Source organism: Amblyomma maculatum, chromosome 5, assembly GCF_055883805.1.
Source record: "Amblyomma maculatum isolate TAMU_Amacu chromosome 5, ASM5588380v1, whole genome shotgun sequence".
In the NCBI taxonomy this organism is placed as follows: domain Eukaryota; kingdom Metazoa; phylum Arthropoda; class Arachnida; order Ixodida; family Ixodidae; genus Amblyomma; species Amblyomma maculatum.
Genome location: NC_139348.1, coordinates 138,877,517 through 138,947,926, shown reverse-complemented (window position 1 = coordinate 138,947,926; position 70,410 = coordinate 138,877,517). Strand labels below are relative to the sequence as shown.

General features: G+C 45.0%; 5 protein-coding genes across 5 annotated transcripts in view; 2 read left to right on the top strand and 3 right to left on the bottom strand.

The window, feature by feature from the left end:
- Positions 1-125, bottom strand: part of LOC146189729 (p21-activated protein kinase-interacting protein 1-like) — a 1,524-nt gene extending 1,399 nt beyond the window's left edge. Inside the window, exon 1 of the mRNA XM_084604493.1 lies at positions 1-125. This exon is cut by the window's left edge and continues 1,399 nt beyond it. Coding sequence (XP_084460619.1) covers positions 1-95 — 95 coding nt within the window. The 5' untranslated portion in view covers positions 96-125.
- A 180-nt stretch (positions 126-305) lies between these two features.
- On the top strand, positions 306-5,591 carry RpS9 (ribosomal protein S9). The gene is made up of 4 exons (XM_084604494.1): positions 306-378; positions 836-1,060; positions 2,599-2,785; positions 5,344-5,591. The coding sequence occupies exons 2-4, from the start codon at positions 844-846 to the stop codon at positions 5,516-5,518; spliced, it is 579 nt and encodes a 192-aa protein (XP_084460620.1). The 5' UTR covers positions 306-378; positions 836-843; the 3' UTR covers positions 5,519-5,591.
- Positions 5,592-10,996: 5,405 nt separating this feature from the next.
- LOC146189727 (dual specificity mitogen-activated protein kinase kinase 4-like) lies at positions 10,997-27,491 on the bottom strand. Its single transcript, XM_084604491.1, has 12 exons — positions 27,163-27,491; positions 26,282-26,414; positions 25,050-25,113; positions 24,225-24,338; positions 22,512-22,631; positions 21,756-21,875; positions 20,932-20,983; positions 19,703-19,830; positions 17,832-17,906; positions 16,648-16,799; positions 16,252-16,297; positions 10,997-13,873 (listed from the first exon to the last, which is right to left on the bottom strand). Exons 1-12 carry the CDS (start codon positions 27,200-27,202, stop codon positions 13,778-13,780), a joined length of 1,140 nt encoding a protein of 379 aa, XP_084460617.1. The 5' UTR covers positions 27,203-27,491; the 3' UTR covers positions 10,997-13,777.
- A 242-nt stretch (positions 27,492-27,733) lies between these two features.
- Positions 27,734-53,765, top strand: LOC146189726 (serine/threonine-protein phosphatase CPPED1-like). Its single transcript, XM_084604492.1, has 5 exons — positions 27,734-28,501; positions 33,276-33,485; positions 36,208-36,437; positions 47,143-47,335; positions 48,002-53,765. The coding sequence occupies exons 1-5, from the start codon at positions 28,303-28,305 to the stop codon at positions 48,202-48,204; spliced, it is 1,035 nt and encodes a 344-aa protein (XP_084460618.1). The 5' UTR covers positions 27,734-28,302; the 3' UTR covers positions 48,205-53,765.
- Positions 53,766-65,071: 11,306 nt separating this feature from the next.
- Positions 65,072-67,426, bottom strand: LOC146189725 (uncharacterized). The gene is made up of 3 exons (XM_084604490.1): positions 67,382-67,426; positions 66,388-67,033; positions 65,072-66,071 (listed from the first exon to the last, which is right to left on the bottom strand). Exons 2-3 carry the CDS (start codon positions 67,001-67,003, stop codon positions 65,203-65,205), a joined length of 1,485 nt encoding a protein of 494 aa, XP_084460616.1. The 5' UTR covers positions 67,004-67,033; positions 67,382-67,426; the 3' UTR covers positions 65,072-65,202.
- Between the last annotated feature and the right edge of the window lie 2,984 nt (positions 67,427-70,410).

Genomic DNA, 70,410 nt, shown 5'->3' with positions numbered 1-70,410 from the left:
TCATTGTCTTTCTGTAGTGAATATCCGAGCAGAAACTCTTCGTACGTGCCAAGTATCACATCAAACACGTTTTTACCATCTTCAGGCGCTGCCATTTTAAAACAAGCCAACTGCGGATTGGCTCGATCTGGTACACGATAAACTACGGTACGCTAAAGTCGTTGAAAAACATTGTTTCACTTTATAATAAAATTGTTTTTTACAAATTAATTTTTTACTTACATAGTTAATGTTTGTCGTATATTTATTATTTTAATAATTACTGCACGTGGTCACTAGCGCTACCTACACCATTGTCATCGCAGCACCTAAAATCGGAAAGCGGTCACATCCTTTTCGTCTCCGCCATTCCCGACCACACGTGGCGGTGTGACATCGGTGAGCATTTTATGCTGTTTTTAGCCAGTCTTCGCTCCATATCGGAAACAGTATTGCTTCCTAAAAGATTCAAGAGTATAAGAAATGAGCACAGTTGTTTTAAAATAGTTATTTCCTGATTTTCGGCTGGCCTTCGCGGGCCGAGTGGCATCGGCAACCTAAGCCTCACTGTTCAATGCTCCCCGGCATCTCTGACTCGCTTGGAGTCGACTGCTGAAACTTTCTTCTTGAGCGCTGCGGATGCTTTGATAGATGACACTCTGCGATTGTTTAAACGAGTTGTTCTTCCTAACTTAGCTGTTAACGGGCCGTACCGGTCGACTTTAAGCGCCTGGAAAACATTACCTATCATGCATGCCATCGTGTTCGATCATACGGTGACCGTGCCTAGTGCATTGTTTGCGCCCCGCTCGCATTGCATTGTTGACCGCAACAGTGTATTTTTGTTGTCTTGCAGCGTAAATCATGGGTCGCATCCCAACGGTGCACAGTAAAACGTACGTGACGCCTCGGCGTCCGTTCGAAAAGGAGCGTCTGGACCAGGAGCTGAAGTTGATCGGCGAGTACGGGCTCCGCAACAAGCGCGAGGTGTGGCGCGTAAAGTACACACTCGCAAAAATCAGAAAAGCAGCCCGAGAGCTACTCACGCTCGACGACAAGGACTCGAAGCGACTGTTCGAAGGTAAGCTGCTGCGACGGGAGAGCGAAGTTGTCGGCACCATGCGCAGTCGTCATTGGTCGTACTGTGCAGTTTAGAAGAGCTCGTATGTTATACAGTGTAGCACATTAACCCATCACATCAGCTTGTTGTCGGCTAACCGCTGTCCCGAGCAGCCAGCTGGCGGGCGCACGCCGTTTGAGCAGTGTGGGAAGTCGGCATATTCTTGTTTTCGGGGTTCCGGAAAGCATTTGTGAGGACCGTTACAGTTGTTAGCGCACCAGAAATTTGAGCAGGTACTCGATTGTTGAGGGAAAATGGTGCCATACTGAACATATATAGGCATACGATTTGCCCCGACAACTGCATTGTGCTCATTAAAGAGCAACTGAACCAAGATTTCACTTCCTTTGTTCTGCTGTACACCACTCTAGACAGACGTGCTGACAAATGTACAAACAAGTTCAAGACAGTTTCACTTTAAGCTAATGCTTGGGATCTTTTTACACATTGCCAGTCATTCCTTGAGGCTGGCATAGAACGGCAAGAGCCACCTATGTAGTAAAATGTTATTTCCGTTCATGCACTTGATTCATGTGTATGCTCTCCAGCAAGTGCGTGAAGAAGGGTCAAGCTCGAAATGCGGGAAAAAATTTCACTTTATACCACATCTTTCTCTGCTGTTCTCAATTAACTCTTGGGAAACAGTGTGTAACGGTTGCTTACAGGGTATGTATCAACCAACTCCACTCATCGTGCAACCTTGAGTGAACTTTGTTGTTGTCCTTAATGGGAATTGCGATGAATTTGGCACATGGTTGCTGACAATTTTGCATGGCAGTTGTAGCTCTTGCCTTGTAGTTGTCCCATTAGCATTGTTTTACAGGGTCTGTGTGTGCATTGGGACAAGTTCATTTCAGTTGTTTGTGACTGTGCTTGTATTCATGTTTGGCTGAAACGCTGCTAGCCTACTTTGAGCATCTTGTGGCTTTCTTAAACTGCACAGCTGCCAGCTAATTTGTCTGGTATTACCCGGCTTTTTTTATTTTGCAGCAGTTCCGGCTCTGAAAGCAGTAGTGAGGCAACTTGGGTGAAACTGGAATTAGCTCTGGCGTAAACAGGGGTACAAATAAATGTTATTTTGTTACTATTTAAATGCACTCTGTTACAGTTCACTGGTAGCTTAACAAAAACCACTTCACAACACTCAAAATTGGCTATTTCTAGTCATGGGTGGTCATTAGCGATGCAAATTACACTGCCTTGCTGTGGTGGCATGGTGATTAGGGCACCTGGTGATCCACATCGTCCCTCATAACCCATGTATCAACATTGGAGCACTAAACTTCACAGTTTGCTTACTCTCTTCCCTCGCAGTGTGGTTGAGATATCCTTCCAGAAGTGACAATTATAGCACCATTCTTTCAAAGTAACCCCAAAGAAGTATTGTGTTGTACCATTGCGATAGTGAGAAAAAGAAAATGATGTTCACATTGTTTTACTGTGTAACGCACGTCAGTACTAGATGAATACAATGTGGGAACTCCTGGTGGTGTGTGCAGGCAATGCTCTGCTCCGTCGTCTGGTGCGCATCGGTGTCCTGGAGGAGAGCAAGATGAAGCTCGATTACGTGCTGGGCCTGCGTATTGAAGACTTTCTGGAGCGACGCCTGCAGACGCAGGTGTTCAAGCATGGACTTGCCAAGAGCATCCACCACGCCCGAGTGCTCATCCGCCAGAGGCACATCCGGTGGGTGGCTCAAGGGAATGCTCTGGACGATCTCTTGGCTAGTGCATGGTGGCCGGTGGGGGGTGCCGACGACACTGAAGTCGATGAACTGGGATGATAGGGCTTTTCCATCCCTTCACTTTTTTTTTTATAGAAGTTGACTGTGTACTATGCGCCTCGTGCACTGCCTATGGGCCGTTTGCAGATAGCATTTCCACTCTCCCCAACAGTTGGCGCCGCTATAACGGCCGTCATTTCTGGCCTTCGGAACACATCTATGCAGCTCGTCTGAGAATACAGACTTTAAAAACCACTTCTTTGGTTTGGTGCAGGTGTCACCTGTTGTGTCGAAGAAATCTGGGAGCTATAAGGATGACAACGGTCCGGGTGTTTTCAGAGTCGTTTTAATTGAGTCTTTGCACTGCTACTGTGTTATTTTCATGATATGTTTAAAAGTATCTTGGTGTGGCTGTTGACGCTTACTCATTCATAATGAGCTCATTGTGCAGAGAATGAAGATCAGCGTGTGCGTTCCTTCTTACTATAGACAAGCACTGATGCAATACATGGGATAATAGCTGCTTTTATAATAACCGCTTTTCAAGCAGGTTACATCTGCGGGTGCTGAACTCCGGTGCAGTTTCTAGTTACCTTTACAGGCCACCAAGACACTGTTTTAACCTGAATAAAAGTAGACCTACTGAATGCGCTATGCGAATGGGGCTCGACAACACACTCATACTTATCTTAAAAGGCAAAGCTTACCATATAAACCGTATTATAGGTCGAGTGGGAATATATGTTGACCCCCCTCCCCACTACTGTGAAGTGAAAAAAATAAAACTGAAAAAAAAAAAAAGTAGACAAGTGCATACATTTACAATATCTGCTGTGTGCCTGCACCACCGAAGCTGCGATCTCGCTCCAAACTTTCAGCAGCGTCGTTCGTTGGAAGACGACTCATTGCTGCTCTCCACCTCCCAGGGTGTGTCATCAGGTTCCATCAAGAGAGTTGCTTACGCAGCATTTCTTGAAAGGTTGCATGCAAACAGCTGATCTTGTGCACGGCATCACATGCTTTTTTCTGAAGCGCTGAGAGGGTGGCCATGTTGCCTTTCGCTTTCACTAAAATCACTTTTTCTGGAAAGCAGCTGTAAACTGCCTCTGCGTGCCGTTATGCTAAAGAGTCAGAGGCATTTTATACTTGCATAGGTCGAACGAAAGAGTGTACGCGAAGGTAAATGCGCTTTGGGAAAAAAATGCCAGCAACTGCAAGGTGCTGATGCAGTTTGGTTGTCCGTTCACGAGCAGGCACGCCACTTGTTGCCCTGAGGTTTGTGTTTTAAGTGCATTGGCTGTGGATGCTGTTTATGCAACAATGTAAATAAACACCGTCGGAAAACAAATTCATCACGCAATGACAATGTAGAAGCACACTCCGCCACCTATAGAAGACCGTATGAGCTGTTTTCATGCAGGAGCTGGAATAGACTCCTGCTCTTGTCGTTGTCTATCAGCCGCTTGGATGCAAGTTTCTTTTTTTTTTTTTGATGGTCACTTCAGTTGGTGGGGGTTGCAGCGCCGACTCCAGATGTGTTATTTCGTGTAAAACGAGTTCTTGCGAGCGTACGTAATATGCTATGCAAGCCTTTGTCTCTTGACTTGTAAGAAATTATTGTGAAGTGCGTGCTTTTGGCTTGACTTGACGTCGAGAAATGGCATATCTAAAGGTAAAGCTGTCATTTCTGCCTATGGTATGCTACTTTGAAGTTGCCTCTTCAAAAAACAGGGCCACAAGTTTTTAATCTGATTTCTGAAGTGACAAGTTTAAACCCTGTAAACTTGCGGTGTACAATGGTGGTAGTTCTGCCCTCTCTGCATTGCTTGCTGTTCCAATCCAATGCATATTAATAAGTTCCCTGTGTGGAGATTGCTTAAATCTTGACAAAAAGGTTACACAAGTGCACTGCGGCTTGGTTTACGTGCAGTTTGAACGAAATATGAAATTTGCATGCGAAAATAGATTTTTTGGGAATACTAATTCTTGAAGGCTGTCTGTACTGAACCTGTAAAAGTTTGTGCTTTCAAAGAGCGGCCACCACCTCATGTGGCACAACTTGTTGATTAACTTTTGCGGGTAGTTACTACTTCTGATTAGCTAGAATGACTGTCACAGGCTTCGGTAGTGGTGTGTGTCACTGCTGGAGCTGTCTGCGTGACTACAGCTTTTGATTGGTGCATTAAAGTAGTACTTTCCTATTAGGCTCAGTCGTGGCGTTGCAGTGGTGTTAAGACGCTCGACTGCTGTATTCGAAGATGCGAGATCGAATCCCGGCCATGGTGGCCGCTTTTCGATGGAGGCAAAAAGCAAGGCGCCCGTGTGCTGTGCAATGTCGGTGCACGTAAAAGAACCCCAGTTGGTTGAAATTTGCGGAGCCCTCCACTACACACTCATAGCCTAAGTCGCTTTGGGACGTTTGACCCATTAACCAAACCGCCGAACTTTCCTATTAGCTTGTGTACAAAGGCATTCTTAGCCTGATGTCCTCACGTGTATGTGTTGTGCTCTGTTAATGCAGGGTCCGCAAGCAGGTCGTGAATGTGCCCTCCTTTGTGGTGAGGCTCGACTCTGAGAAGCACATTGACTTCTCGCTGAAGTCGCCCTTCGGTGGCGGCCGCCCTGGACGCGTCAAGAGGAAGAACATGCGCAAGGCTCAGGGCGGCACCGCGCAAGAGGAGGAGGACGACGACTAGGCTGTGTGCGGCCACGTCCTTCCATCACTTCTCCACCACGACCATGCAAATAAACAATGCCCCCCGTTGCTTATTTGTGACTCTGCATTTGTCTGCTTTCTTCCAGATAATGTGTCATGCAGAGAGGTTGCTGCAGTTGATTCACAAAAGTGCAACTGTGAGGATTGTAGATTTAACATTTTGTGGCATGCGTTTTTAAGTTCTGTTAATTCCTGATGCGTAAATGTTACTGCTTTCCCTGTGTCTGCACTTTGTGTGTTAGTCGATGCATGCATGGATCATAACTGCGGTAAAGAGCATAGCATGCACTACTTACGTTGCATTATTGTATAGGTGTTCTTTGAAAAAAAGGTGGCCTCTGTGGAATACATGCATGGACTTCAGTAGGAACACACCTAGCCTGAAAGAGGAACACCTATTTTTGCATGCCTACACCATTAGCACAGCTGCATGTAGCCCGTTTCAGTAAGCAATGACTCATGAATGCTGTAGCCTCCATAGTAGGCCCCACAAGAGAGCCAAGCAAAGACAAAGCAACCTATAAAAGCCATTTTTGCATGGGCAGATGCCTATGCGAAAATGCTTTTTGCGAAACTAGCCCCGCTTAATCTGCAGCCGCATTGTAATCGCGTACGTCTCTATCAATGGCTGCATTAGCACATTCGGCGGCAGCGGCAAAGTAGCTGGGGCTGGTTGCATAGCTAGGTCATAGAGAAAGGCTGGGTCGCATGTGTGCTGTACAGTTCTCGTGTGCTAAGAAGCTGTGGTGCTATTGGCCCAAGTAGTAGTTTTTGCGATCTTGTGAATTCCAGTGCTTCGCGGCGTCAAGAAAAGAATTTAGCTCGTGTGGATGCGACGTCCGATGTGGTTTGAAAACACTAGATTTCCGCTCTTCAACTTGTAGCACAAGCTTCCAACACTTTCTGCTGGTGAAGAGTCATTGGCCTGAACCATGCTTTGAGCAAGACTGCCCCAATAGATTTTTGAAGCTAGAAAAGTTTGCTACTGTAAGATTCATGCAAAAAGACTCATTAGGAACTGCCTGGAAGTTTGGGCGACCTTCCCGGCACAGACTATAGGTGTATTGGCAGTTATGCTTCAGCAGTATCCAAGGGTCAGTCCAGTGATTGCGGTGTAATATGTGCGTGGCATTATAAACATTATGCATTCATTTCACTGTCAGCGAGTACTTCAGGTGTCCTTACTCTGTACTTTTGTTCTTCAAACCTTCACCTTTGGGGAAATTCCGCTCAAAATTAGTTTTTGGTTTGGTTTTGGGGTTTAACGTCCCAAAGCGACTCGGGCTGTGATAGACGCCGTAGTGGAGGACTCCGGAAATTTCGACCACCTGGGGTTCTTTAATGTGCATTGACATCGCACAGCACACGGGCAATTTGCTTTTCGCCTCCATCGAAAAGCGGCCGTCGATACCGGGATTCGATCCCGCGTCCTTGGGAACAATAGTCGAGCGGCTTAACCACTGCGCCACCCTGCGAGGACCACCTAGTGTTCTTACGTGCACCGACATCGCAGAGCCTAGCTTTTCGCCTCCACTGAAAAGCGGCCGCCGAGGCCGGGATTCGATCTCATGTCCGCGGGCACAGTCGAGTGCCCTAACCACTTTGCCAACGCGGCGGGGCGCGCAAAATTAAAAAAAATTGCGAAGTGAATTGAGTAAGGACTTCTGCCTCATCGATATATGGACATTTAGATTTTTGGTTTGTGGGATTTAACGTCCCAAAGCGACCCGGGCTATATATGAGAGGCGCCATAGTGGAGGACTCCGCAAATTTCGACCACCTGGGGTTCTTTAACTTGCACTGACATCGCACAGCACACGGGCGCCTTGCTTTTCGCCTCCGTGCCACAGAAGAAATTATGCGGACTTCAGCATGGCTTGAACCTAGTGATGAACGAAAGGTGGTGTTGTGGCTGTAGAAAGAAGGAAAAGAAAATGCACGGGCCTGCTACTGTACCTGATTGATTTACGGATCGATTTATAGGAAGGGAAATGCGCGGTAACTGTCTCACTTGTTTTCTGTGGACACTTCAACCGCGGCGTAAGGGAAGGGAGGAAGGTGGGAGTAAAAAGAGCTAGGAGCCGTAGTGGAGGGACGGAGTAATTTCGACCACCTGGAGATCTTTAACCTGCGCTGACATCGCACAGCACACGGACGCCTCTTCGTATCGCCTCCATCGAAACGCAGCCGCCGAGGTCGGGTTCAAACCCGGCACTCCGGCACAGTACTCGGGCGTCTTACCACTGCACCACCTCGGCGGGGCAAAAAAAACTGATTTATTTATAGGAAGGGAAAGGCGCGGTAACTGTCTCACTTGTTTTCTGTGGACACCGCAACCGCGCCGTAAGGGAAGGGAGTGAAAGTGGAAAAAGAGAAAGAGGAGCCGTAGTGGAGGGCTACGGAATAATTTCGACCACCTGGGGATCTTTAACGTGCGCTGACATCGCACAGCACACGGACGCCTCTTCGTTTCGCGGCAAAAAAAAACTGATTTATTTATAGTAAGGGAAAGGCGCGGTAACTGTCTCACTTGATTTCTGTGGACACCGCAACCGCGCCGTAAGGAAAGGGAGGAATGGGGAGAGAAAGTGGAAAGAGAAAAAGAGGAGCCGTAGTGGAGGGCTACGGAGTAATTTCGACCACCAGGGGATCTTTAACGTGCGCTGACATCGCACAGCACACGACGCCTCTTCGTTTCGCCTCTATCGAAACGCAGCCGCCGAGGTCGGGTTCGAACCCGGGTACTTCGGCACAGTAGTCGGGCGTCTTACCACTGCACCACCCCGGCGGGGCGTTTCGCGGCAAGACTTCTGATGCGCGTTCAAGAAGACAGAAGTTTGGGCTTAAACTGAACATTAAAAACACAAAGATCATGGCGTCTTGTCCTTCAAGTCCTGGAGCATCAAGGGACAAGAAGTGGAAGCTGTGACAGATTTTCTCTTCTTGGGCTCCAATATTAACCCGGAAGGAGACTGCAGCCATGAAATTAGGAGACGCCTGCTTCTGGGAAAGAGAGCCATGGCTAGCCTTGACCGCCTAGTAAAGAGACTGCCAACCAAGAACCGTATAACTTGTGCTATGGTGTTTCCAGTTGTGATGTATGAATGCGAGAGTTGGACTGTGAAGAAGGCTGACCGCCGAAGAATTGACGCGTTTGAATTGTGGTGCTGGCAGAGAGACTTGAGAGTTCCTTGGACTGCCAGAAGATCAAATCAGTCGATATTGTCGACCATAAACCCTGACTGCTCATTGGAGGGTGATAAAGCTCAGCTACTTTGGTCATCTGATGAGAAGAGAGGAGTCGCTGGAGAAAGATTTGATGTTGGAAAAGGTTGAGGGTCACCGGAGAAGGAGTAGGCAGCGAACGCGATGGTTAGATGGCATCCTCGAGGCGCTGCAGATGAAATTATGTGATGTTAGGAAGATAGAGACCGGAAAGCGTGGCGTGATATGATCCATAGGGTCGCGAAGAGTCCGACACGACTGAACTGAACTGTTCAGGATAACATCGCACTACCCGGGGCTGCCTCAATTTTTCATAGGAAAGGAAAGGCGCAGTATCTGCCACACTTGTTCTGTGGACACCCGAACCGCGCTGTAAGAGAATGCGGCCAATGAAGCTTTCGCTTCAAAAATTGGCGGTGGCTTTACGTGGCTATACGCAAATGGGAGCAGTTAGACGTTAGACTGTGTTCAGCATTTTAATTGCTTGTTTATCGTCATGACGACTGAGCGCGATGGTCAGTAAAGTACTTGGCTGCCGTCTCGACCTTGGCGACACATACAGTAGCAAGACGCTAGACTCCCTATGGAAGACCAAATCTATTTCCGTTGTCAGGAAGAGGATTTGGCACCCGAAAGTGCCGCGTTCAATTGCGGTCCCCATTGGGTCGCGTCCCGTACTCCTCCATGGTGCGTCTGCCTAGCAAGCGCGCACGTTTCGTTGTGTGGCTAGTCATGTGACTACGCGGGAGTGCGGCAGCAGAGATCAAGCGGCAACCGGCGCAGGTGGTTGCCATAGCGATATAGCGTATGCGCAGTTCAAGCCTTGGCCTGCCATGGCAAAACTGGCGTAGACTTTCGCCTTTAAGAACTGCTCCAGTGGTGAGCAGTGCAATGGAAATAAAAAATATACCGTCCTGGTCACCGTTGCATAAAATCGTGATGCAGTTTGTGCCTCGTGATTTGCGAGGCATGTGATGGCATGATGACTCATCTGATTTTAGGACTGATTTTGCACACACCGGTACATGTCTGCTTTGTGGCTGACAGCTTTTGAATGCAGCTGTCAATTTCACTCTCAAAGAGCAGGAAAGCCATTTTTACGCCCATTGTATGAACGAGTTTTCGAAATTAAGTGCTACTACATGGGAAAAGTTTGGTCCCACTAATAGTGCCCATGATATTAAGCTGTCCGTACAGACAAGGCACAACTTTATTTCATTATCTTGAGGTGCTGTAACTGAAAGAGAGAAAGTACAATTTTGGAAGAGCAGTTAACTAAGGGCATGGTACGGAGGTGTTTATTGTTGTGCTGAACAGCAAATTGAAAGTTTTTTTTAGCTTCAGCCGTACCAAATAAGCCAAAGGCATTGAAATTCTTGAGCTTGCAAAATGATCCGATGCTTAGCATTTTACTTAGGTAACCGGAAAAGCTTTAACAGCCGACTACTTTTTGTCATGGAGGAATTGTGTATGGCACGGCTGCTAGATTTGTATCAGACTATTAGCACAATATGCCAACTGTTCTTTCGTGTCTGATCTCCAATGTTGTCTTGGGATGTTAAACCCCCATATAGCAAACCATACCAAAAGGAAGCTTACCTCCAGTAAGTGGATATACAATTGAAAGCAACTAAACACAGAAGTGTTGATGCTTTGGAAGTTCATGAACACCCTTATTTAGTAAGCCATTCTAAAAGCTAAGGGCAAATTAATTTTAAACCAGGAGACCAAACCCAGTTCCAAACATGTCACAAATACTACTGAAAAAACTAGTAGCACATATTCTGAGTGGTTAAAGTGATAGCTGCAAGTGACAACTTTAAAATGGCTAAAATGAAATTCTAAGCCAGCATAGAGTGAATATAAAAGGGCAATTTGTGGCATCACAAATGCAGGGCTGTCGATATAAATCGCCTGAAGTCATGTCACAAAATGGGAAACTAGAATCCATTAACGCTGCAACAAAATAGCGTGGCCGCAAAATTCACCTTGCAGGATCAGGAGACTGAAGACAAGCCATAGTAAGTGTTCTAGTTAAAAGCAAAAACCTAAAAAAAAAAAAGAAATCAGCGTTGCTTTTAAGGTGGCATTTGAAACTAGTTAACAGCTCTCACATGCGTTGGTTTGCGCATTATATATGGTCTTGGAAGAATTTCAAATGACATTTGTCAGCATCAAAGACATGTGTAACACAGACAGCACTACAGATTTTCAAATAAAGTGAGGCACAAACTGAGACTAGATCTTTCCTTTATTCTTGCATTCATTTCATAAAACAAGTTCGCAGTAAAACAAAAAAATGATCACTGTATGAGCTTGGAAAAGGGGGCGGGGCCAGTGGTTTTGGTAGTAGTTTCGTCTAGAAGAATGACACAAAAACACTGTTCGCCCAGTAAACAGGAGTCTCTGCTGGCACATATACTTTGCATGTGGTGGTGAAAAAAAGCTACAACAGGCTGGACGAAAAAAAAAAAAAAAACACCTTAATATGCCACGGGAAAACTTGTCACACGCCTCAACAACCCTTCGAAAATGTTACGCCCACATTCAATAGAAAATCCATTGAATAAAATCGCTAAAAAATGTCACTTGAAGTTTCTGCAGTGGTGCACTAGGAAATCAATCGAAGAAATCCATACAACACTAATAAAAGTTTCTGCAGTGGTGCACTAGGAAATCAATCCAAAGAAATCCATACAACACTAATAATTATTTCCATACATATATCGTGAATAGTAAACGATCAGCGTGTTGAAAAATCAACTGAAAGAAATGCATGATGTCACAACAGTTCTGTAATCTTATTCTGGTTGTCCTTTGGACAATGTGTAAAGACACATGTGCACTTCCACATCAAAGCCCACACTGATCAGTGAATAACCTCATGATTCCATAACATGTGTGAGAAGCAACATTCTTGAGTAAATTGCACAGTTATTTATCCATTATGCAACCTGTTAACTATGTTTGTTTTCATTGTTAATGCGTAAGATTATGCCAACACCAAGAATGCGGTGTTTTGCAGATGTGCTGAAGACAGCCATTTCAATCATGTAAGATCCGGGTACATGGACAGCAGGACATTTGGATAACACATTTTCATTTCATTATGCGACCGTGCTCACATTTTTTTTACGTCTTTTATGTGAAAATGTACTCAGACACTGCAGAAGTTGCCATACACAAAATATTGGCAAGAGTTAAACAGTCGGAGTTAATAATAAACAGCGAAAACCACAGTTTCCAATTCTTCATCCTTGCCGTTCAAAAATGGTGCAAGATTTCGATCCACACTCACATTTTCGTAAAAGGAATGATTGCATAAAATAAATTACTCTCAAATTTAAGTGCAAAAATGAAACAAATCAGGTGGTACCCCTAGAAAAAAAATCCGTTTTTGGCGTTAGGAAGTGATGATAATTTGCACTCAAGAAAAATGGCTACATGCAATTTGGGAGAACACCGAGTTGTTCACCTTGCTTGAATCAGAGTGGGGATGAATATAGGAGTTCTTACCGATACGCAGGCAGGCGTTTTGTGCCTACACCGTCGTGCGATCACGTGATAAAAGTGCTAAAACTTGCCAGAATCTAGGGCACAAGTTCATTTTCTAAGCCTAATCTGCCAAATATTCACGGCAAGGGCTTGAAAGGGAGTGAGAGAGAGAGAGAGAGAGAGAGGTCGCTACATACCTGTAAAACAGCGCAAGGACGCGAGAAGTGCGGAAGGCTAGTTGGAGAGTGTGTCTATGTACACTATGTACAGAACGGCTGCCGCTATGTCGTTTGTTAGCCCTTTTCATGTCACGCAGACCAGACGGCATGAGAGAAATATAAGGACGCGAGCTCGCAAGCAGCATGCGTGGAATCAGAGGCCAGAAACTGGAACTGGCTCAAGTCAAGCTAGAAAAACACAAACAGGACAAAAAAAAGAAAAAAAAAAAGAGAACACCACATCACAAAATGAAAACTGAGCAAAAAGCCACTTCGACTTCTGTTTCTTTAAAACTTGCCGGTACATTGGAAAATGCGGAGTGTCTCAGACCGTATAAACGCATAAAAAAAACAACAACGAATATACGAGTAGCAAAACTGGTCACAGCCTTGATTAAGCAAAGCAGCACAGAGTGCAGTAGACTCGCACAACGGGACAACCACGAAAACTAAGAGCTTTCACACCATCTATACCACGAAAAGAAAAAAAGAAAGTGTTTAAGAAAAAGAAGTTCCTTAAACAAAACTGGAAATGAAAGACTTTTGAACCCTCGTGAACAACACAAGTGTGTGTGTGTTTTTACGAACAGCAAGAACAGTGGCCGTGAAAGAAACATTTGCTCCACAATCTGAGCGGTCGCCCAACATGCCTCTAAAAAGCCGCCGGCAAACGTTACGATCTCTGAACTCTGCTGCACTGGTCAGCGACAGTACTCCATGCAGTTGTGCTCAAATGCATTCACTCCTATGGTTACAGTGACTGGATGTAATGGCATTGAGGAACTTAGCAAAACAAAAAAAGGGGGCTAAGAGCAGTTCCAACTCTGTAGGTTTCTTCACATCACGAGTTTTAGTGAAACTTCCCCTGCGTCCATTAGAATGCCAGGTCCTGCAGCTCTCGCACGTTCGACTACTCTCGGGAGTTCCCGTAGAGGTCTTACTATGCTTTGCGCGATCAATAGCCCATTCCACTCACAATCAATCAGGTTCGCACTTAAAGAACAGGCGGTCGACAACACATTTAGCAACCTGAGACACCCACAAGAGCTGGTAGATACGCTGTACCATCGTCATCACAGCAGGCTTCTTCTCACGCTATATCGAAAGAAAGAAAAAAGAAATTAAAAAAAAGAAAAAGAGAAAGGACCCTGCTCGCCCAAATATGGGGCGTCACAAATGGCGATGAGGTCACGGTGGTGGCTGTCTGCCAGGAACTGTAATTGTGAGCAGCTGTTTCTTTCCTTCGCTCTCGGTGTGGGGGGAAGCCCTCGGGGACGACGACTCGTGCCTTCGTTCTCGCATCAGGGAGACATGCCATTCATGTTGCTGAAGATGCTGCTGATGTAGAAAGCAACGTCCACCGTGTCCCGCTCGGCACGCTTTATGAAGTCGTGTTCCTGCAATGTTTGGGTTAGCTCTCGTTTATTCGTCTGATCGTGCCGTTGACATACAATTGAGAATTGTGAAAGGCAAGGCATATGCTAAAGATCATAACGAAATGCAACTATGTGCTCACTAAAGCTTCAAACACGAAGCAGTCACACTTGGCACTGCTGCCTGCATCACTGGCTATTCGCTTGTATTTCAAGCTGGCACCACGCTTTTCGAACGCCCACTCATATTTCTATCTCTCGCATCCATTTGGTTCCTCTGCTCTTCAAGTATGAGGATGCTTCACCAGTCCATGCGGTGAAGTATACTAAAACCACGGAGCCACTTTGCGAAGAGGCACCACTGCTACTGTGTCTCTGACATTCCCGACAGTGTGTGCAAAAAGAAGTACTTGACAAAAACCGCGAAAAATTATTGTCGTCACTTCGCTTCCACCTTAAATGCATATTCCCGGTGTTCATTAATAAAACTACTATGATGTAAACAGTTTTTGGCTGTTTTTAATGGCTATTCTATATTTCAGACTTTCGGATAATTAGGCCATTTTAACGCTATCGCGTTAAAGGCCCCGTTCACCAGAATATCGGGCGTCGGCGTTGTGAGCTAAAAATCACGAGCATGGCACTGGCAGCTGGTAGTTGGCTGGTGACATGGCCAAGCATCGATTCTTCTTTTGAATGATTCCAATGATTCCAATGCAATTGAATGATGCCAACTCGGGCCGCTCATTTGAGGTGGGAGAGTGAAATAAGAATCAACCTTTTAGTGCTTTTGAATGCCAAGTCAAGCACGCTACCCCTAAGCCATGCAGGCGCAATCGTACGGCTCGGTTAAAGTGGGACTTTATACATGGGCTGGTAGCCTATCACGCCATAGCTATAAAGATGGAGCTAAGTTTTCCCCATATTTTTTTATTGGTCCCTTGAAAGCCGAATTAACAATACAGTCGAAACCCGCAATAACGAAATCGCCGGGGACAGCAAAAAAATTCGCTTCCGCGAGAATTTCGTTGCCGCGAAAATGAGACAGAAAAGATAGAAAACAGCCCGCAAAAAGAAAATTTATTGCCAAAAGTCAGTCAGCTTAGTTTGCCGAGCCTTGCCTTGCAGCAACTTCATGGTTCTATTCTCACACTGCAAGAAGTGATCCATTGCCACGTCGTCGTCGTGTGCGCCTAAGAACGACCTTGCTTTTCAAAATTGTCGACAGTGAGCTGCACGCAATTCCGTACTCATCGGCAATATCCATTTTTTTCCTGCCTTTTTCTGCTTGAGCAATGATGGCAGCCTTCTCTTGCAGAGACAAAAATCTTCGTTTTTTGGCTGGCGGAGACATCTCAAACGCAAACGTGCGGACTGCTGCTCATACACACCGCCACCACACACAACGAACACATGTGCACCGCTCGCAGGCCTAAAAGTGCAGCGCTGATGATCTAGTGTCGCCCCCTGATGGTGTCGCTGCGAGGCTGCCTTCCCTGAACATAGCCTCCGAGATAAACAACCGCGCGGAACCGATCACAGAGGACACGCGCTGCGCCGGTATGGTGGCTAGCACCGGCTCAAGGTGGCTAAAGTTTTTAAAGTTGTTCCGGCTGCAAGGTTGCCAGGCGCCAATGCTCTCGCTGTAGCCACGCAAGCGCGCTATTGCAGTTTGCTCAATTTGAGTGCTTTTTTGACGCTGTTATTCATAATATGGGAGACAGTATGCGGACCGACGCTGCAGCAAATCTCGTTATCGTGGGATTGCGGTACAAAAATGTTTCGTTACCGAGAGATACGAAATACATTGGCCCCTATGGGCATTTGCCGGGATCTCGGAAATATTTCGTTGCGGCGAGAATTTCGTATTCTCGAGATTTCGCTATCGCGGGTTTCGACTGTATTTTACTGTAACAGCCTTAAAATACTATCATGTGGGAGACAGTAAAAAGCACTCGGGAAATATTACAGAGTGGCACACATGTATTATGGTGAGGCAGGCCAAAAGTAAAGAAAAATAATGTGCCTCTGCCCATGCCACTAAGTATAACGGGCTAGTGAACAAAAGCTGCTCTGGTTTAAAGTATTAATAAAAATTTGTATCAGGTGCTCCCATACTTGAACTGTGTAAGACATGACTAGGCAATTTACTTCACAGCTCTGTTGTATCAGTAAAGAAAGACATATGGAAACATGTTGCACTCATTGTACGGGGTGTCCAGTTTACACTGGCAGTACTATATCGCTATTCAACTGGTGCCCGCCAAATCAACCGCACCAACAATGCTTGGTTAAAAACTTGGCAGCATTTCCAGAAGTTGTAGTCACTGCAGCAGCAAACAGCAACTAGACAAATGCTCTAAGCAAAACCATCATTCCGCTAGAGGAAAAACAACTCTTACCAGCAGCTGCTTGTACTTGGGGCGTGTGTGGGCGGTCTTGGTGAGACTGCAAGAAGGAATAAATGAAACTATCTTTAAGACCAAAAAGCACGAAAGAACCAACACCGGACGACGAAACAATCCGTTCACTGCAACAAGTATTTTTCCTCCTTTTTGTTTTGTTTTCTATGTATGTCTGGCTGACAAGAATGACAGCTTTGGAGTACTGAGTGGAGATTAAAATTTACATCATGTTCCCAGTTTGAAGAGAACTGCTGAAGTTTGCATTATACAACAATCTTTTGGTACCATCAGGAGTGCTCTAACTAGCAGGGGTGCTAGAGCCCATAAGTCGCTCCAATGCACCCCCAAGCAGACTGGCAGGCACAAGATAGGGACGAAGGCCAGGTCCTTTACCAGGTGTTGACGAAGTCGACGAACTCGGCGGTGAAGCAATTTCCATTCTCGTTGGGGCTGAGCTGCGGCGGGTCCCCCTGCACAACTTGGGTCAGCTGCTCGAAGACACTGTTCCACTTTGGGTACGGGAACCGCCCCGTGGCCACCTCAATCTGCGTGGAAGCGGCAAACATGGCACCGGGGAAATTTCAAGCAGACTGATCAGTGCGTTGCCGCCTAAATACCTCTAATGCGCCCATTTTTGCTATGCCTTCTCTCAGCCCCTTGAGTGGCTCTCTTATTATAATGGTTAGCCAGCGTAAGCAGTTACAAAATTTGTGGACCAGTAGAAAAACTTTCTTTCTCGGCCTGATTGCACAAGTGATGCATACGTATGCGTGGAGTGAACCGAGTGAGGCTTCACATTAGGGTAGATCAATGTGCCTTCACAAAGAGGAAGACACTTACACAAACATTAACATACTTTGTCACTTGTATTGACGGGCAAGTGCGTAAATTAACAAAACTGCTGGCCCACATGAGCTCCGAGTGTACCTACTACATCTTGTGCACTGCAGCTCATATTGAGCGCGATAATGCTTCCCGACTGCACTCATTAAGAGGCATTATCATTGCCCTATTTAGGAGGGAAATTTTATTCTGACACCTTCAAGAAAGTTTTTCTCCAGCTCGTGTGCTCTACAGTTAACCTTAACAGCCACATTTAACACTGACCAAGAACATTTTTTTTCAAAGGCGGTATGTTTCCAAGAGCTGAAAAAAGAAAATAAAGTTTTTACCACTAATTCATCCCTCAAATGTTGGGAACGTAGAACTGGCTTCCCTCGTCAAACGATAATTTTACTACTTTCACAGGCTGCATGTATGCAATACAACGAACAGACATGCCCCAGTATGGCAGAATCTGGTCCCCACTGCACTTTTTTCAATTTCTACGCTCGTGTCTGCCTGAATGCTTTCTCTCTCGCAAATGTGTCACACCTAACATAAACTAACCTGCTCTCCCTTACAATGCCTCATATACCTTGGGGACCTCAAATAAATGAAATGCTGATTTGCAAGTCCTAGCTCTATGCCCAGACTCAACCTCTCCATGACAAAAACACCAGTGCGACTAACCGCTCAACACCACACCACAGTGGTGAGACCTGCTGCTGTGCTGTAACCATGGCGACAGGACTCACCAAGGTTATTCCTAGGCTCCATACATCAGACCGGACGTCATAGCCAATGGCACTGGAGGGATCGATGCGCTCGGGCTGCAAGCAAGGGAGGTCAGAATCAAAATGAGGCACATCCCTCTAGACAATGGTCTACTCCAACATTGGCCAAGAATGAACATATACCGGACACACGTTTAGATGATTTCTCGAAGACGATGAACAATAAGAGATAATAGGTGGTTGGTTTCTCATTGGATTCAATTTAAAAAAAAAAGAAAAAAAGACCCATTTAAGTTGAACTGCTATTGCATTGTTGACTTGAGGCTGCATTTTCAACCGACACGGGGTCATCACATGCAATATTGTGGCGTAGAGATGGACAGATATTATAACAGCTGCTGTGGGATATACAGAGAAAGATGAGACAGGGAAAGGTGAAAAGTGGCGGAATGCTATTAATAAGTAGGGCAACATAAGCTGGCTTCATCCCTTCTCCATTGAGCTCAGATCATGTACATATAATAAAATACTAAATGCTCTACTAGCATTTATTCTCTCTCTTGAAGGCTATTTTATTACTGTTTTCATATAACATATATTTGGACACCTAGCACGCTGACATCTTTTTTTTACGGGTCACTTCTGTTGAGACAGTATTTTTTTGGTCCCTTAAAATCTGTCGGGAACCAATTGTAGTATTCGAAATTATGCAACTGGGTAATAAGAATGTGCACAAAGAAGAGATTTGGCATTCTTGCCATTTGTAGGAAACATAGTGGCCGTGTGAAACAAAGCTGTGTCAATAAAAAATTATAGTGTCCCATTAAGTTACCAATCGTCTTGGCATTATTGTCACTCTATACATACCCAAAAACAGTCATGCTGTAAGTGCCATATTCAGAAATGTAGCATCACTCACTGTGCGTACTCAGACAATCCAATAATCCGGCATTCAAATCTGCTACTTGCGCATTTAGGGTTCTCAGCTGTAGCTGAAAAATCTGTTCATTTCATTGTTCGGCAGATCAAAGCTTGCTTAACTTTCCTGAACAAGGGATATTCAATTTGAGAAATTTCAAATCAAAGGGAACCAAAAATGTGTTAAATATTAAGCAGATCAAATTAGGGCAACTGCAATCGCGGTCCCTTTTAGACGCACAATGTTAATGGAAGGGTAGCACGAGAAGTAGACGACGGCTACTCAGTATGAAAAAGAACCGAACAAGGGTTGATGGAGAGCCAAGGAAAGCACCAAATGAGGTCAACAGGAAGTTCAGAGAAGCAAGTTTGAATCATAACAAGACTTCACTGCAATACTCTGATGTTATGATGATGTTAGTCTGAGGCATTTTGCTTTTCTAATATATTGCCAACAAAATAATTGAACCCCGCCGTGGTGTTGACACTCGACTGCTGTGCCCTAGGATGCGTGATCGAATCCTGGCCACAATGGCTATTTTCCATGGAAGCCAAAAGCAAGGCGCCCGCATGCTGTGTGATGTCAGTGCACATTAAAGATCCCCAGGTGGTCGAAATTTCGAGAGCCCTCCACTACAGCGCCTCTCATAGCCTAGGTCGCTTTGGGAGGTTAAACCCCGTAAGCCAAGCCAAGCCAGAGTTCAATTCAACTGACTTCTTTCTATTTTCAAGTAAGTTTTAGCTTAGCTACCTTGAGTAAAAGCTAAGCTGTGAAATACAGATTCATGGACACCTGTTCTGCCTGAATCATCACCATAATTTTAAAAATCACCGCTTTGCTCTCGCACAGATGGGGATTCTCTCCACCTCCATGCTCTTGCTCTGCGGCCACAGGACATGCATTTACAACCAAAGTCTTAAAAGTTGCAGTTTCTGTTCACAGGAAGCCACAGGCAGAGGAAAGGACCACTGACCGCCATATATGGTCGGCAGCCGGCATCCCGCGTCTTGGCGATGGAGTCCACCAGCTGACCACTGATGCCGAAGTCGCAGAGCTTGATGTTGCCCCGCCGGTCCAAGAGGATGTTGCTGGGCTTTACGTCTGTGGCAAAACCATCACAAATGCAACGGCAGGTTTACAGCAGAGCCCCAGTAACACCTTCCCTGTTAATGCGACGAACTGCCCTTCACGAAGAATTAGCGTGGGTCTGGTGAAATGCCCAATATAGAAAATGCAACATTATACACGCTGCGCAGGATATCATTAATGGCGTGAACTGCTCCAGCACACAGCTGACAGATGTCATGTCATCCCAAGGTACTAGACCGGATGCCGGTGATTTTTCTAGGGCCTTTAATGCTACTCAATTTAAAATATTGCAGATTTTAACAACACCTATAGTGGAAATTGGGTTTGCTACCAGCAGAGTGGAGAGCTGGGCCGGTTGGTACATATTGGTAAGGGTTGGGTATATATGATTGGATATATATGAATGTCAGTTTCTTAGCAATACACTCAGTTGTTAGCCCAGCGTTGTGTTGTGTACTTCTCTCTTTGTCTGCGTCTTTCCGCTGGTTTTAGTCCTTACCACAGATATCTCCGCTGTGTGAGATTTCGTTATATGATACGCGGATTATACAGTGGTTCCGCGGAGTTTCCCAAAAGTCCTGTAATCAAGGTTCTGCTGTATATTGTATCCCTTTTTCCTAGCTTCCCTTCATAACAGGAGTTTCCCCGAACTGCTGCAATTCGTTGCATTCTCTATGTCCACAATATAAAAAAGCTAAAAAAGAAAAAAAAAAAAAAGGAAAAAAAAAAAAGGAAAAAAAAAAAAAAAAAAGCCAGGTATTTCCCTCTATTCCAATTACTAGTTGATATGCAAAGTAAACGGAAAAGTAGGGGTGTGCAAATATTAAAACGTTCATAACAGTTTTTCAAATAAGAATAACAAACATATTCGATTTGTATTCGAAATTTCGAGTATTTTCATACCCCTACTGAAAAGGCTTTTTCACCTGTAACCACAGGAATCAGAATTCTGATGCCAATGGTTTCAAAACATAAACCTGGAAGACCGAAGGTCATATTTTTTTAATGCTCGACCCTCTCTTCTATTTCTGGTACTGCTCTCTGTCGACAAAAATTCACTCCAGGCTCCCCTCCCACAACAAAGCCTTAAAGAGTGCTGAAACCAGTGCATACCTCTGTGGATGATGTTCAGCTTATCTTTGAGGTAATCCAGAGCCTTCACAGTCTGCACAAGAAAACGAGACAAGATCAGATATACCGAACAAACTTTCCCTCAAAATCTGACTTCGACATAACGAGGTTTGAATGTATGCAGTGATCTGATATGATATCTTTTTTTTCTGCCTGAAAGACTGGAACATAGCGGTAAAGTCAATCATTGTGAAGTACATGAATATAGCGAATTATTGGCTAAAACGAAATAGAATCAAAGTTTGGTTTAACTGTGCTTTATTTCTATGGGAGTAACATCGGTATAACGAAATGAATTCAATATTTGACACTGAATCGATTATAACAAACTGAACTGTCCATAGCAGAAGCATGCACAAATCCTGCACGCATTTGTCAACAAGGGGCAGTGAAAAAAAACTAGCGTCAAGAGCCAGGCAGCATGTGACCAACATGTGATCAACGCCGCGCGGGCTATATTTTTGCCCCTTCGTGTTGTCCATGCTGAACCGCCCTTTGCTTAGGTTGATAAAGCATATCTGCTTGTGGGACTTTGTTGTTCGCATACCTTTAAGACAAACATCAGATATACCGAACAAACTTTCCCTCAAAATCTGACTTCGACACAACGAGGTTTGAATGTATGCTCCAACACTGAGGCTGTCCCACATTCTGAAGACAGCAACCACAGATAAGCACAGTAACAATGGGAAATCTTTCTTAACTCTAAATGTTTCACAAAGAACGAAGAAGTGAACAGTGATCGCTGGTCCAAATGCTAACAACACCCTCTGTCTTTTAAGAATAAGGATAGAACCAATGCTCACAGCAACTGTGATCTTCCCAAGGATAGCCTCAGGTATGCGTTGATGCTGCTTTTCATAGACAAATTTGTAGAACTTATCCAAGGATGTGTCCATTATTTCCATGCAGATCCAGCAGTCACCCTGTACAAAAGAAAAAGGTCAAATTTAATAGGAGCCCAACAAAATAATAATTTGGTTCACAGGAAGGGAAAGGCGCAGTATCTGTCACACTTGTTTCTGTGGACTCCTGAACCCCACTGTAAGGGAAGGGAGGAAGGTGGAAGTGAAAGTGGAAAGAAAAAAAGAGGTGCTGTAGTGGAGGTCTCCGGAGTAATTTCGACCACCTGGGGATCTTTAACATGCGCTTAGTGTGCTTACTTGCATGAGCCTAACAAAATTGTATGCAAATTACGGCAATTACAAAGAATTCTTCTCTCGAGTGAATATTTCACAGCTACAAACCAATGCCATTGCATTTTAACAGATTTAACGCTAGTGAACCGATATGAGCTGCTGAACAAAAATTAACAAACACACATGCGGTATGCTTGTAGCCCTCTTAAGAAAACTCCCAAAGTGTATGAACAGCTAAATTCGAAAAGAACACAGGCATAAATATATTTCTATCTAGACAAGTCAGGCCTAAACAGTTTGCAGTCACAACATGGCCATTTTTGCTTACAACAGGATCTGGCCTACTGCTTTTTCACTCTCATTTTCAGTCAAATATGCGGTACGAAAAGGGGAACAAATGAATCAAACTGAATTAATCCGTACCTCCTTGAAGATGGCCCCATAAAATTGGACGATGTAGGGGCAGTCGTTGCTCTTCATCACAACCTCGAGATCCATCAACAACTCCTTCTGCTCCCTCTCATCCACCGTGGAACGAATGCGCTGCACAGAACAGGACACATAACACACAGCACAGTAATGTGCTTCAGCCCAGAAATGTATTACTGTACTCGCAATATACAGTGTTCCGCAACTTTATCGGAACCCTTTTGAAGAATTCTCCGGCCTCAACCGGAAGCTCACTAGAGCTAAAACCGCACATGAAGCTTGCACGGTGTTGACCCTTTTGTTAAGTAGTTATTATGACCATGGTACTCACCCGCTTTGGCCACACATGATGACAAACCAGAACCATTTGCGACGAGATTGAGCAAAAGACCTGAATGCTGAATTTCCAGCTGGATGGATGGAATATAGGAGCGTCCCCTTTGAAACTGGGTGGTAGCAGCTGCTACCAGCAAAAAGGCAGTTGCAGCGCCATCTGGTGTCGCTGGAGGAAAGCGCCCAGGCAAACGTGACACGTTTTCGTAACAATGCTAGATCGCCTCACTGCTACCCTTTGCCGCAAAATTGGCGTTCGCGTCTTTTGCTCTTTCAATCTTGCCACAGACAGTCCTGGTTCTCATCATTTGGGACCAAACTAGGTAAGCACCACTGTATGACTAACTACACAACAAAAGGGCAAGCAACGCACAAGATTTCTGCACGGTTTCACGGGCAACATGCCTCCGTTAGAGGTGGCAGACTATTCCAGAACGGTTCAGATAAAGTTGCACAACACTCTATGCTACAGACGTAGGGCCTGACTCCTTTCCAAGCACTCCAATCAGTGCCACCCAAGTAGGCTTTTTTTTACACACACTAACCTAACTTGCACTTATTCATACACGTTGCCCAATCACTTTTAAATGCCATGATCATCTCTCGTCATGTGGCAAAGTGATTATGAAGTTCTACTGAGCTCAACACAACGGGGTGAAATCCTGGACACGGTGGTACATTTTTCTGGAGGGAAAACGCAAGAAAAATGTGTGGTGTGCAACACTGATGCATGTTAGAGGACCTTTCTGTGGCTGTAATAAAGCAGGAGCTGTCCTGAAACATTAAACCCTGCACACCACCAGTACAGGCCAGCCAAGTTTTGTAATAAATTTTTGAGCAATGTCATTGTCTCACATTAATAAATTAATTTGCACGACATTTTGTACAATAGTATTTTTTTCTGAAACCAACAAACCTTTGAGTATTGCGCATGGTAGTGGCAAGCTACACGGTTTATAACAGAGCAGCAATTATACTCAATCAAAGTATACACTGCTCTCTTGAAGACCCTTCACAAGCTCTTTACGAGTCAAAAACGCACACAAAAAAAAAAAAAAAATGTAGCTAGTCAAACAGTCTGCTGTTTGCAAAGCATATTTCAAGTGGAAGATTTCACAGGCAACGCGTTTCATAAAAAGTAACATCCATGACAGAGAAGGGAGAAAAAATGATAGCTTTAAGTCTTCCTCAACTTGAGAGAACACTAGAAGCTTCTGAGAAATATTTCAAAAGCTTCTAGAAAAAGAATCAGGTCTACAAATGCCCGAGAAGCATCAGCTTCAGTTGCAGCGTGGCACAGTGCAAGGTAACAATACATATTCATTTGCAGCAGTTCCGAGACGTGCACAATAAGAAAAGAAATGAGATGCCAACCTTGACAGCCATCTCCAGCTTGCTCTTCTGGTGGACCATTTTGTTGACGGTGCCAAAAGCGCCACGTCCGATCTCGCCGAGATCAGTCAAGTCGTCCGCAGTGAAATCGTACACCTGGAAGAAAGACCACTTTGTGTCAACAAGCACCCCTGTGACAGATCATAAAGTCTGAAGGATGAAGCCAGTGTTTGTTACGTCAGGTTTGATAAATCTGTCACATTGTAATCACTCGGTTTCAAATGCGACCCCAATCTGTACAGATGCCCGATTTTCTTGCTTTAGGCAGTAGCAAAGCAAAAAAAAAAAAAAAAAAAAAAAAAAAAAAAAAAAAAAAAAAAGTAAGCAGATGTTTTGAGCGACTAATTGGAAAAGGGTAAAAAGATAAATTTGTACAAAAGCCAACCACAATGCTTATTGCTGCTTCGCTTTAGTCTTCACCAACCACTAGCAGTCACTTTTCACTATCTCTGCATCACATATTGTCCTCTGTGCTGCCAAAGTGACCAGCCTTCGCAGATGCCACAGTCATTTCCCTTCTAGAACTGCAGTCAAGATATCTACACTAAGAGCAAAGGGCAAAAAAGCATAGCAAGCTAGTCAGATATAACCTTACAATACACTGACTTCCAATTCAAAAGGGTTTACTACCATATCGTAAAGGAAGCAACCCACGGGCTATTCCTAGCATATTTTCAGTTTCGTACCTGGTTACAACGAGATCCTTTTGGGGCTTTGGTTTTGCAAAAGGTAGGCGTGTGCTAAAACCGCGTAAATGTAGTGCGACAGAATACCGGAGGCCGATTTAATCACCAGTAAACTGCTCACCTCCTGGGGCGATATCTTGAGCTTTCCTGATGAGTGAATCTTGGGCGGGAGCCATGCGCGTTCACTGGATATATATAAAAAATATACATCAATGAGTTTACACTCACAAGGACTTTAATCATTCCGGCCAACCTCTCTGCCTTTCCTATCAATAAACACATTTATCTATTATCTCAGTAAGCAAGCGCGCACTCAGTGCTACAGCCCTAGATAAGCATGATAACAACAGAAAAATTTTCACTGTAATGATTCCCTGCCATAGGAGTTGCCTTTCACGCATCGCCATGCATGTCGGTTGAACTGACCTGTATTTAAATACTATAATATTTCGTTTTCGTATCAGGAGTACAGTTTATGCGAACTGATATCTTCATGTGGTTAAGGTGACTATCCGATGACACAAGGCTAAAACTTCGAAAGGACAATTTGCTCCTTTCTGAAATATCCAGCTACAACACTCGTCTAGCTGCCTACCTCTCACACAAGCTGTATTGACGCCTCCAACAGTTCCATAGTACATATGAAGTGAAACTCAACAAGAGTTGTTGTGGGCTAGTTGGCTTGAATCATGTAATGCCATTAGGGCTATGCGCAAAAAAGACAACACAAAAAACAGAGGCAACGATCGACAGGACGAGCGCAAACTAACAACTAGTTTATTCAGAAGTTTAACCTCTAAATATAAAACATATAAGCGAAAATATACATATGAAGTGAAAACTTGAATACCTTTTGGTTTACAGTCTAGTAAGAAGTTTTATTTTTCGCTTACAGCCGGAAAAGCAGAGACACCCGGCAATAAAAGTATTTCTTAAAATGTGCATGCACTTGCAGGCAAAGGAAACAATTAGGAGGCCAGGTCACCCACAGTGCATGTACACATAAAATGTATCAGGCATGAAGTTACACAATATTTTTCAGGTAATGTTCAAGTGTATATGCGGTTCTAAGTGATATTACAAGTTATCTAGCTATTACATGCCTTTCCTGTTACTGTAGCACTGCTCTAAAACGTTTACGGCATGGTCATGCTTTTCGTTTGTTTGTTTACTTCTTCAACTGTTTCATTTGAACGCCCTCACTCATCGAATGAGTGCATACTCAGAAAGAATCGAATCGCGACGATTCGAAACTACCACTGCCCAGCAAGGGACTCGACGCCGTGCTAACTGCTCCCGGAAAAAGACGGTGTCAGTTACAAGGGTACGAAAGCTTCATCGAGTTGCACTCACGTTCGCACGGGGTAATTGAATCCCGGTATACCAGCGGGAAGTTTGCTGGTATTGCCCAGATGTTTCTTGGAACCACTTCCAAAGGACAGCCTAAGTTGATCCCGCCCCGTCGAACGACTGTGTAGATCGCGAGCTGCCGAGTAAAAATAAATAAATAAATAAAATGACAACACGACACGGTCAAAAACACGGCGCTGGGATAGAACTACAGCGCAGAAAAAGAGATGCAAGGTCAAGAAAGCGCACGTGCCACCACTTTCTTGTCCCTGCCTTTGTGTTTTTTCTTAATCGCACCCGTGACACTTGAGAAGTCGGCAGGCACGCGTAGCTAGCGAGCGCACACATCGTCCCACACGAGCCCAGACATCTGTGCCGCTTCCGTTCGCACACATTGCACTCGTAAAAGCCTAGATCAACATTTAACGCTTCCAGAACAAACGTTTAAACTTTCGTAAATAAGCATGCCTCCTTTTCGATTTCAATGCTAGCTGATACAGAAATAAGATGTCACTTCAACCACTCCTGCCATCCGAGGTATCTGCCGCAATATCCTACATTTAACAGTGATTATTTTCCACAAACATCACGCTGACTGTAGACGACATGATTACAGTAATTTTCTCTTCGGCATGCGTTGACCTTCTGGTTTTTCACAGTGCGCTGGAAGGAAAGGTAACAGCACGCGCACATCTCCGAATGATTCGGCGCATTCCGTTGTGCACGGAGAGATAGTACGGCCCTCTTCGGGGAGCGATCGAAGCAATCCAACAGCGAAGGCGGGCTGAGCGATAGCTCCAAGCACTCCGTTAAGCATGCAGAACCATCAGAGCAGACCCGCAACCCTGAAAACTTCCGTATTAATCACTCCTGGTCGTACTTACAGGGATTTATCCGCGAAATCCCGCGTTGCTGATCCGCCATTTTACCACTGACTGCTACTTCACTCGGATCACGGATGCATGAGAAACAGACTTCAGGAGCGCGTGCTCTTCAGACTGTCTCCTTACGGCGATGCGGACAGGCCTTCACGGTGCGGCTGCGCTGTTTTTCCGGGTTTCCGCGCTACAGATTAGCTGGTATGATCCGGGAGCTACTGTAGCAGTCGTCGAGAAGGCCCTCCTGCAGGGCCATAGTGGCCATAACAGCAGTAGGCGGCACGAACACGCCACTCACAGACGCACGCACGCAACGCACCTACGCGCGCGCGCGCTCTTTCACAAAATGGCTGAGCCGCCCGGCTTTTTCTCTTTTATATTGTTTCTAACGGGTTTGCTCTAATATTCCAGAAGGTTGCCACTCGCACTGCTTTTTGGTGTATATAAATAACGCATCTCAACTACTACTGCTCGTATTTGGGAACTGCAATTTTATGAGGTTCACCATTCTTTTCCTCATGAACACCATTTTAATATGGCGACTGTGCGTCTACTTGGTTAATTGACTATCGACGCTATTTGATTTCCATTTAAAATGTTCGCTGTTCTGCAGAACTTCAACTATTTGGTCGGTGGGAAGTTTCTGTGAAAGAGGAACGTTGTTAAAGCTTATAACTACATTAACTTCTAGCAACGCTTCCTTTCTGGATAAATGCCCTATATGTGATCAACGAAAGTATGGTACGAAAGTGCGAATTTGAGTCGCTTTTTGCGCAGCGGCTGTCGCTGTAGTGCAGTGGCTGTAGTTCTCGTTTTGAGCTGTGTTGGGTAGGAGAACAATTCCCGTTTCGTGCTTCAAGAAATAGGTCCCCACTTGTGTCGCGAAAGTGTTCGAAGATACGTGATTGTTTTAAACGTCATAGAACGGATCAGTGACAGCGTTTCGCTTCCGCTGCAGCACTTTGAAAAAAAGTTTCGCCGGCAGCATGTGACGCAAAACCCCAGCTGCGCCGCACGGTTGCTTCGATATCTTTTTTTCTTTTCTTTTCGTGGGTGGCAATTTTGCTTTTATCCCCGAGCACTTATCTGCTCTAGGCTTGTCGTGACCCTACCACGAACACCGTACAACTTTAATTCTTCACGTGTATGCTCTTTGCGCACTGCACTAAGCTTGCCGTCAGGTGTGGTTTCCGCTTGATTCCGCGATTTTCCCTCCCTGCTATGCCGAGTACCGTTCAGAAGTCGTTCCAGCCTTACCACATCACCGAGGACGAGCCAGCGATGACTGCAGCCGCCAATTTCAGGTTTCGCGCTCGTAACAGGACCTACGAGGGTCTCACGAAAGGTGAGAGGAAGCGTTTCGCGCCGACTAAGCAGTCTTGCCATTTGCGTCTCGCTACATTTGTTTATTTGCATGCGGTGCTGTCGTTTTCTGCTAATTGAGTTATTTTCGCATCGCCCCGAAGGTTTTTTTTTTGGAATTCGTGTGTTGCCGATCACACTCGGTCAGGAAAACTTGCAGTTTGTGCACGCCTCGATCTGCAGAACCATACTTATTAATACGGAGGGCCGTACGGAGTGATCGTTGTGAAAGCTGTGAACATCTTGATGAACATATTGGCAGCGCTAACAGCTGCGTGGTTTTCGCGAGCCATCTGTAGTTCACTGGAAGATGCCCCTGCAAAATTTAACTATGGGCCCTTGGTCATTAACTTATTTGTTTATAATTAGTCGCATTTACCCGCAGTAAGCAAGATGGTCATGCATTGGTTTTGTATTTTTAATGCGAAGCATTTAACCACTAGTTAGCAGCTGTGTGTGTGTGCGTGCTTTTTTTTTTTTTTTTTTTTTAAGCATTCATTTCACTCGGACAGCGTCTGCGCAAGTGAAGGGGCTTCTATTTGATCGACCTGCTCAGAAAACGGAACCATCATTTAAACGGAAACCTTTCTTTGGTCTTTTCTGGTCAAAGAGTGAAGCGTTTCTATTACTGAATCAATTGTCATCAAAAAAAGAGAAGGCTCTCTTCCAAAAAAAATGTTATGTCATCATCTCCAGACCCCAGCTTAGAAATTCTGCTGGGGTTTCCTCATTGCCTGTGTGTAAAGCTAACAAAGTGAATCAAATTGAAGAACAATTTGGCAGAAAGCCAATAACACGGACATTGGTTATTATTTTTGTATTATATGTGATCTGAAAATTTCATTGAAGAAGGACAGGCTGGTATGAGACCTATAGTGCCAAGGGCAGTAACCCAGTAAACATAGTATGGACTGCCCAAGTAAAGACTAACAAACTGCATGTCAAGTCAGAGAAGCATATCTTTCTTAGCCGTGGCTAGGATTTGACAAATTGGGTCCCAAACATGATTTAAACAATTTTGCTCTGTTTTAAATTTTTGACTGTATTCTGTGGATACCGGTTTTGGTTGCTATTTATATTTGCAAAATAGCTTTTTGCCTATTGTAGTTATTCAAAATCTGCTTGCTTTTTCTGTTTATTATCACTGCAACTGTACGACATGCTTGTGTTGGTTCCCTGTTTTTTGAGAACTGCAGAGGGGAAGCAATACGAGTTTGGCCATCCTTACTACTTGGCAGCACCAGTTTAAAAATAGCTGATAAAGAGCTCTTTCGAGGTTCCTTCCCTTGGCTACTGTGCCTATGGTTTTGTTGTCCAGTATATTGAACATGTTTTTTTGGCACCTGTTCATTCAAGAGGATAGATGCATATTGGCATTATTTCATTTATTTACAACATACTGCTAGTCTCCACTGTAGGCTTTTACAGGACAGGGACAAATTATATGCACACTAAATATACATATGGGCACAGACAGGCTACTGCAGAGGCGATAAAAACAGCAAATCTTTGTAGCACAATAGAGTGAAATAAAAAAAGGCCATTGCAATCCAATAGGATAAATCACGCACAGAGAAAGCAAAATAAAAAGAAATGATTCCAGGGTAGTGCACTCATTACCATAAAAGATTTGACGAGCCTTCCAAATAAGCATCTAAAGAATTACAGGTGACAACACCATTTGGTAACCTATTAAAATCTCTGATGGCTTAGGGAAAGAACAAAAATTTGAATGCGTCACTGTGAAATCTGTACTCACTAATGTGCGTAGTATGCTTTGTACTCAAGTTTTTCGGGTTAGAAAATGACAAATATTTATTTCTACCTACCTTGAATGCATCGTCTAAAAGTAGAAAAATAAACTTGAATCTCAGGAATTTGGTTCGATCATGTATTGTTGGAAGACAAGTTTTGCTGAAATAAAATTGCAAGGGTTCAACGCTGCTGAACCAAATATTGAGTGAAAGCATTAGCTGCGGGTGACCGAGTGTTCTTCTTCTTTTTTTCTTCTTCCTCAGCCCACATATAAAGCCCCACTTTAACCAACCCATATGAACGTGCCTTAGTGGCCTATAGGGGTAACGTGAATGCCAAGGTCCTAGCAGGCTGATTCTGACATAACTGTCCCATGTGAAACGAGAGACCCAAGTTGGCAGCTCCTGCCAGCCCACACCCTAGTGTCACGTGGGGTGTGACGTCACAGCGTCACGTGGGTAAGACATAACTGCGGCCGGGTCACGCGAAGGCTTGGAAGTGCGAGTAGTATTGCTTTCACAATAAAATTAGCTGTGGTTTAGCTTGTGGTTAAGCCTGAAGTTACGCGAGAGCAATCTGCATGCCCATGCTTAGGTTCGGCTTGAAAGTAAAGACATGGCTTTTGCGCATAGTTGTCTACTCTATGGTTTCAGCTTTATTTATGCCGTATGAGTACCCCTTGCCTCTCGTCGTTGACCATTCTCATTTGGGTTTATAAGACCTAGTGGTATGACATCGTCTCTATGTCAAACTCCGGGGCACACTGCCGTCGTCGTTCGCCTCTACCAACTACTGAGTTATCTGTCCTCTTGTTCTTCTTCTTCTTCTTGTGGTTCTTTTTCTTGTTCTTTTTTTTCCCTTTCTCTTCTTTTTCTTCTCACGGACAGACCCAGCGAAATGGAGAGACTGTGGTCAAGGTAGCTCTTGCTACAAAAGTTCCGTAGGGGATTCTCTACGGTGCTATTTGTTATAAACAAATCTAGTGGCCTTTCGCTGAACGCTTTCTAGTCAATCAGTGCAGTAGTTAGTCGATGGAAACCGACAAGGCGTGCTATATTCGAGTACTGAACAAACAGGTGAATTACTATAAGCTAATAATTTTGTGTCAGGTGAAGCAGATGTTGGGAAACGCTTCAACAAATAGAGTGCAGTGAGTGCTTTAGATGTTATGTATGAAACATGTCTGTTCCATATGAAGTCTGGGGAAATCAGAATTCCTAAGTGTTACCAACTTATGCTTAGCAGGAGATACCAGGAAGAAAGGAGGGGGGGAGGGGGGGCAGTGCTGCAGATAAGCCAGAATCGACAACACTGGATTGCTGGATATTTTTCTCATCCTCTAGTTTTGAAAGCAGTTAAAGGACTCATATTTCCAATGGGATCAAACTCTAAAATGAGATTAGTAGCTTTAATGATGTAGCCTCGTGATTGCAACATTTAAAAGATCAAACTGCTCTTTATATGCAGTAGAATAATCTATTGCTTTGGAATGCTTGCAGATTGTTGCAGGGGTGGAAGTGCTGCTCCATTTGCTCCAAACTGCTTTTCCGGCTTCATCCTGCTCCAAAACACAATATTGCTCCAGAACTGCTCCAAACTGGCTGCCTCAATGTTCCGTCGTCAAATTTAGCAGAACACAGATTTTTGCCACCCAAGGGGCCATAAATGATATTTCCTCCAAAAATGTGATTCGATGTAGTTTGCTTAAGTGACAGTGAGAAGCACGTGGGGCAGTGGCATGCTGCGAGCTCCGTATACACGCTCTATGGGCCGCTTTAGTCGAAATAAAGGCAGCACAACGGTGGCAATTATAATGCACCTCGTGCTAAGCTTAATACATATAAATGTTTCATAAACTAAAAAAAGCATAGAGCATAACAAATTTGTGAGTAAACTTAAAAAAGTCACAACGACCGATTAGAGGGAAATAATTAGGAAAAAATGTTTTGTGCATTTGATATAGGACCTTCCCCAAGCCTTTTGAATTGCCGGTTATGGCGGGTTATGGCGGGTACCTCGAGCCGTTGGGAAAGTTGTCTGACAGCACAGAGTATCTAGAGTTGCTTTAAGGGTTCAGTTGTGAAAACAAGTAGGCACTTCACCATTGCGCCTCTTTGTTAGTACCAAGCGTGTCAAGCCTATATCAGACAAAAGCATACTTGAAGCTTAAGGGGATGACTCCACAAAGGTGCCATTCACTAGACATATTCTCAAGAGTGTTGGAAAGCTATAAAGGGCCTATTGCCAAGGTGTTTAAGTTAAGAAAGTGCCAGTGTTGCTCAGGTGAAAGCGGGAGCCACTGGCAGAAGGATATGGAGCATAAGAATCTGGAAGAGGAAAACATTATCTTTGAGTGCAGTTTATCCTTCCTGAAGGTACTAGTGACCAGTGCCCTCAAATTTTTCAGCATAGGGATAGTATCAAAAAGGATATGGACAAGGAGAGTGGAAATGTGCTGGTCACTGATCTAAACTCCATACTAGGGGTGGTGCTCGAGCTTATCAAAGTGATAGACTCCATGTTTCAATCTATTATGTCAAAATAGTCAGACTTAGTTATGACGTGTAGAAGCAAGCATTTGGCTTGCTGCTGGTCTTTTCCAAATCGTTCCACAGGTCAGTTGTGTTAATTTAAATATCTGCACATATTTTGGATGTTTGTCTTGTCAGAGATGCAGGTGTAGTCAGCAAAGCATTGAACGGTGAATAGAAAGGAATGAAATTGGCTATTTTTGTATGTCATAAACAAAAACTTCCAATTATTAAAAGCTTGTGACCCCAGAAACTTGCTCCAAACTCTCATTTTATTGCTCTAAAGCTGCCCCAGATTGGCTTTATTACTGCTTCTTGAGCTGCTCCAAAATGCTCGAGCTTGCTTCCACCCCTGTTGTTGTCTCAGACAAGTGTGCATTGTTTATGTTTCTTTCTTGAGATGGTTTGCGCATTTCTTTCGAGGAATAGTGTAGATGTTTTTGTTTTTTTCACTTCTCTTTGTGGTTGCAGAGAAGGAGGGCCAGTGGAAAGGCCCGTTCTTCTTCATTCAGGCTGCAGACACGCAGTTTGGCATGATCGAGGGCTACTTGGAGAAAAAGGAGAACCCTCGGTGGGACAAAGAAATCGCACTGACCGAGAAAGCTGTCGAGGCTGTCAACCAGATGGAGCCTAAACCACGCTTCTTCGTTGTCTGTGGGGACCTTGTGGATGCCATGCCAGGTGAGAGTGAAGGGAATTCGCATGGTAATACAAGGTGGTGTAGAAACATTTAGAGACATACCTTTGTATACAACAGATAGCATTATTTATTTATTTTTACACATCATCACCTTCAAAATAATACCCTTGTGTGGCAGTGCAGCATTTTGAGAATATCTACCACTACTGGGATGTGTCCTCAAGGCCTTCTGTTCTGGGATTTCTGCTGGATCTCCACAGGATCTCCAAAGGATCTTCGCAGGGACATCAAAACGATGACCTTTGAGCTGGATCTTCATCTTAGGGAAGAGGGCGAAGTCCCTTGCAGCTAAATTTACAAGCAGGTTGGGTGTGGAAGTGGGATGACAATGACATTTCATGCAGTGAACTTGCGTGTGAGTGGAGCTTGGTTACAGAGTGTGTTGTTGTTGCGGAGCGTTTTTCGCGTTCCACAGATCCAATCACTTTCACCCGACGTCCTCCGTCACAAATGCCTTAAAACCTTACGGTAGAGCTTGCTATTTACAGTCTCGCCCTGGGGAGTAAATCCTTGGTGTATAATGCCGTGAATGTTGAAGAAGACAGTGAGCATACACTTGGTCAAGTTACAGACCTACCTCACCTTTTTCGTTCGATCATGGGTTCGTCCACCCTGGTTCCACCAGCCAGCCTTTATTCGCCCTCTGTTGAAGTTGCTTACCGTATTTTCTAGTTTATAAGACGCATCCCTCATTTTTAGAGGCTCTCAACAAAACAAAATTGGTATATAAGATACACATAAATTTATTCAGGTTAGGGCAGTAGGGCTTTACAATATATGCTTGCTCGACCATCGCGTGCTACATGCCTGAAAGAAAATATGTTACGTGCACGTGCAAATGGTAGAAAAAAAAAGGAGGCAACACTTGTGCTTGAAAAAACGCTCACTTAGAGCAAAAACATTTTATTACTCAAATCCTTTAAAGGCTTCAGCTTGGTACACGGTCACCGATTTCTCGCGACAGCGCTTAGGCATAATCAGTGCACTCATAATCAGTGCGCTGATCGGCGCCGCACGTGCAAAGCACATGCAGGAAGAAGAAAACACATGCAATAGCCACCAAACGATGTTGTAAATCGTAATTGGAAGAGAAAGTCAGCTCGATTTGGCTTTTATTGGCAGCGTGGAAAGGGCGAGGAGCATGGATGTCGCCACCTTTCAGAGTGCTGTACAATTCTAGAACACTGTGATGACTGTAAATATTGTAATCACAGGCGTTGTTACCATTACTGTTTTGCGATAAAGTTCACCAATGAACATTTGGCAAAACGAAGAAAAACACTCATAAGACGCACCGTTGTATAAGAAACGCTACCGAAAATTTTGTTTAAAAAAATGCGTCTTAGACACTGGTAAATACAGTAATCTCAGGATTGTAGGATCATGCCTGTAACCTAAACCCTAATTTGGTCGCCAGTAATGACATGTTGGCAATGGCAGGAGTGTTGTGGATTGTTCCTTGACAATTGCTCAGCAACAAGTTGCTGAATGGTTTTGGGGTTGAACTAGTTGAATGTCTTCCTGTTCTCTCGCAGTCTTTTGGTGATTGATGTTCTGTCGCTTTTAAATCATGCCTAGCACTCAAAATGACTCATTGTATCATAGTTAGTCATAAACTCATACTCTGTGGCATGATACCATCTCATATTGTAACGAACGCAGCTTGGGCGTTGAAATTACTGCAATTGTAAGGCAAGGGATGTAACTTTATATACTCTCGCTCGTGTGCATAGCCAGTCTCTACTGAGGCCTAGTTGTTGTGGCTAGGTATTGTTATTCATTATGAAATGGAGGAGGAGGAGTCACTTCTTGCAAGTCTCTGCACCATAAAGTGTAGTTTGGCACCACTGTACTGTGTCCCTTAGAAATATGATGCACTGTGAAAAGGATTTTCATCAGGGCCTTTATTGCATTTACTACATGCTGTTTAGTTTTAAAAATGGAACACTAGCATAATTATATTTTTCTGATGGTTGACCGAGCCACAGAGTGGCGGTAACAGAGCAACAATGAAAACGTTCCGCCCTATCACAGTGTACTGTTGCTTCGTGCGGTTGCACCAGTAGCAATGACAGGCGATGATGTCATCCTGTGACGCGTCGCCAAGGAACATCTCCTGATGCGGTTACCGTTTGAGACAGTCTTCCACTGACTCCCGGGAACATTCTATGTATATGCTGAATAACCCCCACTACATTTATTTAGGCCATCTACTTTTCTTCAAGTATCCCGCACAGTCAATAAATAAGCATTGAAATATTGCTGGTGTTATGTTTTCCTATAAAGCATCATGTGGGATGTTTCTATATTAGATCTGCCATATTGGACAAGTGTTGTGATTTCCGTGTTTTGTGTCAAACTCTTTTCAGGAGCCCAAATATCTTTTTGCATTTTTGAAAAAGGCAGCCCAGGGGTTTTCTGAGGCTCATGCATTTTGCTGAAATCTTTGCCATTGCTTCTCGTCGGATTGGTAATCTTTTTATTCCACATTTCACAGCCCTGCAGAGTTTGTTTTTCGACCTCAGTTTGGGCTATTTTTTTTTAAGCGACCTTTTGTTCTTAATGCCACAATCTGCCCGCCTGTTAATGTTTTGCTTTTGCATGAAGGTGTAAACCTCAATCTTATTTTTAATCATTTCAAATTTTTCATGAGTGTCGTAGAAGTCCTCTGCTGACAGGGCTTTGGCCGTCTTTTGGCTCCAGGGAACCCGGACAAGGCAGCGCAGGAGGCGGACTTCAGGCGCGTCTTTTCCAAGATGAGCAGCGACGTGTCACTCATCTGCATCTGTGGCAACCATGACATTGGCAACCAGCCGACGCCTGCCAGCGTCGCTGGCTACAGGGCCAGCTTTGGCGACGACTACTTCACCTTCTGGTGTGGCGGCGTCATGTGCATTGTGCTCAACTCACAGTTCTACGAGGACGCCTCACTGGTGAGCAAGGGAGATGGGGAGGCCCCTGAATCACCCTTCGTCCAGCATTAGTCACATAGATGTTTTTTTTTTTTTCCGAGGAAAGAACAGGGAATTGTTTTCCTTCTTCTTCTTCTTCTTTTTTTTTTCTTTTTTTTTTTTTTTAAAGAAAGGAAGCAGCGGTGCAGTCATTTTAGATAAGAATGGATGGGAGATATTTTGCCTGGTTAAACAAAGACATGCGCAGCTAATGAGAGGCTGGACTTCAGACTTCCACAAGTCATACGCAGTGTTATACCTGCTGAGCTGTGGCAAATGCTCTCCTCTTTGCTACTTTCATTGGTGTTCGTGTTAAGGGTGGACAAACTTTATAACAACGACAAGGGGCACATATGGACAGCAGAACATGTGCTTCCTTGAGTGCTTACATGCTTATGCACTATGACAGGCGGATCACTTAATTCACATTCCATCATTTATGCTCGTACACATTCACTCACGGCCACTCACCCGCTGTGGTGGCTCCGGAGTTACGCCATCCCTCGCTCCACTCTCTCTATTCCCTCCTACTGCAGTGTATCACACACCATACCATCTTCACTCACCTCCTTCTGCCTCCCATTCTTTTTTCCATTGCTCTTGTGCCTTCCTCTCCCTGGGCGGGGAAATTTTCCTCTCTTTACTTTCCTGCCCACCACCCATTGCCTCTCGCCCTTCCTTTATGCTCTCTTGCACTTTCCTCTTTCCTTCCTCTCCTGTTCATCTCTCTCGCACTCTCCTCTCTTGTTCCTCTCATAACAGGGAAATTTTCCTCTCTCTACTCCCTGCACCCAGCACTCATTGCTTCCCAGCTTCTTTTTTCCCCCCTCTCCCAGTTCCTCTCCCTGTCTTCTCTGAACTTGGAGACTGAGATTTTTCTCTTTGTTTTGCCACCTGCCAAATGGGGCTTCAGATAGATTTAATGGCTTTTTCGCTAGTGACTTATTTACTGCTAGTGCACTAAACATGGAATACTACATAGTATCCAGAGGCATTAGTTTTAAGAATGTCATTCTTGCATTTGTAAGGGTTCTTTTATGTATGGCATTATTTTCTATTGCGGTCAGAATTTTTTTTTTTTTTTTCAGTTTGCTTCTTTTAAGTATTTAAACAAAAAAAGGGCTGTAACAGCAGCATGCCAGTTTATAATTCGCGATTTTTTTTTTTTCTTACTGCTGTCATAGTGGACATCATAACTTGCCAACTGCTGAAAATAATTGCTGCTGCAACTTTTGTTCTTCACATGTGTCAAAGCTGAAAATTTTGATACAAATCTGGAACGGCAGGCTGCAAAATGACTTTTCCCATTGCAAGACCCAAATTTGCTGCTGCAAATTGAAATTCCTTCTGCTTTGAAGATGCTGCATGGAATTTATTGTCATTTCGACCACTCTACCTGCTTTTTTGCTGGCGCCGATTTGCACTGTGTGGCGCAAACCTCTCCAGGCATATTATTCTCACCTAGGGACATTTCTTGCAGGACATAAGAGCTCTCCCCAGTAGCAAGTAAAGCTCGAAAAAAAAAAATGTTAAAGCTTCTATATTTATTTTCTTTTTCCACAAAAAATGTGCAACCGTGGAGGACTTTCCTTTGAGCCATGCTCCAAAGTGTAACGCCATGGCCGCTCGATGGAAGCACTCTAGGTGCAGCCTGCCGCATCGCCCGAAACCGGCGGGAGGCGCCTACTTCCCGTCGCCACCGCTCGGTGAAAGCCACGCGCAGAGAGCAGCGCTTTGAGTATAGTGAACTAGAATACTAGTTCACTATAGCTTTGAGTGAGGCGTCGATATGGTAGGAGCCTGTTATTTTAGGATATAAGAGCTCCGTTTAACACATTTAGCAACACGAATTTGTGTATGCTGTCAAGTCTAGTGTGAGCATGTCGCCGCTCGGCAAGGATGTATACTGGAGTGTACATTAAAAAAATTAATGTGACAGTAGTTCAAGACCACTCGATCGGAGTGCTCGCATTACCGTGACGTTGCATCCAGGTCATGTTGTTTTTCATGTGAAAATGTTGCCCAGTTGTGAACAATTCGAAGCTATTCAGAGGCCACGGTAGCCTAATGCATAACCCTTCAAATCACTTACGTCGCGAATTCCGTGCATGTTATTTTCACACTCTTTACTTATTCCTCCATACAACTTGTATACACAAAATTGATGTCAGCCTGTTCTAAGCTGACAGCGCTATCCAATAAAAAATGTGGTCCTACTGTGAGCAACCTCTTAAAGTGCGACTTATAGCCAACTTTTTTAGTCTCATTCTCTGACAAATGTTATGGTGGAAATAGGGAGGCGTTTATTAGGTAAAATCTAGATGATAGCCTGGGATATTCGACTTAGTTGGAGACCTTAGACTGTGTATGCCAGAACGCTCTCCGTCACGGCTCTCCGCATTGTGCGCAACCGGTCAAAGTAAGCGCGCTTCATAGTGCCGGCCTTCCTCAAGGTACTATGTATATGTGCCGAAAGCTTTTTATTCCTATTTTTATTTGCTGCTCGCAAACCCATATAATTTTGTTGGTTTGTAATTTAAATGGAAGGACGCGCATCGAGTGTTTCAGTTGTGAAACTAATTCTTACCTGCGATCACAAGAATGTAACATTCAGCACATTTCCGTAGAACATCAAGGATGTCAACTGTCATAAGTTCGAAAAATACATTTAGTATTGCGAAGTTGTGAAATACTTCATTGTGCAACTGCAGCCGAGCTTCAGCGAGCAGCTCGGTGCGCTTATTGCATGGTCACATAAAAAAAGACTGAGAACCTTCCTTGAGAGAGGTTTATGCCATATCCTTAAACGTCGCTCCACTGTTGAGTTGACATTTCTGGCCCAGTTTGCTATCAGTGGGTGCAGAAACTTAAAAATACCTTGTATAGCTCTTCAGCATGGGCGCGGTCATTGTTTTCACAGATTAGCTGAAGACACTGTGTACAGTGAGGAAGCAAAGCTGAAATTAAAAGTTTGCACAGCTTGCTGCTTCGCTGGACCTGTTGAGACTTCAATATCCGGTTAATGAGTGTGCACGGAAGCTGACAAAGCTCGATTTCTTCCTTTGCGAGGTACATCAAGCCTTCATTGTCGTTGTTTTTCATTAGCTCGTGCCACCTTGAACATCCCATGTTTTCTCATTGTGCCACGTTTGTCTGGCCATATCACCACCAAAAGTGCCTCTTGCCAAAGAGGCATTTTTCCAATTTTTCGCTGACAAAGCAGGCACTGGATTTTCTGTGGAACAGGTCTTTTTACTTTATCGCGTCGGCTCAAAATCTGAAGAGTATAAACAAATATTGTATGCATAGGTTTCTTTGCTTGCAAGGCTACTCAGACCAGCGGCAAAATTTAGAGCAAATTGTATGCTTATATAAAAAAAATCCCTTTGTACCTTTTCCTGACATGTCCTCGCAACATAACCTGCGAGAAAAGCTTCTGGTGTCACCTCAACATGTTCATCTGCTTGACGACACATCTTTAAAAATCCTAGTTCATTGGCCAGCTCCCCGGTAACTATAGGTCAGTGTGAACATCGTGACGGGAACACAGGAAAAGAGGACGACACAACTAGCGCTCTTGTGTCTTCTTCTTCTCCTTTATTCCCATCACGTTGTTTGCGCTGTTAACCTATAATGAATCACCAGCAAGCCCAGTCTAGTACCCCTGGTAGCAGGTTCAGTGGCAGCTGGTAAGGCATTATGTTTCAGCATCTGGACTTGTTAACCTCAGCGCAGCTTTCATTTCAGAGGAAGTGGGTGCACTTCCGCTCCTCGCTGCTGCCATCGCCTGAAGAGAGCACAGCATAAAAAATTAGAGGGTCTCTTAGATGTCTAAGAGGAGAACGGCGAAAACCTACCCTTCTTCTATTGTTTGCCTCAGTTGCAGTCTTTCAATTCGTCGTTTGATATAATGGTCGTTTGGTAGTCATGATGAGTCATGCCTGCCTAGTCATTGTAGTCCTTACCACTCATGGCTAAGCAGGTTTACTCATTTCCAATCAGTTGTGGTCATTACAAGTCGTTGTTTGATGCGTTGGTCATAAAAGTCATTTTAGTCATTGTTAATCATCATTAGTCATTAGCATTAGTCATTACCTCTATCTATGTATGTTTATAACTTTTATTCATTAGCTCTCACCATCAATCATTTTCATTCTTAATCTCCCTCCTCACATGATTGACATATCAGTGCACAGATGTGACGCACAGCTTCTGCACACAGATTTTCGCTCCATAAGCTTGGAAAGGCTTTCGCCTTAAAAAGCAAATGCGTCTCGTCGCGACGTTAACGTGCTTGCGCACGCGCACTCAATAAAGTTTGCGTTGACCACGCAGACACGAGGCGAAAGCGTCCAGAATGGAAGCAAACCGCGCGCTCAGAGCCGGCGACCGCTGCGGCGACGTCTCCCCGAACAGTGGCGCCCTCAGCAGAAATGATGGGCGCAACTGTAAACTCCCCAAGGACACGCTTGCCCATTGACGGCGGCGCGACACAGCAGGCTGTGGTAATGCTTAGGGCCACTAACGTAGGAACATCATGTCACTGTGACCTGGATTTTAAGGATTCAAGTTATATATTGACCTCAGAAGTCCAAGATGCCCAATTCTACTACAGTTTTGTTTGGAATGGTGCAGATTTTTACCAAAAATTAGCTTTTTTGTTAAACCATGTGAAAGGAGCAACCCAATTTGGCAGCTCCTGCCCATGGCATAGGGGTAACATGAATTCATGTCATGGCAGACTGATTTTTTTATGAAGAGACCGTAGTTATGCCTCTTCGCGGTGTAGCCGCGGCCACCTGAGGTCTTGAAAACCTACCGCAGTGTAGCTTTCGCTACAATAATAAAATATGATGAGCACTTCTGAAAGAAGAAAACAGCACACTGAACAGCATATTAATTACTAGTATTTTACCAAGAAATGTGGTCATATGGTGGGATATACTGCGGATGACAAGGTTTCATGCACGATGTCTCATCAGGATATCTTATTCGATTGTCAATGCCTGATCGAATTCTTCTGCCCTGGCTTCTGCATTGTTTATTGAAGTGCTCGATTGTTACAATGTGAGATAAGATTTTTTTTTTAATTTGCACCATAATCATGCAACACGTTTTGGACTAATGGCTGTCCTTTTAAAGGGAAGCTGAAGAGTTTTTCGAATTCATTAAGATGCTCACGTGTGGATGTGGGATCCTTATAAATCGGGTGAAATTTTTTTGCACATTCATTGCTTAGGAGCGACGTAATCGCCGTTTAAATTTGCGCGGTAGCTCCGCCCCCCGCCGTCCGCCGAGCGCTGCTGATGACCCTGACGATGCGAGCCGAAACCGGAAACCGCGGAGTGATGACGTCAAAACTGGTGATCGTCGCTTCGCAGCCTCCGCGACCGTACTTCTTTCTGCGTGTGTGCTTGCATAAGCTGCTTGGAGCTGCACTGTTTCTGTATTTGTGCGTTTTTGTTGTAAGGTACAGAAACGTGTACAGTATATCGAGTGACGCGGTGGACCCATCATGCCGGCGTTCTGCGCAGCCTTCGACTGCACGAACACCGGCACCCGCGACGATGTGATCTTTCATTATTTCCCGCAAAATAAGAAGCTTTCCGCGAAGTGGGTCACTGCAGTTAAGCGAAAGGATTTCAAGCCGTCAAAGACAACAGTGCTATGCTACGAGGATCAGTGCTATACTACCGTTTGCTCGCCTCAAAATTCACTCATTGTATCCTGAATGCAGTTTGACAAGAAAAGTATACTTACCAAAGGACGTTTCCAATACGTGGAGGTGCTGACACTTCGCTTTCGTTCGAGTCAAAATCACCGCTTGAGCCAGCATTGTTTCTTTCTTGGGGAGGTTTGCTCTGCATAGACCGCTCCCACCGACCGATTTGCGCATGCGCCGGGTTTCCGCTTGTTGAAGTCGGCTGGTCAGCGCGAGCACATACAACTACACTGTCCGCAATCTCTGCTTTACATGAACTCAACGCATACTTCCCATACCTCACTGCCGAGAAAAATTTGTTGTCGTTATTACAGTGACTGTTGATGTTACAGTGACTGTTGATGCAAAGCAAGCGCTCTAGGGGCCTTATATTTTGTTCAACCAGTAGCCTCCGATTCAGTTGTGAGGAGCTTGTCGGAAATAAACGAGGGCTGCGTACAAAAAATCGTATCACGGTAATTTATGGTTCTGGTAATTGATGGTTGATTGGTGTATGATAGGCGATGGCGAAATAAAGAAATTATTGCAATTCATTGATGAATTAAAGAAAAAATGAATAAATTGAATAAAGAGGGGTTCAATGGTGTCAAAATGCTCATGATTTTATAAGCCGATGCATGGTGATGCTAACAGAATTTTAGATTATGTAATTAATCAATTATTTAGTGACCTAATTGAAAAAATGAGAATTTAGAAAAAGGGGTTTCAATGTTGACAAAATGGTCGTAATCAAAAGCTAGTGTTTGATGATCTAATAAAGAAAATTGAAAGTGTGTATTTGCTCAAATATCTGAAGTAACAAAAACAAAAAAAACAATAAATGGGGTTCAAATGTGCTAAATTTCATAAAACAAAAAGTCAATGATTGATAGGCTAATCAAGAAAATTTAGAGTGGGAACTGACCAATCATTTATTCGAAATAGAGGAAAAACTGAAAGATTATGAAGATGGGTCAAGTACACAAAATAAAAGTAAATGCTTGATGACGATAATGAAAAAATTAAAGCATAAAAGTGACCAAATAAATATCTCAATGATTGTATGAAATGAAAAAGTGCACTTAACGATGTCAAACTAATTTTGACACTTTTAGATTACCTTTTTTAATAACACAGGATTTTCAATCACTTCAGTTATTTTTGATCAATTACGCACTCTAAATTTTGTCATTTAGCACCCTCTAGCATTGACTTTTTGTCCTGGGCATTTTGACACCTTTGAACCTCCATAATTTTTTGAATTTTGACTTCTTCAAGTATTTCAGTTAATTAACCGATTACACACTTTAAATTTTCTTTTTTAGTATCATCACGCTTTGGCTTTTTATTTTGAGTATTTGACACATGATCAACCCCCTTTTTCTAATTCTTCATTTTTGAAATATTTCAATTACTTAAAAGATCAATTACACACTAAATTTTCCTAATGGCATGATCAAGCATTGGCTTTAAAGTACAAATAATTTTGACACCATTGAGGCCCTGATTTTATTTTTATTTTTTTTTTTTCATTTAATTACACATTCTAAATTTTCATAAACAGAACCATCTAGCACTGGCCTTTCATTCAAATAATAGGACACACGTTTTCATTTTTCAATTATTTCAACTAATCAAGTGGCAAATTACACTAAATTTTCTAAGCATCATCAAATTGTCTTTTCATCTGAGCGTTTTGAGACTATAGAACCATCCATTTCCCAATTTCTTTTTTTCCTTATTTAATCAATTAATCACATTGATTTCATTAGCTCATCGTCACCTATCAAATACCAATCAATTATCAATCAGTATAAGGACAAATTACCAGCGTAAGGATTTTACGCAGTGCTCCTTATTTCCGACATGCGATGCCAACAACTATTACTTCTACTACTACAACAGCGCCGACGGCTATTCGGCCAAACGAGCTGTATAAGCTATTGCATAAATACATAACACTAGAGTAATATATGTGCTATGTGCTGTTACAGCGCCCAGGAACGAGACAGATGAATTTTTCCAATGCACTAAGGCATACACACGAACTAAAAATTGTTCGGAAACACGGCGCGCAGGCTGTCTGGGCGACTGGAGCAGCCGGTTGACTACATGTACCAGCATGCACCGCGACAGCGGCAGCATCGTGAAACTGGCCGGTGGGATCAATCTATTGGTTCGAACATATAGGCCATGACACCAAGATCATTCGGGTAATCGTCCATGTGTTCCATTGTCATATAAGAAGCAACCCAGCAGCATCAAACACCGTGCAGCGGCGCGACCGCGCCGGGCCCACCGAGCAAACACCTTTGTTCACGTCACAAGAGGCCCAACCAATCACAGGAGGCAGCGCGGCGCGCGAGGTGGCCCGCCCCTGCTGCTGGACTTTTCGCCAAAATAAAATAGGTTTGCGCTTTCCCTTGCTTGATTTTGATGAGAAATTCGAATTCCGAGGGTGGAAAATAGTAAAGTGCACCTCTTCACTCAATTTTTCTGGGAAACCTTTCAGCATCCCTTTAATAATGCTTCATGCAGTGCCACTAGCCCTTGTGCCTGTCGCAGGTGTGACATTGTCCAGCCCTCATGCGAGCTATGCAAGCTCAGGCAGCATTCCATTATGGTTTTTATACATAGTTGGTGTTATCAGTGGCAGTTGACAGTTGCTTCAAGAACACAAATCTTCATTGACTCTGTGTCCCTCTGTCTATGCAAGCAGCAGTCGCTTTCTTTGTTCTGCGTAAGTAGTTTTGTATTGAGTGCCTTGCGTGGTACACTCAGTTATTGCATTCACTGCTTGAGAGTTGAGTTGAGACATTGGTACATTTGCAGAGTTAATGTGTCTTTCTGAAGGTGGTCTAGACCAGATTTCTTTGAACTATTTAGCCTACCCTAAGAAGAGTTATAGTTTGTAGCTCAGCCCCATTCATAACCACCCCGCCAGGGTGGTGCAATGGTTAGCCTGACTACTATGCTGGAGTGCCTGTGTTCGATCCCGACTGCCGCCGGTCGCTTTTCGAGGGAGGCGAAAAGCAAGGCACCCGTGTGCTGTGCAATGTCAGTGCACATTAAAGAACCCCAGATGGTAGAAATTTCTGGAGTTTTCCACTACGGTGCCTCTCTTAGCCTCATTTGCTTTGGGACGTTAAACCCGTAAAACCAAACCAAACCATTCATAACCGCCATGCACTGCTCCTCCTTAGACAAAGGAAGCAGAGCTTCATTAAAGTGTTTCTCGTTACTAAACCAGCTACATGTTACTAAACCAGCTAATGAGCAGCTACATTTTTTAGCCTCTTCACTCGTCAGGGAATTTGAACTGAAATTATCAGGGAAAACCTGGAAAAGTCAGGGATTTTGTGGTTTGCTGGGCACCTTGGGCTTAGTTGAAGAGGCGCTATATAAGAGGGTGATTTCAAAAGTAAGGTCTCCAAAGGGCTACGGCCGCAGGGAAACGTATTTGTGTAGCTGCTCGCCATACTGCTGTGTTCATCGTTCCCCGTCTTTTAAACAAGCCATAACTCAACGCGAAAGGGACTGTCAGTCTTGGCACGGCAGCCATTTGAAATGAAGCTCCCATTTGTCGCTATCGCCAAGTGCGAAGTTCGCGCAGTTATTCGATTTTTTAACACCAAGGTCGTTCAACCAATCGAAATTCATTGCAAGTTAACTGAAGTGTACGGAGAGCCTTGCATGGATGTTAAAAACGCCCGCAAGTGGTTTAGGGAGTTTGCAGCTGGTCGCACTGAAATTCACGACAAAGGAAGAAGCGGGAGACCACCAATTTCTGATGAGACGGTCATGAAGATCGAAGAAATGGTGCGGCAAGATCGGAGGATCACACTCGGCGAGCTCTGCATTTTGGTTCCTGGCGTTTCTAGAAGCACTACTCATATTATTTTGACAGCAAAGTTGAGATATCGGAAAATGTGCGCAAGATGGGTTCCGCGAATGCTCACGGGCAACCATCAACGGCAACGCGTTGACTCCTCCCACGAATTTCTTCGGCGTTATGGAGATAAACAGGAGACCTTTTTGGGTTCCATTGTTACGGGTGACAAAACCTGGTCATTCCACTTTACGCCTGAGACCAAACAAGAATCAGTGAGTGGCGGCATTCCTCTTCGCCCAAGTCGTGAAAATTCAAGTGAACATAGTCTGCCGGCGGCAGTCATGGCAACTGTGTTTTGGGATCCAAAAGGGGTATTGTTGGTCAACTTCATGGCTCCTGCCGCCACATTAAACGCGGACAGATATTGTGAGACGCTTAAGAAACTGAGATGGGTGATTCAAAATCGCAGAAGAGGAATCCACGACAACTCTACCCCCGCAATGCCTGCCAAACCGTCTCTCTCCTGCAACAGTTTGGATGGGACGTCACCATCCTCCCAACCTACAGTCCAGACTTGGCACCAAGTGACTGCCACTTGTTTCCAAAGCTACAAGAACATCTCACTGAAAGGCACTTCACCGATGATGACAAAGTGAAAGATGCGGTCAAACGCTTCTTCAATGGCATGGTGGGAAGCTGGTACGACATGGGCATACAAAAACTGCCCCAGCGTCTGCAAAAATGCATAGAACGCCGCGGCAGTTATGTGGGAAAGTAGAAGAATGGTCTGCCTTTTAAGTGATTTGTAAATTGTTTAAAATAAACATTTCTTTTGATTTATAAAAGAACTGAAGACCTTATTTTTTGGGATGCCCTCGTATCTACGTCAGGTAGTCTCTCACATAACGGGGGGGGGTAAAGAGTAAAGACCACATGCTGATGAGTATGTGTGGCCTGGAACCAAAGTGAAAGCCAAATTCGCATTCGACCTAACCGTGCTGAAATTTCTGTCAGTTTTCTTACTCCGGGTTATTGTCGTCGGGTTACTTGAAAAATGCCGGCCACTGAAAACTTCCCCGCTCCAGAAGCAAAGATGGCGTGCGACCCCCGTTTCAGCTTTAATCTATATCTTGTGATTTCGTTGTTGGGTGCAGGTTCAAGAGCTGGCCCGTGAGCAGGACTCCTGGCTGGACCAGCAGCTGGAAGAAGCGCAGCGCAGCGGTGCCAAGCACGTGGTGGTGTTCCAGCACATTCCTTGGTTCCTCAGGAATTTTGATGAGGAGAAGGAGTACTTCAACATTGTGCTCGACCTGAGGCTGCGTATGCTTGACAAGTTCCACAGAGCCGGTAATGCGTCACAGCGCTCTCGTATCATCATTGAGCTCAGTAGCTCTCGAAAAAGAAGTGTCCTTACAGAATTTCTTATCAACTTTGGCTGAGTAGTTGCGGCACACAGCTGCTGTGCCCAAGGAAACAGATCAGGTAGCACTATCATTCAGTACTTCACATTAAAAAGCGTTAATTGATTTATCACTAAATACTTGCATGCCAGAGCAGCACTATGGGCAAGGGGATGTGCCACAGTGGAGGATTCCCGTGTAGATATCTTAAAGTGCAACCTAGAGATATTAGCACAATAGCATTAAAGGCCCTGCTTATCAGAAAATCCAGTGTTCTCATTGTTCATTGTCAATCTTGTTCATGTTCATTATTCATTGTGAGACATGCCCTGGGCAGGTGGTAGTTGGTATGTCGTGACATGGCCGATCATTGCTTGCTTGACGAGTTGTATGACGAGATCACGTGACATGGCCTAGCTGGCAGCAGCTTTATGAAGGCTGAGATGGGAGTCATACCTGGGATCCTTGCGTCCCGAGTCAGACACTCTACTCCTAGGGCGTGCAGGCATACTAGAAAAAAAAGCAATAAATAAGGGAGTAAATAAGTGAATGTACATACGAGCGACTGAATGAAATCTGTCCTTTCCTCCCTTCACCCCATCGGCATGAAAAGGTGTGCGGGTGATCTTCTGCGGCCACTACCACAGGAATGCCGGCGGTTTCTACAAGGACATGGAGCTGGTTGTGACCTCGGCTGTTGGGGCACAACTGGGCAATGATGGCCACGGCTTCCGCATTGTGAAGGTACACGACGACAAGATCGAGCATCGGTACCACACGTTGGATGATGTCCCGAAGGTGGTGAGCCTCCAGTGACGAGTGCCCCCAGCCATAGATTACGGAGATCCCCTTCTGACCGTCACGTGACGCAGCTGAGGTCGTTGACCTGTGGGTGCATGAAAATTGTCTTGTATTTTTTCAATTTAGGAGCTCTTGCCTGGTGGAGTGCAACAAATTGCGCATAAGTGGCTGTGTAATCTGCTGTTGGGTCTAACGATCAACCACTCCACTGGTCTCTTCAGATCAAGGGTTCTCAACCCTTTCAGCCTCAGGGTTCCCTACCAGATTTGAAAAGGTGCCACAAACACCCCTAGGTTCCTTGGTCCTCATTTTTTTTTCAGTGAAAAAGGAACCAGCATAGAAACGAACAGCTTTTTAAAAAAATGTTCGATTTAAATACTTGTACCTTACTGATAAGCAGTTACAACCTGATTTTCCCCCAAATAGAGTGGTTAAGGGAAAGATTGGGTTTTAAATCCTAAAACCACTCCGGGGAACCCAGTGTTGAGAACCCCTGCTATATATTATGTGCCTGTTGCATCATCGAGGCTGCTTGTTAGCGAGGGCATGGAAGCTCCTAAATGTGTGTGAGCTTGTGGCATTTTGTTCGACAAGAATGCGACGGACTATCTAGGAATATAGCGTATTTTTTTTAATCTGCTATCTTATGTTTTGACATAACTGGTCTGTTTGGTAATATTTTGCCTCAATGGTAGGCGAACTGTAGAAGCACGAAAGCTCTCTGCTGTTTTTTTCTGAAGGTGTTGTCCTATCTGGTGAAGTGCACCAGACTATCGACGAGTGGCCATCTCATTTGCTTTATGGCCCACTGACTCACCAGTCTGCTCGCTTAGAATTTATGGGCATTTTGTGGACAGTTCTGTGGTGCTTATCTCGACTAGGCCGCCTTTTAGAGCATGACCTCAAAGAAGCCCACTTCCGTAACAAGCTGCGAGCCACGCTGTGAGCGTGTACCAGCTCGAGGTATTTGCCAAAAGTGTAGTTTATAGTGTAGCATGTTTTTTTTTTTTTTTTTGTTCGTTTAACCTTTAATCTTTGTTTCATTTTGTTGATTTAAAGGGACACAAGCATGAAATTTTACGAGATCGACGGAGGATATGGCTTGCTTCCACGTTCATAGGGTTGCTGGCCAGTAAGTTTTAGTCATAGCAGCGAGTCATAGTCGTCAGCGTCATGACTCTCGATGGTGGTTAGCAACCAGCTTTGACACTTCCATCCATCTGGAAAAGTGACATCAGTTGACACTTTAATGCCAGTGGAATTATAAATGTCACTTTTCTTTGCGTTTCTGTCCAAGAATGGTTGCGCAGAGCTTCAGAGGCCCCTTGCCAGCATGTGTGGAGACAGAAGGAGATAAGCTCACGTTGGAAAGTTCCAAATCCTCATGATTGCTGACCCAGCCGCCAGGTTTAATGCAGCTCATAGAAGCTGTGTGCTGGCATTGACCGAAACGGAAAAGAAAGTCAATATGGGGCTCGTAGTAATATAGTAATATGTGACTCTCATTTTCGCGATTGCTCAGTCTGTTGGAAATTTTTCGCGACAGAATCACCAGCATGCAACTAGGGCAAGTATTCTGTGGTCAGCCTTGACTGGTCGCCAGAGCTCTTCTGTAGCAGCTTTGTTACATGAGCTTTTTACTATTTTTCATCTAATGGCTCTTGCCTGTATGGGTGTTGCAGGGCATATAATAGCAAATAATTACTTAGTTTGCTCTCAGACATAGTGGTCAACGACATCTTACTGGCTTATACTGTCAAATCTGGCTACAACGAATTTGCGGGGGCCACGAAAAATTTCATTGAAGCAAAAACTTTGTTGTCGTGAAATCGGACCACAACATTGACAGGTTGCACTGACATGTTCGTGAACAATTTTATATTGCGGAAATGTGTCAGCTTTGGCCTTTCTTGGTTTCAAAACTGGTGCCTTGATGCAATTTTCTTTGTATTCCAGGATAACAGCTGTGCCTGTTCTAGGTGTATCACGAACAAAATGAAAAAAAAGGTTACTAAAAGTAAAGGTGCACGTAAGCTAAACTTCCCGCAGTGGTTTTACACGCTAGTTCGTCATGTCACCAGGCAGAAAATGACCGATGCTGGCGCCAGTGTACAAGCACTTTGGAACGAGCCACTGCTTATCGTAATTGAAGAAACGTTTTAACTTGTTGTCGGCGCGGTAGCTTTGTGTTAAGTGAGCGTACATCTGATTTCTGCTGCCAAGACGAGGGTGAAAACAAAACAGGTGAAAGCCACTTCACACCAAAGGCCAAGGCGTGACAAACACGGAGTCCTGGCTGTCAGCAAAATGATAAAATGGTTGGGCACTGGATTGCTTCTTTATGCGCGTATGTTTGCACATTAATTACAGTTCCGCAGAGAATCTCAGCAATATCGAGAAGAAACTGACTTTTGCTAGTGTTTCTGGTAAGACCGGGTGCGGTAAGCATATTTTCATGCAGAAAAGAAATTGTCTGGTTACACATGGAAATATCGAAGTGGAACTTCACTTCACTGGGAGAGTAAGTAATTCCGTTGCCTTATATGGCTTCTCGATGGGGAATCGAAAACACTGTAAACTGCAGCTGTTTTAATTTACAGCCTTGCCGAAAAGTCGTCAAGGCTGCATGATTGTGCTAGACGAGGTATTCTTGACAGGGTATCAGGCGGGGCATCTACCGACACTTATATTCTCACCTGGTCAGTTTTAAAACTGGAAATGCAGTCTCTACCGGTAGGGACAGGAGTACCATTGTATGTCCACCAAAAGGAAGCACTTGCCCTCTTGAATGCATGCATTGTCGTGTACGAGGGGTCTAGCATAAAAGATGACCCCACATGAAGTGGCAAAAACGGGAACATATTGCATATGCGGAGTGGACTGCTGCTATTATCACCATATACTGTCAGTCTGTTACTGAGACTTATGTGAGGTAGCTCACGAAGCCAAAGCTTGATTGTTGTTGCTCTGAGCAGTAAGCTCAGGGACATCTTCTGTCTCGTGGTGGACTCTTCGTTATGTCAATGTGATTAATGGTGCTGTTTGGCCAAACAGTTGCCCCTGTTATATGAAAACTCAACGAGTCACATACAGTGATGCACACGTTTAATGAGAACGCTTAATTGACGTTCAAGCTAAGGCAATAGCAGCATTCATTCTTGTTCATTGAGAGGAAAGATGGACACCATAGTGGGTTAGGCAGGCAATCTATACCACAGAACTATAACCTGCAGCAATTTGGGCCATACTCTGCGTTAATGCACCATGCTATGAGCAGACATAGACGTCGCAGAAAGCTTGACAAGGCTGCTTACTTTTTCGGCAGGCGGTTGCATACCATCATTTCACGTTGCAAGCCCACGGGTTCAATCCACTCATACATTTTCATGCGTGTGTTTAGTCACTAAACGTATTACACGACCAGATTCGTCGCACTTTTTAAAAGTATCGGCCTGTAAGTCATGTTATCCATTAACGTGGTCACTCAAAGGAGTTTAGTGTAGCTGCTTCGGATATTTTTATTGTCCGCAGTTTTTACATGCCCGAACTGGGAATTCGTAACAACCAGGTATGTATCGACAAGGTTTTACCGCATACATGTATGTTAGTCACTTATCGCCAAATATAACACGCTGGTTTGTGTCTCTACTAGGTGGTAACTTGTCGGACATGTCAATATTTACAGTGTTAAGGGACAGGGAATGATGGACCCTGTGTAGGGCCTAACAGGCCACTATGTCTGGCAGAAGTGGCTGAAGGGAAACAGCCGTTCCTATTCTAGTTGCTAAATTTTACATGCTTCCGCTGACGGTTTACCTGAGAAGCAGTACTCGCAGAAAAAAAAGAAGTGTGTAATATTCAGTAAATTATTTCACAGCCGTAATATTAAGGGCATGATAATGCCTGCTTTGTTGGGTGTAGTTCTACAAATTGTTTTGGCATGCGTGTGTGTGTGTGTGTGTGTGTGTGTGTGTGTGTGTGTGTGTGTGTGTGTGTGTGTGTGTGTGTGTGTAATATGGCTACACATATTTTTTTTTTTTTTCTATAATGCTTTCTTGGTTTCACGTATTTCACCAACGAAAGGAAACTACTAAGAGCAATGTGACAGTCTTCTTGTATGACTCGTGTTGTTATGGGCCCTCTAAGCCTATGGACTATGCTTGGATTTTGAGTGCCATCATTGATCGGAGTGGGAGAACCGAATTCCTGGCACTGTCGTCCAGAACTTAGCCCAGTTTTCCGGGCGAGTCGGCATGGCAGATGGTCGAAAGATGCACTGTAGCTTAAAGATGCCACTAACTTTTAATGCGGTCTACAACATGTTGCTAGGTATCTTTATTGAAGCAGTTCGACCAAGGCTGGTAGGCCGGACATAATCTCAACTCGTTTGCTAATTGTGTCAATGCTTTATGTACTTCAGTTGTATGCTATACTATACTATGTAAGCATCGTTTGGTCAGCATGTAGTTAGGTGATTCTGCAATGTCACAGTTTGGGCACGTCGTTAATAGCTGGCCAAAGAATTCTGGAGACATTGAAGGCGTTGACATGTTGGTCAAAAGCTAGCTGTACCAAAGCATTGCTTGAATTAAAAATTTCAGCTTTAACAGAGCTCAACAAAGAGTGTTTCAGTTGCCAGGCATACGTTAGCAATGCGAACAGCTTTCATGAGCTTGGGCTTATTGGAATCATGTGAAGTTTTGAGTGCTCATTTGTCTATGATTTTGCTCGACGTTCACTTTTAGCATGTGAATATTATGGTTCCTCCGTTGTGCTAGCTTGACTACCACGGTGTACGAGTGCATTTTGGTGATGGAAATATCTTCTTGGATGCAATTTTGTGGGAGGACTCAGTCTTCGCAAATGCTCAGATATCGCTCACTTGAGTCGAATAATTGGATGCACAGCTGTTGGACATTTCTGTAGGCTCAAGCATTGCTTTCTTTTCCATCACGACATGTCAGAATGGGGCGCACGTATTGATGCATGTTATCATTGAGTGTTTGCCTTCACTGGCTGATCGAGTAGGCGGTGGCGTCAATAGTATATATATATTTTTAATGTGAATGTCAGCGATGCCTGAAAAAGTAGGGACAAAGGCACAGTGACCTGTAGTTTTATTTTTCTAATGCACGGTCACATTGATTTATCATTTCACAGTGCGAGAGGTGCATGCTTGCGAGCAACGTCTGTTTCTGTGCGACACGTAGAGTGTGTACACAAGAGGCTGACATGATGGTTGATGCTAGGATGCCTTAATTTATTTTGTTGGCGTGGTTACTGTCTATTTTTCCTTGGAAGTCGTGTCACGATGTGGCTCACGGCAGGGCTTATATAGCCGAAACAGTTTTTGTGAAGAATAGTCTGAGCATTTCTTGTAAAGGAATGCAGCTGTGAGGATTACATTCTATTGTGAACAACACTGATGGATTTGAGTAGGATGTAGTGGTTGTCACTGCAAGCATGTGAAATTTGATTGTGGTGCTTAAAAGAAGGAAATATGCACTGTAAGCTGGAGCGTGTCTCCTCTACATTAGCTGTTGCTTTGTCGAATAAAGATTGTTTTCAGAACAGCAGTTTGTGTGGCCATGTCAACAGCTTTGTCTTAGTGTAGCGGCTAGCCTGAAAGAGTTGCATCTGTTTTTGTAGATGCAGTTAATTATGCTTATCGTATTTATAATTTATTATACAGGGTATATTACGGGCTTTGTTGCAGGCATATTTATTCATTTATTTATGATTCCTCACAGGGTCCAGAAGGGCATTCAGTAAGGGGGACAAAGAATATTGTGTACAAATGAAACAGTACAGTGCTAGTTGTACATGGCAAAACTTAATGGCGAAAATTATACATGGATGCAAAGTACTTAGTAGTGGCATGAGTGCAAGATATGGCAAGAACATAATAAAGAAAAGCATCGTTACACTAATGTCAATTGCTGAATACGTAAAGTGTTCAAGAAAGCAAAACAAAATTCGATAACAAAGAAACAAAAATACATCGTGATACTGCAGAACATGAGATGTTTGTGTAGCTGGTTGGGGAATGTGTGCTGTTTTCTGGTGCATGCGATAATGTCTGGAAGAATACCAAAGAATGATGGTACATAGAAGTGTGGATGAATCATTATGGGTAATGTAGCTACGAGGGTCATCCCAAAATTAAGGCGTCCAGTTCTTTTATAAATCGAAAGAAATGTTTATGTTTAGCAATTTGCAAATCACTTAAAAGGCAGACCATGCATTTTTGCAGATGCTGGGGCAGCTTTTGTATGCCCATGTCATACCAGCTGGCCGCCATGCATAGGCTTTCATCATAATTATGATGAAATTTCATCAGTTTTCAGAATTCTTCTTTTCGATTGTGATTAGAGGCGAAGTGCAAAAGCAACCATGTGCTTTGCAATGCCAGTGCACATTAAAAGAACCCCCGGAAGGTCAAAATTAACCCGAGCCCATACTTCCTCATAGTCAATGTGTCACTTAAGCACATTAAACCCGACATACCATACCATAATGCAGGATATGCTGAGATGTCGATACGATCATTAGTGTGAAATAAGCAACGCTGATAAAACCCACTTGTTCTGATTTCATGAACCTGGGTTTTAGCAGGAATATTTTTTTCTACTTATGGTACATCTTTTGTAGGTTTTCAAAGCAACTTTTATTTTCTGCTTACGGCATATTTAAAGAATCTTGACTGTAGCTTTACATTCTATTTCCAGGTTAGCTGTGGCATATTGTTGTCAGCCATCTTTAATGGAAAGGGTGTAAATTGTTCATTTGCGCCAAATGCTTGGATTCTGCATAACTGTTTGAAATCACAGTGGGCTTTTTATGGTATATGCTATATATTCTCTGTCTTGGCTCATGCTGACAGTATGAATAAATATTGTGTATTATGCATCACCAGACTTAAGTGCTTTGCTTAATAAATAATAATTTCAGTTAGACACATTTATCTTTGGGCTTGCTTATGGAAGTGCTTGAACATTGACAGTTCCGATTACATGGTGCACAGATTATAAATTTTTGAACAAAATTGTGCAGAATTGTATTTGTCAGCAAGCAAAAGCCAAAGTGTAAGAAGTTTTCTTGCTCTTCAATAAAAAGATGTCATTGCAAAAGCCATTAAGTACCACAGTGCTATTACATTACCAGCGCAAAATCATCTAGATGGACAGGCTTTCCTGGCAAACTTTATTAAAAAAAAAGCAAACAATTCTATTGTTCATTCTATTGCTGCAAACCAAACTGAATCCTTATCTTCAAAAATGCCAGTCTAAGGACAGCGAGATATTAGTTATTTGCTTAATGTGAACTTGTGCTTTAGCTCCGTTTTGAGATTTGTAGTGCAACTGTCAATATTCTCGGGATGCATACTTTGCATTCTTTTGTTCGTTTAAGTGATGCTGCATATTCCGCATATTTCAGCATCTGTAATATTGTTTAAATATACTGAAAACTGTCGCTGCAGCTCTGTTAAGCGCCGACCGTTTCCTCCTATCTTTACCACCCTCCCACTTCTAAGCCTCGAGCGGTATAGAGCGCTTGCATGAAGCGATGCATGCTGGGTAATCCGCCATGATGTTGTTGACAGCAGACGACGCAGCACTGCACTGCCACACTAGCCTCGTCTACGTGGTCGCAGATGATGCTGGCGCGACCAGACAGGCCGACTGCGTTTTTTCACAATTCCAAAAATACGTCTGCACGAATTCGAGAACGCAAAGGATCCCTCTAGCTACGCCGACGCGAATGGCTCGCATGGGCCAACACACGCGAGATCGACGCCAATCAGGGCAAGTATCAAAAAATGGCTGAGGCTTAGCTTGGTTAAGCCTGGTCAGATGCGAAGCATATTGATTGCTGAGCTCGGTTTTCCATGGTTACACTTGGCTAAACTTTTCTTTCCTTGGTTACACGTGCTTTTACACGGTTTAAACTTGGAATGCACAATGTTTTCCCATCGCATAAAACTAGGTAATCGCATGACTCGTTCATCTCTAATCTGTGTTACCGACACGCACAACAAACATGTCGTCCCCCAGGCCAACGACACTCGATTGCCACTACGCGAATATGTACGCAAAGCAAAAGCTCTTAGAACACCGACGTGCTAAAGGAATCAACACGATCTCAGCCAGTCGCCATACCAAGTGGTCCGCACGGCGTGCAACGGCGTGCAACCGCAGCCGACGGCGCGAGCTGGACCCCCGTCTCTCCTCTGTCGTGACGTCAGTGTATCACGTGGTGTGACGTCACCATACCACGTGGTCCGCACGGCGTGCAACCGCAGCCGACGGCGCGAGCTGGACCCCCGTCTCTCCTCTGTCGTGACGTTAGCGTATCACGTGGTGTGACGTAGCATTCCACGTGGTCCGCACGGCGTGCAACCGCAGCCGACGGCGCGAGCTGGACCCCCGTCTCTCCTCTGTCGTGACGTCAGCGTATCACGTGGTGTGACTAGCATTCCACATTCTTTGCTCGGCGTGTAACCGTCACGAAGGGCTGTGGTTTACCTCTAGCAATATGCTTCGCATAAAACTGCTCGCCAGAGCTAGAAATCATGAATGTCGGCGATGTCGACGGGCGGCCAGGTGCAGACGCATAGTGCGGTAAGTCGTTCGCGCGTAGCTTCAACAGGTCCGTGTCGCACGGCTTTGCATTTCTTCATAGCGCGCCCGATTTTTCAGGCACAGCGTTGACGCGTGCGTTCCTCAGGAATCTGCCGACAATTGCACGCACGTAAGGGCAGCGCAGGAAAAGCCGCGTGTTTGCTCGGTGGACCGTCGAAAACGACAAGGCACTTGCTCAATTCTTATTCAGCCCAACGCATAGTAACGTTGATTCAGCCTGGTTGCGCTGCCCGCCGTCTGCTGCCAGCGACATCATCATGGCGGATTGCCCAGCATGCATCACTGCATGCAAGCTTCCTATATGAACATCGGGTAAAGCGCGTCGCTTTCACAAGACTCCCAGAGCGATTAGAAATTTGATTTGAGAACTTAACCACACGATTGACTTTTCTATCGAGCTGCAGCGCATCAGAACTCGGAAGCGAAGCGTCAGCGCAGGATCTCTGATAATTCGATGATTTTCTGGTGGCTGTGCCTTTCTTTGCTCGTTTCACATCTAACTGTTGCATTGTAAATGAAGTTCGGGGAACCTTTGAGCTGAACGAAACGGCGGCATATCGCGCGACTGCGTGTGCTGCGCCACGGTCGTAACCATGGCGACGCGTTGCCTCCGCCATTGGCTAGGGCTTTGGCAACGGCTGCGACCAGCGGCAACCGTTGCTGGATATGCCGACGTTCAAACGGTTCAAACGCCGCTCCTCTTCCCGCCTTTCCCGCTCTAGTTTTCTGCTCCTCAGTGACCGCAAGAGGCAAACATTGCTGGTAAGAGAATTTCTTTACATCAAACTCGCTCATTTCCTTTGGTCTTTGGTTCTCCCATCAGTGCCTGCTGTGCGATGTAATCTACACTGCTGCACGTCGCTCAGTGGCTTGAGGCGTTCTCCTGAGAGCGCATCTGGAACCGTCCGCTGCGGTGTCTCTCACAACCCGGGCGCAGTTTACGGGTGTTAAACCTCGTATTCCTTTCCCACGTTTGCTCAGCGCGAAAGCTAGTGACGGTGACACGACACGACAAAGATATATGTTACACACAAATAAACTTGCAGAAGCCCATGCGGCCATGCATTAATATCTTTCATTATTTAATCAGCCGCTGGCAATTCCAGGTCGAGTCTGCCGATTTGTTACGGTGCTCAGCACTTAAATAGTCATTCGACATGGCAGTCTGTAATTATCGCGTTAATTCTGTCTATCGGGACCCGCATAAAACACACCGATAACTTTTCCCATCTCAAGCGGGCCTCGAGTGGAACGTTTGTATCGGCGGTTCGTCGATACCGGCCAGACTTCGTCGAAACTATGGAACTCTGAACGATGACAGGCTGCACTGTCGCTGGTGTTCGTTCTCACTCCAGTCTCCTCGCTGCCTGCTTCGCAGTTCTTATGTTTTTTCAGGGGATTATGCAGCTTATAGTTTCGGTTTTCGCGGTTGAAAGATTTGTGTATTTTTTTCACAAGGTCAACATTAGTAACAGCAGTGCGAAAAAAGAAAGCACAAAGCTGTTTGCATTGATCACAGTGCGACTATAATCATTTCATCGGGTACGATAGAGGAAGCGTCTGGTAGCGAATTATTTCGGCTCCAACCAAGCCTGGTGACCTAGCTTGGGAGCAGCTAGGGATTAGGTTTGATGTAGAATAATCCAGATATTACACGGTTCGCGCACGGAAGTTTGCATTGCAAGTAACTTAGGTGACTAATTGCAAAGTATGATTCGGAACAATGGTTTACGATAGGCAGCGAAGTGCTGGAAGTGGCAAGGGACCACGGAAGGAAACGGTTGTCATCAGATTGTCATGGAGCGCATTTAACAAGTTCTGTCAGACCATGATTAGCAGCTTACTGGTATCCTTCAAGAGGAAAGTATATAGCAGCTGTATCTTACCAGTGCTCGCCTATGACGCTGAAACGTGGAGGCTAATGAAAAGGGTTCAATCTAAATTGAAAACCACTCGGAGAGCGATGGAACGTAAAACGGTAGATGTAACTTTGACATGAAGCGTGTAGATCGAATGAGCCTGAAAAAAAAAAAAAAACGAGTTAGTGACATTGCATGTATTCGAAATCAGGTGGGTAGGGCATGTAATACAAAGGCAACATAGCGGATGGTCGCTGAGGGTGGCATATTGTATTCAAGCGAAGCACGTCAGAGGGCGAGAGAAAGGTGGATGAGGTAGAATATATGGATGCAGCTGCCACAGGACCGGGTCACTGGGAGGGATATGGCAGAGGCATCTGCCGTGCTTTGATTCTAGCTAGGCTGGTGATGAACTCCAAGCACGCTGTAGCCTTCGACAACAAAACTTATGCTGTCGTCTGCTGTGTGGGAGGAATCCACTGTTATGAACAAGAGGTATATTTTGCATTCAAAGGAGCTGGGAAATTCCTTGCCGTTTTCGGATGGGTTTTCGGTTGCCTTAAATCCAGCGTATTCAATTGTCATTAAACCGCCATGCGTCACTCGAGGAAACAAGCGAAAACGGCGGAGGGTGTGCTCTTCCGCCTTGTCTAGAGTTTTGTGACGTGTGGGGTATGTCTGTCTGGTCTGTCTGTAGGCCTGCAGGTGTTCAGCAAAGGTGATTATGGGCTGTGTAATATGATCTATGTAATATGCTCTTTTTTTCCTCGTCGGCTAAGGGGGTATCCCGGTGTAAGAGAACTCGGGCTCCCGTGTGTTCCGTGCCCGGAAACCATATGATTGAGGCCCGATTAGGAGGGTGTTTTGCTAATAGTGTCAGATATGATTGATGGATTAATCCTCTGGTAATATTCCTGCACGAATTTTGGCAGTCTGTAGTACAATAGCATTTGGGTTGGTAGCTAGCGCTAGTGCAATGACTGTGGGGTTGCTATTGATTTACTACGGGGGCAGCCATCTTGAATTTATTGGTGACGTCATCGATTTATGGCCTGCTGTCTTGGACATATCATGGACGTTACCAATCAATCACTAATTTGATATACTAATGACGTTATTAAATCGAGTTCCTTTATCGATTTACCATGGGGGCCGCCATCTTGAATTCCTCACAGAAAATTTCACGCCGAAGGGTGGTGGCAGCAGACCCCAAGAAATCGAGAAACGTGATAGCTAACGCTCTCAAAACACAAGCTAGAAGTATAGTGAAATACAGTAAAGAAATAAAAGCAGCAAAAGTGACTTCAATTGATAATCAGTGGAAGTTATATGTGATAAAATACTAGTATTTCGAATAAAATGCTACAAACATTCAATATAAACGAAGAGAGCGAGTTTCGGAAAGGTCAAGGTGATGACAAAAAAAAAATGAAAACTTTTGCAGTTTGTCCAAAGTGGAGTGGGAGTGCAGTAGCGGAGAAACTTGAAATAGTCTGAATTCTCTCATGCTCTTTCGCGGAACGCACAGTAGGATGTATGCACTCTAATGAGCTGAGGGCACAATGTGGCCATTGAGGAGTTTAATAATAATTAGTTTACAGAAAAGGGAAGGCGCTGTATCTGTCACACTTGCTCTGTGCACATCTGAACCGCGCTGTAAGGGAAGGGAGGAAGGTGGAAGATGTAGCGGAAAGAGAGGAAGAGGCGCCGTAACGAAGGGCTACGAGTAATTTGGACCATCTGGGAACCTTTAACATGCCCTAACATCGCATAGCACACGGACGCTTTTCCGGTACCCTGCTTTGTATGAGCAGAGTATACTGCGCCCAACCTATGCGGTCGGTTAATGGTCATGTCAAGCTTGCGTGATTCTTGTATGAAAATTAATTTGGCCCCGCCGGGGTGGCGCAGTGGTTACGGCTCTCGACTACTGTTCCCAAGGATACGGGATCGAATCCCGGCCTTGGCGGCCGCTTTTCGGTGGAGGCGAAGAGCAAGGCGCCCGTGTGCTGTGCGATGTCAGTACACGTTAAAGAACCTCAGGTGGTCGAAATTTCCGGAGTCCTCTACTACGGCGTCTCTCATAGCCTGAGTCGCTTTGGGACGTTAAACCCCACAAGCCAAACCGAAAATAAATGCACTTGTTAATTCTGGTCCCGGCCCCATGTCTGACGGATTTAGAAATAAATTTTGAAGCAAGAAATTGATAACCTTCTCGTGCGTGTCGGCTGCACGTGGCTCAGGGACATACGGGTACGCCACGTACAGTCTTTGTCAAAAGTGTAGAGCCCAGGAGGTCTGCCTCTGAGCCCCTTCGTTCGGCTTGTAATGCATTTCCAGTGTTCCGAATCTCTTGATGGTAAGAAGATTTTATGCGAAGCATACTAGCCGCACAACCGAGCTCTTCCTTGCTGCGCCGTGCGCGGCCGCGTAGCTACCACTTGACCTACATCGGCGCACCACGTGATATGACGTCACAACAGCTGTGAAAGCTGGGGCTCAACTCGTGCGCTCGCTTGCGGACGCGCAGCCTCCGCCGGCGGCTCAACTCCCGCTCCTACCGCTAGGAGACACTGACGTCACGCAATTGTATTAAAGGCGACGCACTCGTTGAGTCAGTTGTGCAGCGAGATGTCGGCCAGGGAGAGGGCGGCTCGCTAGACCGCAAAGCGCAAGTTACAAACAGCCACGGAAACGGGAGAAGAACGAGAAGTACGGCTTGCCAAGCGACGTGCACAGTATGCAGCTAGACGGTGTATTTATTGGTTTGAGAAAAATAAAGGAAGAAGCAGAGTAACCTATGAGTTGTTCTTGTCTATGAAATGGCTAACCAGGTATAGCCAAGTAATGTCTTGTCTATGAAAGGCTCACCAGGTATAGCCAGGTAATGTTTAATTTTTTAGGCTAGTATGCTTCGCATCCTAGGTTTAACCATAAGCTAAGCCAGACCATTTTTTTTGTCCTACACTCTCCAATGGGAAGGAGCCCCTTAAATGATAAATCAGCGCCGCTACAAGGCTCAGAAGCAGACCCCCCGGGCTCTACTCTTTTGACAAAGGCTGTACTAGCTGCAATAAGCGACGTTTGTGGTGGATATGATGCAATGGAAAGGTCGTTGCACTTGCCCCCTTCGCTGCATGCCGCGTTCACAGAGCCGCGAGATGCTCTCAGGCTGCAGGGCACTGGTTGTATGTACGTAAATCCCGGACTATCTTATAACGAATCCTTGACATAACCATGGTGAGCGTCGTTTTGTACTTCGAGCAGAAAATGTTCAGCGGTCGCCATGTAATTCCGTACAGTGGAATGGCGCTCCGTGCATGCTGCCTTGAAAGATATACAACCAATTTCGCATTGTCGAGTATCGCAATCGGTTGCCAATTATTTTTTTTAGTGCTGCAGCTCCAGAGCGCCCATTCACAGATTTAGCCGATGTCTACCTGAAGCCGGCTGTGAAGCCGTTGGCAGGAGCTGCTAACCTGGGCAGCATTTCTGAAGTGGCCGTGTAACCGAACCCACCGCGGGACTCTTGGATCCACATCTGCTATGACCGTGCGTTTCGATGGAGGCGAAACGAAGAGGCGTCCGTGTGCTGTGCAATGTCAGCGTACGTTAAAGATCCCCAGGTGGTCGAAATTACTCCGAAGCCCTTCACTACGGCTCCTCTTTCTCTCTTTCTACTTTCACTCCCACCTTCCTCCCTTCCCTTACGGCGCGGTTGAGGTGTTCACAAAAAAAAGTTAGAGTTACTGCACCTTTCCCTTCCTATAAATCGATCAGTTTATATCGGCACACGGTCATTTGCATAATGTAGTAGATGACTGCATACTGTACTGAGTATGTGCGACCCGCCAGGTGTGAATATTACATGCGCCTGAGTGTTCCATCCCCGGCCTGTGTGCTTCTCGTGCTTGACGTTTGCACGTCAGCGTGCAGTGAGCTACGAATCGTAACAGGCTATCGGGCGAAGTGCGAACAGTGGCCGTCGGCCTGTGCAATGTCAAGCTGCTAGGGCAATTAGCGAGCGGCCGGGCGGCGCGCTATATCTTGCACAGTTTTTGTATTTTATATGTGCCCATATACCGCTGTTGCTTCGCTTCGACTGCTGTTATCTCTGCCGGCGGCAGCTGAGGGGCTCCAATGTGCGATGGCAGATGCAAATGACAGCTCAAGTCTTGCAGTAACCACCACCGTGACACAATTCCTCTGCGTCAGAAAATACTCCGATGTTTCTGCTTTTCTGATTGCTTAAATAAAAAGTAGCAATCAAGCCTTGATATAAACGCAAGAAGTTTCATGCATCTGGCTCGTTAGGGGCAGTCAAGTGTCAAGTGATTGTTCACTGTTCAGCATAGTGATACACCGCTCACCAATGGCTATAATTAGCAACTGCTGCTTTTTATTCGTTATATCCTACTATAGCAAAATCGTTTGTCATTTTGTTTGAATAAGCCACTCATCACTTCCCAATGACGCTTCTAAAAAATTTTCCAGGTGCAATTCAAACATCCTTGCGCGTTGCGAGAAGCGTATACGTTTCAGTGTGTGTACACGTGAAGCAAACTTTTTCACAGCACCTACATGTCCTACAATGAAAGGGTATGCATTTTCTTTCACTTTTCAGCCCTTCGCGTAGCGAGGCGGCAGCTACCACTGACCTTTAGCGTGACCTTTGTCGCACCGCCAAGCACAGCTGCGCAAAAACAGGGGCCCCAACTCGCGCCGTCAACTTGCGAGGCGGTAGCTACCAATCGCGGCCTAACTCCCGCTCCCTCCGTGAGGGAGCGCTAAAGCCGGAGTGACGTCATCCCATCTGCCGCAAAAACAGGGCCCCCAACTCGCGCCGTCAACTCGCGAGGCGGTAGCTACCAACCGCGGCCTAACTCCCGCTCCTACCGCAGCTACCGCCGGGGTTGCAACGTTGGATACTATAGGAGGTGGCCTAGCGGCAGGTGGAACCAACGCAGTCTCCAGGGATGCTTTCATTTCTGCTGGCGTAAAGAATGTCGTTGCAGCCGGTGCCGGAGCGGCAGTTGTAGTACATTCTGCCTTGACCTCACCCACAACCAAGTATATCGCTGCAGCCACGGCACTCCTTGCCTCGCTACTAGTTTCACATAGAATAACCAGGTAGCACCCCGCAATAAACAATAGTTGAACCATATGCCGTGGCCTTAGTGAATCGCTGCATAACCATAAGCATAACCACAAGCACCACAACCAGCTACACCACCAGCTGAACCTAGGCGTAGCCATAGTTACTGCTTTCGCAATTACCAGGCTTAACCAAACTAAGCCACAGCCGATTTTTTGACCTCCGAGGACATTTTAGTGAATACAAATAATTGCAGGGTTTAACGTGGCTAAACCTAGTGCAACATGTCAAGCCACTAATTCGGCGCAGTTCATCTTCGTACGCGGTACATGTATTGGACATATGCCCGCGTGGTTTATAGGGCAAGATGTAACTCGGGATTTGGGAATTCTGGATTCTGATCTCGCCCTCTGATCTTAAGCTACGACCGAGGTGGCAGCGCATCGACACGGTCAGCCGGTGAGACACCATGAACTGCTGAAGCAAAGCCACACATTGAAAGGGGTTCGTGCGACAAGAAAGAGTTCGAAAAGGTGCATTTCGATATCGCAGATTTTCCCAATGGGCAGCTTGATGCCTGTGTTGCCTGCGGATCCAGCGGAAGTATTTTACCCTCAGGGCCAAATGAATTACAGAAGGAAGTGGGTTAATTAGGACACATAACAATTATAAAGCAGAAAATAGTTGCACCATGAAATCAAATTTATCCCGAGTAACCAAGTTAACCTGTGCGTCGTGAAAGCATTTATCTTAAATGGCTGCACTATCGGAGGGAAGGCGGTTCGATTAGACGCCCGAAGAAGGCATGACTAAAAAACGCTGTGGTGTGACATGTTTCTATTCCAACCTTGTGACGGTGGTCGAAGCGATGGGAAATGTATGCCGGGTGTGATATGAAGTCATGTAGCATAACGTTATGATAGACCTTGCGGAATCGTGTTAGGCGGTACATTTTACGGCGGTATTGTGAAAATGAAAGATATGCCATGGCTGTGATGCTCTCAGAACTGTTATAATTTGACAGAACGAAGGGAACGAAAGTTCCAAGAAATACGCAAGGTTTACATACGTAGGGTCCCATATCGATGCTGCGTATTTTAGTTTAGGACGCATTAGGGCCTTATACGGTAAACGTTTTAGGGATGAGGGGCGGCACATACCCCGACATCCGGCTGTCACATTTGAAGAGTTTCATTGCCAAGCGGAGCCCACACGATCATTGTTTTTTGGCACTAGACGTCGCGCTATCCACGAACGGAAGGTCATGCACCACATACAGACATACATCATGGAGCAGATAGTTTTATTGCGTGCCTGTACATGCTAGTACGCGAAGTATGGCGATGACTTAAGGCGGCGCAAGTGAGGCGATGAAGAGGGATTAAAATGGCCGCCAGAACTAAGAAGGCGTCAGCGCCTAGAAAGTTTGCACGAGCTGCGACGGATCGTAGAAGTGCCGGTAGACTGGCTCCTGCGCCGCGGATGACGGCTCGGAGTCTCCTCCGTCGCCATAGTGCTGGGTTGGATACTGGCTCGAGAATGGGAAGCCGTAGGACGTGGGAGTCGGTGACCCCGGGTCGACGTTGGCCCCGTAGAGGTCAAAGATGGCTGGGAAGGACGCCGTCGGAGTTTCTGTGATGGTCTGGGCAAAGGGTGTGGTGGTCGGATAGCGGTCGCCGTCGTCATCAGTGGGACGCGGGGTTGTAACGGCCTTTACTATTACCGGGGTGCGGAAGTCGACTTCGGTTGTGCCGACCTGAAGTGGAGTGCTGGAAGTCGGCGCATACGTCGTCGTCGGCTCCGATGGTGTGGCGGGAAGCCTTGTCGAGTTAGGGAGGAGAGTGGTCGACGGGAGCGCAGGGAGTACGACCGTGTCGTTGAAGTCCCTCATCTCGGCAAAGCCATTGATGAACGAGATGCGGCGCCGCATCCCAACACCTTTCCATTCGGCCGGAATGAGGGTGGTGGTTGAGACGTCCTCGGTAGTGGCGTCGGAAGTGGTTGTCGATGCCGTTGTCACTGCAGCTTCGGTCAGTGACGCGTCCTTGTCATGGGCGTTTCCGGCGACAGTAGTTGCCGTTGGCACGGGAGGAGACGAGTTGCTGCCGACGTAGAATGGCGTGGTGGTGTCGGGAGAGGGAGTGGTGGCCGCAGTAGAAAAGGCAACTGTGGTTGCCGGAGACGTGGTGTCGCCGGAACCGAAGCGGCCGTAGAGAAAGGGGCGCAGGTAGTCCAGAAGGATCTGGTAACGAGAGGTGGTGCTGGGACGGGCCCGTCTGGTCGTACCTGCGAGAAGGTAAGGATGAGAGGAAATGTGCGGATAATACTGGATGCTAGAACATTTGAAGATAAGGAATAATGACGTTGCAGCAGTGATTCAGCGGCAGCAGAGAGAGTTAACGAGCCGACAGGGAAGGCGAAAGCCGGAACAGAGGCCCGGATACGTACGGAAAATTTTCGCACCTAAAAGTAAATAAGTAAAGCCGTCGCCCAAGCAAGCTGTCGTGTGCCGTGGCTAGGCCACCAGAGATGTCCTGCCCGATTGAATAGTACTATTAATTTGGCGACTACTTGCTTCAAGTGGCACATCGAGCCCACTTACCAGGGACGGCTGTGGTGGAAGGTGCCGCAGTCGTAGTAGCCTCGGTAAAGACCGTGGTGGTGTCAGCGGCTGTCGTAGTGCTGCCCAGAGGTCCACTGACGACCAGGAAAGATTGTGATCCATCCCCGTTGTCAACCACTTGAAGCACTGGGTCCGGCACATTGGCGATCTCGAGGGCCAGTTGGTCCAGGGATATCGGGGTGGCGTTAACCAGCCATGGGGCTATAGACAGGGGCACTTCCGTAGTTCCTACCGTGGTCCAATTTGCAGCGTCGGTCCAAGAAGCTGCAGTGCTCGCGGCACGCAGGTCGACCGCTCCCATCGTTGCGGTCACGGAGTTCTGTTCAGGAATCTTTGCGGTACCCTGAACGGCAGGAATATTCCGAACGAGTTCGGTATGTTGCACATGCAACGAGTCCTCTGTCGTGGCATTGGCGACATCTTGTAGAGTCGGCCTAGGAGCGGTCTCTGTGGTGGCATTGGACGTGTTGACTATGACTGAGAACAGCGAATTGTCTCCACGTAGCCATTGCAGACCGATGCCAAACGTGGCATCGACAGGCCCTTGTGCGATGAGTTGAGATGCCATCAGCAGGAACAACACCCACGTACCCATGGCGCAGCTTGTTCCAGGAACGTGGAATACCTGCGATTGTTTGAAAGGTTTGCAAACTACACGGTCATTGCAAATGTATGCAAACGCGTTCTGGTCGCGTTGTAGAACAACAGTATGCTTCTCGAAACATTCTATGCGCTGCAGAACGAGCATTTATTTAGCCCAGTTTTCAAGGCAACGACTCATCAGGCACGTCGTACTTGAGTACTAACCGGACGAATATTACATTTAATTTATTTATACTAGCAATATAACAAAAGCTTGGCTCGAATATTTCCTTGCAACTGTATCAACACAACCATGCCGCCCATAACCGGCTGCTCTGGTCTGAAACGATGACGATAGTCTCCAGCACAAGACACGCAACAACCAACTTACCGCCTGCTCGTCCAGGCCGCCTTTTGCGGTTCCGGATGGAAAACGCCTGCTTTTGTAGCCTGCCTACCGATACTTTTTTTTCATGATTTTATCGGAAAATATTTTGGTTTTCTTTTTTCTTGAACTGCGCATGCGCGACTCCATTGAATGTGATGAGAATGCGAAATGCTACTGTATCACTGCAAGGACGTAATTATCGACTAGCCGTATCACCGCGACGAACTGTATGGGGCTTCACAAAGTTAGCTTCCATGTCTTCAAGAGCGAAAGATAATTTGGGCTTGGTGACATGCACGTTGCACAGTTTGATCCGTTTTACGCTGGGACCCAATTATGCCTGCATGGATGGATGGATGGATGGATGGATGGATGGATGGAATATAGGAGCGTCCCCTTTGAAACGGGGTGGTATCAATAGCTATCATGCTCATTTTTTCCCTATATCTTAATTATTGTTTTAGATTGGTTAACTATGTCATCATTCTATTTATTAAATTTTTGTTTCTAAATTACTAACATTGTCACTTCTCTGCTTATAAGCCACCAATCTCCCAGTCGTTTTTTGCTAGCTTCTACCGCCGGTTTATTCACCCGGCCACTGGCATCTCTAAACCCCAGAGCTTCAGGAACAGTGACTGCGCCTGCATCAACTTCCGGATGGATACCATTACATTCGAGTATAATATATATAGTTGTTTCACTGGAGTTACCACATACAGCACATACGTCTTCTTCATTGTTAAATTTTTTTGTAGCTGCGTGTTCTAAGGCACCCTGATCTAGCTTCAAAAAGTAGGGCACTGCCTCTTGAGTTATCAAAGAAAGCTTCCTTCCTGATCTGCCTTTTCTGCACCTGGCCCGTTGATACCGCCTGCGCTCGCGGATCTCAATGTTGCGCCGCTCTGAAGTCGGGAATGTGATAACGAAGAAAGGTTAAGTTCTATAGACATGCGCCTTTTGAATGATCACGGTCAGTCATAGGGACTCCGTTTGGAGAGGAGAAACACTGTCGCCCGAAGCAGGCACGGTGCACGGGCCGGCCCGCTCTGCTTGTAAATTTATCTTGTGAAGGAGTGTGCAAACGCAGCCGGAACAGTAACCGGAGGGAGGTTAACCGACAAATTTATCGTACAAGCACGCTGGGTGAGTCATATGTCGCGCTGTTTATGAAGATGCACCACATTCTCTCGGCTAAAACCACGGAATCTTTGCAGTTCAAATTTCGCATAGAAATAACATTTGGTCGTCAGTATTGTTTACCAAACCGATTCGTTCATAAGAAGACGGATGTTCGCATCCCTTTTAGCGGCAGCCAAGCGAAACAAGCTGCTCCAGCGATGACACTGATGGCGCCATCTCGTTGGGTTTTCGAGCTTGGAGATTTGTGGGGATACACAAACAAAACTTTTAATTTGGTTCAGTTTTGGCCACATAATGAATTTTATTCATAAATAAGCTTATAAAGCTCTCCACACTTTCCGCAAAACAACTCTGCCCGCCTTCTTTCATTTGCCAAATCTCAGTGGCATTGTTGCTGCAAACAAAACAAGATGGCGCTAATGGGCCTGTCGATGAGACAGTGGCTTTTGTTTCGCCGCCGTCACAGAAGATGCGAACATCCGACTTCTGATCAAATAAGGCGAGTGTAAAAAACATTCTGCTGACCAAATGCCATGTGCAAAACTTTCATCTGTAAGAATTCAGTGCTTTAGGCTGGGAAGCATTGTACGGCGCGCTTGTCATTGCTCAACACTCGTTATGTGTACACATGTCTTGGAATATATCCTATTCTTGCTTTTTGCGCATCGTTACATTTTAAGAAATACGCGTACTGTGGTGCGCATGAGAGAATGCACATGACGGCATAAATGAATACCGTGCCCTTTCGGATACCAACATATGCTGCAAAGAGCGGCATTATTCGGCGATGTCGATTTTCGAACAGTATATTGTTGGTGAATCCTTATATATATGCGTGTGTGCGATTGTGTGTGTGTGTGTCCGGGATGCATGTAATGCAACAGTTTCCATCGAGTTTATTCCATTCTTTCAACGAGCAGAGATTATAGATCACCGTTTGGGACTCTATTTTGTTCTAACGCGAGCCTAGGGCCCAGCATGCAAGTCTCAGTAAATTTTTTTGAATGTAATTGGTGCGTAGTAAATGCTAAAAAAAAACAACTTCCTTAATAGTCGGCGTTATGCGATGTCCTTAAACGCACGACACGCAAGAGATGTGCGAATAAAAAAAACGCATTGTTTGGCTAGTTGGTGACAGTTATCTTTGGTGAAAGGCGCGCGAAACACAAGGGAGCTTTGTCAGTAAACTTAACATTTATCACTAAGTGAGGTCCGTCGACTTTTCTGAAGACACTTGTATGCAGACTTGGATTGAATTGTTACGGTGCGACAAGCCAGTGAAAAAAGACCATGACGGATGGCGATGAGATGAATTCAGTAAATGTGGGCGGGCCTAGTGCGAGCGCTATGTTGTTGTTGCCCTCCTAAAAATGGCGCATACCTACAAGGGGGATTGGCCATAACCAGACGGTGATTTGTTTATAGATTGCATGCGTCAGAAATGAGATATGCCAACGCCACTGCCCGCTTATCCCCTTTAAAATAAAGAATTCATTCATTCATTCATTCATTCATTCATTCATTCATTCATTCATTCATTCATTCATTCATTCATTCATTCTTCCTTGTCCATAACAATATTGCAAGTCCTTTTCGCGCCTATAGCGCATAGTTTTATTTTACGAAATACTGTGATCCGTTTGAGAGAATGCACATGGCAACAGTAAATAAACGTCGTGCCCTTTCGGGTATCAACAAATGTTGCGAAGACCTGCTCTATTCGCCGATGTTGTCGGTTTTCAGACAGTACTGTCGGCGAAGCGATCATTATAAAAAGAAAATATATATTTGTCCGGAACGCATTCAATGTGACGATTTCTTTCCGTCAAATCTATTCCTTTCTTGGCAGCGCATAAGGGCCAAGAGGCACATAGTTTGCTCAATGTTTC

What these genes read in the sequence shown, in the direction of transcription:
- LOC146189725 (XM_084604490.1), bottom strand. Translation starts at nt 67,003, where the DNA reads ATGGGTACGTGGGTGTTGTTCCTGCTGATGGCATCTCAACTCATCGCA. An exon ending in TTCCACCACAGCCGTCCCTG is followed by an intron (nt 66,072 to 66,387) that starts GTAAGTGGGCTC and finishes ACCTTCTCGCAG; the next exon opens with GTACGACCAGACGGGCCCGT.
- RpS9 (XM_084604494.1), top strand. Translation starts at nt 844, where the DNA reads ATGGGTCGCATCCCAACGGTGCACAGTAAAACGTACGTGACGCCTCGG. An exon ending in CTCGAAGCGACTGTTCGAAG is followed by an intron (nt 1,061 to 2,598) that starts GTAAGCTGCTGC and finishes TGGTGTGTGCAG; the next exon opens with GCAATGCTCTGCTCCGTCGT. An exon ending in ATCCGCCAGAGGCACATCCG is followed by an intron (nt 2,786 to 5,343) that starts GTGGGTGGCTCA and finishes CTGTTAATGCAG; the next exon opens with GGTCCGCAAGCAGGTCGTGA.
- LOC146189726 (XM_084604492.1), top strand. Translation starts at nt 28,303, where the DNA reads ATGCTCTTTGCGCACTGCACTAAGCTTGCCGTCAGGTGTGGTTTCCGC. An exon ending in CCTTGTGGATGCCATGCCAG is followed by an intron (nt 33,486 to 36,207) that starts GTGAGAGTGAAG and finishes TTTTGGCTCCAG; the next exon opens with GGAACCCGGACAAGGCAGCG. An exon ending in TCTACGAGGACGCCTCACTG is followed by an intron (nt 36,438 to 47,142) that starts GTGAGCAAGGGA and finishes TGTTGGGTGCAG; the next exon opens with GTTCAAGAGCTGGCCCGTGA.
- LOC146189727 (XM_084604491.1), bottom strand. Translation starts at nt 27,202, where the DNA reads ATGGCGGATCAGCAACGCGGGATTTCGCGGATAAATCCCT. An exon ending in AGCTGGAGATGGCTGTCAAG is followed by an intron (nt 22,632 to 24,224) that starts GTTGGCATCTCA and finishes TGTTCTGTGCAG; the next exon opens with CGCATTCGTTCCACGGTGGA. An exon ending in GTCGACTTCGTCAACACCTG is followed by an intron (nt 16,298 to 16,647) that starts GTAAAGGACCTG and finishes TCCTTCTTGCAG; the next exon opens with TCTCACCAAGACCGCCCACA.